The sequence below is a fragment of the Lactuca virosa genome, chromosome 1 (assembly GCF_052849685.1).
Source record: "Lactuca virosa cultivar CGN04683 chromosome 1, Lactuca_virosa_CGN04683_v6, whole genome shotgun sequence".
Taxonomy (NCBI): Eukaryota; Viridiplantae; Streptophyta; class Magnoliopsida; order Asterales; family Asteraceae; genus Lactuca; species Lactuca virosa.
The window spans coordinates 116,408,152-116,480,240 of NC_136426.1; the positions used below are offsets into that span (position 1 = coordinate 116,408,152).

Consider the following 72,089-nt stretch of genomic DNA (forward strand, 5'->3'; position numbering starts at 1 on the left):
GGGCTAAAGGTAAGTGAGGAGATAGAGCGAGGAAGGATAAACTTGATCATGGGAAACAGAAAGTCTTCACCAGTAACCAAGATCGGAGTTTATCAGCTTTTGCTTAGTAATGATGTTAGATTAGATTTGATAAATTGTTGTTATTCGTCTGAGATGACGAGAAACATTATTTCATTTCATGCATTGTTCAGACAAGGTTTTAAATATTCTTTTAATGATTTGAATGGTTCAATTTCTGTTTATAAGAATGGTGTTTTTATGTTTGAAGCTTTACCTTGTGATGGTGTGTATGAAACAGTGACTTGTGTTGATAGCTTAGGAAATAGTGTACTTAATATTGACTTGTCTAATAGTGTAGACAAGGCATGCTTGTGGCATTGTCGTCTTGGACACATTAACAAGAAACGCATAGCCCAACTCCAAAATGATGGAGTGTTGGAATCATTTGACCTAAAATCAGATGATATGTGTGAATCTTGTCTTTTGGGAAAGATGACAAAATCACCATTCACAGGGTCTTGTGAAAGAGGTGAAGGTCTGTTGGATCTCATACACACAGATATGTGTGGGCCCTTCAGATCAACTACAAGAGATGCTAATCGATTCTATGTGACTTTCACTGACGATTATAGCAGATATGGTTATATCTACTTGATCAAGCATAAGTCAGAAACCTTTGAAAAGTTCAAAGAGTTTAAGCATGAGGTCGAAAATCAATTGGGCAGGAAGATAAAGATACTTAGATCCGATAGAGGCGGGGAGTATCTTAGTATCGAGTTCAACGACTATCTGAAAGAATGTGGGATAGTCTCACAATTGACTCCTCCTAGGACACCTCAGTTAAATGGTGTAGCTGAGAGGCGTAATCGAACCTTGTTAGACATGGTTCGTTCTATGATGAGTCGTGCTTCGCTTCCTATTCACTTCTGGGGGTATGCCTTAGAGACAGCCGCCCACATCCTCAATCTTGTCCCTACAAAGAAGGTTGCCAAAACACCTCACGAAATGTGGATGGGGAAAGTTCCCTCATTGGCACATATTAAAGTCTGGGGTTGTGAAGCTTTCGTAAGACGAGAGACTCACGACAAGCTAGCAGCTAGAAGTGAGAAATGTGTTTTCATTGGTTACCCAAAGCAGTCTTTTGGATATTTGTTCTACAGGCCTAGTGAAAATGTGGTCTTTGTAGCACGAAGAGGAGTCTTTCTAGAAAGGGAGCTCATATTCAAAGAGGACAGTGGGAGCACCATTGAACTTGAAGAAATTCAAGAGTTAGCCAATGAAGGAACCTTAGATGACACTAGCACTCAACCAGAGGAAACAGTTCCTGTTGAACCAGTTGATAACTCATTACCTCTTTGAAGGTCCACTAGGGCGAGTGTGCCACCTGAGTTGTATGGTTTTCATATTACTTCAGATGGTGACACATTCATAAGTGACAGAACACTGGTTAACTTAGATGAACCAGTCACTCATAAGGAAGCAATGGCAGGCCCAGAGGCTTCCAAGTGGAAAGAGGCAATGGACAGCGAGATTAAGTCCATGTATGACAACCAAATTTGGAATTTGGTTGATAGTGCACCAGGTCGTAAGACAGTTGGGTGCAAATGGATCTTCAAGAAGAAGACAGACATGGATGGGAATGTGCATACATTCAAGGCTCGACTGGTTGCAAAAGGTTTCACTCAAACCCCAGGGGTTGACTATGATGAGACCTTTTCGCCAGTAGCTAAGATTAAATCTATTAGGATATTGCTCGCCATAGCTGCCTTTCATGACTATGAAATCTGGCAGATGGATGTCAAGACTGCTTTCCTTAACGAGAAGTTGGTTGAGGATGTTTACATGAATCAGCCAGAGGGTTTTGTTGATGCAAAGTTTCCCAATAGGGTGTGCAAGCTTGAGAAACCCATTTATGGATTGAAACAAGCATCTCGCAGCTGGAATCATTGCTTCCATGAGAAAGTCAAAGAGTTTGGTTTCTCTAGAAGTGAAGATGAGTTTTGTGTGTATATCAAGGCTAGTGGGAGTATAGTAACTTTTCTGGTGTTATATGTCGATGACATATTACTCATTGGTAACGACGTTCCAACCTTGAAAGAAGTTAAGTCTTGGCTTGGAAAGTGTTTTGCCATGAAAGACCTTGGAGAAGCTGCCTATATTCTTGGGATTAGAATATTGAGAGATAGAAAGAAGAGACTAATTGGACTTAGTCAGAGCACATACTTGGATAAGGTACTAAAGAGGTTTAGTATGGAAAATTCCAACAAGGGAGAGCTACCTATCCAGAGCAATACCAAATTGAGTAAGACTCAATGCCCGAGTACAGATGAGGAAATAGATGACATGAGTCGTGTACCTTATGCTTCCGCTGTCGGATCGATCATGTACGCTATGACATGTACTCGCCCTGATGTGGCATTTGCTTTGAGCATGGTCAGTCGTTATCAGGGAAACCCAGGTAGAGCTCATTGGATAGCGGTTAAGAATATACTCAAGTATTTGCGAAGGACAAAGGACTGGGTCCTTGTGCTTGGTGGCAATGATACTTTGAGAGTAGATGGTTACAGTGACGCCAGCTTTCAGACGGATAGAGATAACTTCCGTTCTCAGTCAGGCTGGGTATTTTTACTGAATGGAGGAGCAGTTACTTGGAAGAGTTCCAAGCAAGATACGGTGGCTGATTCTACTTGTGAATCAGAGTACATAGCAGCGAGTGAAGCGTCGAAAGAAGCAGCTTGGTTGAGGAACTTCATCGGAGATCTCGGAGTTGTTCCAACCATCCAGGAGCCTATGGAACTATTCTGCGATAATGAAGGAGCGGTTGCCTTGACAAAGGAACCGAGAGATCATGGTAAAACCAGACATATTGACAGAAAGTACCATTTCATCAGACATAGAGTAGAAGAAGGCCATCTTATAGTAAAGAGGGTGTCATCTGAGATAACCCAGCAAATCCCCTCACAAAGGGTATGAGTAGGGCTAAGCATATTCAGCATGCTCGGAGCATAGGACTGAAAGATGATATTAGTTTTAGTAGTTAGATTAGTTTTGTTCTGAAACTTGTAACAAAGTAAATGTAATTGACTTTTGGTGATTAAATAATAAAGTATTATTTATAAGTTTGGTTACTGCCTTTTGTCGATTGGTTGTTATTGTGTTTCATATTTTGCATGTTTTACTTCCCGAATAATTTAATTATTCAAACTCCACAGTCGCTCGTACTTTTGGAAGTAAGTAGTGAATTAAGACTGTCATGAACTAGATTGTAGATTGTCTGAGGATAGACATGGCAATAGAATTGTTGCAATGTTCATGAGTACTCAGAAATTGAGATTTGAGTATTGGATAAACCCTCGCTCAGAGTATCACTTCATGGAATTCATCACGAGTAATACTGAGACGATAATATCTTATAATCTTGAAACGAAGATATATGAGTTGTAATTTACAAAGTCGGTTATACATTGGTGATACGAAACCGCATCAGTAACTTGGTGTTATAAAACGTATTGTCATGTATAATTTGATGAGTAAAAGACACAAGCATATGAGTCAACGTTTATTCGTTCCTTTTGCCCTAACCGGAAAAGCGATATCCGTGGGCCCCTCGATGATTTGGTGTTGACTTATGTGCTGGGCCCAGCCATGACTAAATTGATGTGTTCAATTAGAAGTCCTACATCATCACAAATCAGAAATCGGGAAACATAGATTCTGGACAAAGAGATTGATTACATTCCATGTCTTATGTCTAGGGATATCTAGCAGAACGAAGGATTATATGATCACTTATCTTAGGACATGTAACTGACTGGGTCAGAGTTCGGCAGCAGCTTTTGGAAGCTACAATTTGTTGGTCAAATTTAGAATGCATACTAGCAATTATAGTTACAGACTTATCCAAGTGGGAGACTGTTGGATTAGGTGTCTAAGCCCATAACTATAATTGGTATGTACTTGAATTGATAGCAGCACAGTCCTTTTGGGTTGCCCTCAACCTAGCAACTGGACAAGGAAATTATGAAAGGAGAGATATTAATTTATAAGATTAATAAATTAATATAAATGATTTATTAATATGTTAAAAGATTAATATATTAATTAGAAATCATTATGTTTAATTAATAGTTAGCCAGAAATTAATCAGAATTAATTTTGGGGTTAAAAGTATTAATTATAAAGTGCAGGGACTAGTTTGCAATTATCAGATAGTTGACTGGAAGGCTCCAGAACCTCCTTGGAAGGAGGTGGACGAAATCTATAGGGGAAACCCTAAGGATTTCGTCCAAGGGGGCTTTGGATAAGGCCCTTGGGTTTGCTTAGGCCCTAAGCAAAGGAGCATTAGGGTTTTCCCAAAACCCTAGATCCCTCAGCTATATAAGGAGCCTCCCAGCTCTCAAAATCGGTCACCACTTCTGGGAAGAAACCCTAGGCCGAAATTGCATACTCACTCTACCCTCTCTCCTCCAAGTTTCCTTCTTGCTAGTTCTTGGGTGTGATTCCATTAGAGGCATTACACTTGTGGTGCTAAGCTTCCAAGAAGATCAAGATCAAGATCAAGGGAATTATCAATTGTTTGCTATAACAATTGAAAGGTATGTAACTCCTAAACCCTAGTTTACTATTTTCGAAAATTGCCTCCTCTTCTAGGGTTCTTGTTTTGCAATTCAAAGTTGTATGTTCAATAGTTAAAACATAGATCCAAAGTAAGTTGCATGTGAACTTAGGAATTGTTTTCTGGTTTATTTGTTTTTCCTAAAACCCATCACAACTACCATTGACACATCGTCAGACGAAACATGACCACACATGATCAGAAAACAAAATAAACATTTGAATGCCTACTCCAACTTATAAACACAACATGACACACTTCCCAAGAGAGAACACAATGTTCCTCAGGCCAACTGTGTTCCGTCTTAAACGTGACCTTACCCAAAGGTGACGTACCAGCAAATTGAAAGAACGACTGCTTTTTGTCCCTTAACCTTGGTATTTATGGGTATGAACTACTCCAGACCTTATGAGTGTCATTTATAGATGTTTCTGAGCTTGTAGAATCATAAAAATGGGATCTTGGTCACTCCTATCTATCCATGCATGAGCTCTTGAGGATTTAAAGGTTTAATAGACTTAGGGTTTAGTCTCATGCCCTTATTAGCCATGAAAAGGTGTAAAGTCAGAGACTTTATCACTTAGGACGTTCATTAGGTCCAGTTCTGAGAATTGGATGTTTAGTCCTTGAGTATTAAGAGCTTAGTTTGAAGTTGGCAAAACAGTGTCCTTCTTATTGTCTCTAAGGATTCATGAATTCCTACTTTATCTAGTCATGGAAAACTGGACTCAAACTGAAAAAACTCATGTAAGTAATTAATTCTCATTATGTTAATCTACTATGTAAATGTTATTCCTACTTTGTCTAGTCATGGAAAATTGGACTCAAACTCATAAACCTCATGTAAGTAATTAATTCTCATTATGTTAATCTACTATGTAAATATTATTCTTACTTTGTCTAGTAATGGAGAATTGGGCTCAAACTCAAAAAACTCATGTAAATAATTAATTCTCATTATGTTAATCTACTATGTATTTGTTATTCTTTCAATGTGTTATTATGTTATGTTAGTCTTTGAATGTCTTATGTTGATGTATAAAAGCACATTGTTATTCTATTATTCGGGTTATTCAGGTTATAGAATCCTAATATGGTTTATTCGGTTTTTTTCGGTTATATTAGGTTCTTAATCATCTTGCACATGTTATTCGGGTTATTCGGATAATACCCGAACCGAACCCACATTGGTTAATCGGTTCGGTTTTCGGTTCATGCAATTACCCTTATTCGGTTTTCGGGTTATTCGGATTCGGTTCGATTCAGTTCGGTTCCGACCCGAATATCATCCCTAGAATAAATATATAGACATTGTCCGTTTAGCTCTTGTGAAGCCTATATTTCACGGTGGTATCTTTTATAAGGCTTTTTGGGTTTTGAATTTTGTCAAGCATTGAGTAGCTTACTCGTATTATTATTCTTATTATTTCCTAGGTGGTATTTTTATTATTATTATTATTATTTTTACAAAACACGAGTGATTTTGATTTTTCCAAGTGGTTTTCTAGTTTTTGTTTCGTGCTTACAAAACACGGGATGCTACAGATTATACTATTTCAATTCAGTGATAAAAAACCAACCACTTAAATAACATAAAGAAGAAAGCAATATTAAACTCCCTTTCCAAAATTACAAAAATACATTTCCTTTTTCCATCTACTTCATAAGATTGAGAATAACAATCATATCTTTCTAAATATCATTTTAAAATTTTTCTTAAATGGTACTCGATAAATCATTGAAATCCATATTTATCATTTATAAAAATATTTTTTAAATATCATTTAAAGGAAACCAGAAAGATACGACGTTAGTCGGTTTTATATACAACTGACTACCCCTTTGGCCCTTTGTATTTCCATTTTCCATTTTTGCCCTTCATCCTTCACATAACACTACAAGCATTTGGGTTCTCATCGCTAAACAACTGAGGGGCATGTACGTAATCCGCATAACCCGACCCATATTCAAAATGTGGATACGGACCTCCAAAACTCTCCATCTTGTACGCCTCCACCTTCCCACCAGTACCATCGTTTCCGTCTCCGTCATCTCCGCCGCCACCTTTCTTCCCCTTTTTCTGGCCACCGCCGCCGCCGCCGCCGCCGCCGCAGCCTTTCTCCTCTCCGTCGTTACCACCGCCACCCTTCCCTTTCTTCTCATCACCGCCGTCTTTCTTCGCCGGAACTATCTCCACCGCCTTCTTCAGTTTCTGCTTCAGAACCTCCGCCAGCATCTTCATATCAGTCGCCCCTTTCACAGTCACCAAATCCTTGTTCTTATCAATCGACATCTCAATAAAACCTGTAAAAAAAATCGACAGTTAAATCACAGAACAACAGCAACCAACATTGATAGGAGAAACCAAAATTCCAAAATTACCCTTTGTTTTGCTGATAATTTTATGAATCTTCCGAACGCAACCCTGGCAGTGTAACGGAACCTTCAAAACCGCCGTCGTCACCGATAGCTGGTTAACCAAAACGACGTCACATTAGTAAAGGTAACCGACACTCAAATAGCGCATGTTAACAATAAAGACTTTTGGGTTACTAATATTAACCTCTTTGGGTTTCTTCTCGTCTTTCTTAACGGCGTTTTTTGCCTTATCAGAAGGCGGTTGTTGGTTCTCCGGAGATGATTTTTGCTGCTTCTTTTTATTATCTCCTCCGCCTCCGTCGCCGCCGTCAGATCGGTTGTCGTTGTTCTCGCCGTCATTGTTCTTTTTAGTCGCCGGAGAGATGAGTTCCACCTTTTTCTTAGTTTTTTCCTCAACCTTTTGCCGGAGTTTTGCCGGGTCGAGGTTCCCGATGACCGTCAGTTTATTGAGCTCACTGTCACCGATTCTCACAGACTCAACACCTATACATTCAATGATCAAATGTTCAAAAACAAAGCGCTTAAAAACAGAGAATTAAACGAGAAATCTGAAGCAAAATCTAACAAAAAACAGACAAATTAAGATATTTAAATCACCATCGAGACTACGAACTGCTTTCACGACTCTACCGGCGCAGCCTTCGCAGTGCAAGTCCATTTTCAGAACCACCACTACAATACTAGAACCTTTCTGCTTCTTTCCATCGTTATCTTCATTCTCATTGTTATTGTTGCTGTTGTTGTTGTTATTGTTGTGGTGGTTGCTGTTGTTGTTTCCGTTCTTCTTCTGCAAAAATAATCAAAATCCATCACGTAAAACGATCAAAAACACGAAATCTGCGTAGAAATCAGTAGAAAAACTACTTTCGCCATTGCCGGAAAACTCAGGAACCTTGGAGAGAGAGTGAGATTGGGAGTTAATGGAGTAGAGAGGGATGATTATATATAGGAAACAGTACGTATATTAACAGATTGTCTTGTCAAATTAATGAAATGAATGATTAACGATTATGAAAGAAATTAATTAAAAAGAAAGAGGAGATGAAAAGAGAGGAGAGAATGCGGTTATGGAGAAACTTCTTCCCCAGAGAAGTGGGATGAACATGTCATGCCCTATGTTCTCTCTACGTGCATTCAAACTGTTTTTATACCTCCATTTAAATTGAAATTTTATTTCATGTTATAATTTGTTAAAACCTTTAATTGGAACAAATATTAGAATATCTTTTAGCAAGGGTTTATCTTAATTGCTACTAAAAGATTAACCAAATTCAATTTATTAGTAACGGGAAACGTAATAATTTGGAAATGACGATTTAGTCATAGTCAAAGCTATCAAATATTCTATATAAGGAATTTACCACAACAATAAATGTCTTGTAAATATAAAGTTTGACGAATCGAATTGAGGGCCGTGGGTTAATTAGCGGACCACGGTGTTTTACTCATCTTTTTTACTTTATAAAATTGCTTATGAATTATATATATTTTTATTTTGGGTTTACATTTTACGAGTTGTCATATCATAAAATGATTTTATCCAATAAGATTTTTGTTGTTGTTTGCATGAGATAGTCGTGGGAGACAATAAATAACAAAATTCAATATATAGTTTTTTTTTTGGAAAAGTCATCTTTCACGTACCGACTAATTATCTGGTGCAAACATGATGTTATGCCTAATGTTTTAGAATCACTGCAGACGAACCTTCATGACCACATAGCTGAATAATGTCAGGATTTAAACATTAGTTAATAATTTATCCACCGTAATCATGCATTGTTTACCGTAATTATGCATTGTTTACTTCATCGTTAACCAATTCCTTGTTTCATTCACCTTAGCTTCAATGCACTTTTGCAACCAATTCCTTGTTTCATTCACCTTAGCTTCAATGCACTTTTGGTTAGGGTTTTGATCTTTATCTAATATAACTCTCTATATCAATAAGGTCTTCCTTTTATGAGAAGGGATTCTTTATTTCTTATTAGGGTTTGAATTTCTAGTTAAATATCATTATCTATTTCAATAGCTCTTTCTTCGATGTTGGAAATTATTTTGGGGTTCGCTTTGATTGACGAAATGATTTGATTTTAGGCCCGAAACAAAAATAGTTGAAGATTTTGAGACGCATTTTGGTTGACGTCTGGATTGATGTTTGTTTCGAGTCGAAGATGAACAAAATGTTGTAAACTCTAAATCATAACTCGGCAAATTTAAAATAATAATAATAATAATAATAATAATAATAAATGACAAAAAATAAATAAATCAGTCATTGTATTACAACGCCCATTTTCGGAAGCGTGATTTAGAGAAGATAAAACCACAAGACATTAAATACAACAAAATGCAAATTTAGCCTACATTATTACTTTAATAAAACAAAAAGACCAATTGTGTAATTTAGTCATAAATAAATAAATAATCTTAGATCCAAATTACTAGGAAAAAAACTTTATAACTCTTCCTTTCTTTTTTTAGTGCATGTTCTCAAAAGTCAATCCCACATCTGACCCATAACCATAACCATCTTCATATTTTTACTTTTTATAATGCAAAACAACTCCAGCGTCCATATATTAGATAAACAAAAACACCAATATTAGGTCATGACACAAAGTGCTCCATTTGTATTTAATTAATACTCCTTCATATGGAATTTTCTTTTATTCATTTTATGTTAAGACATTTAGTCTCATAATCACATAAATCATACTTATGACCATGATTATAACTATAATTATAATCTTCTAATTAGATGTATAGGGATAAAATTGTAATTTAACATTGTGATAGTATTAGCAAATAACAAACGTTTGCGCATGAGAATCTTGTGATAATGATGGATGGTGGTGGTGATGCCACTTTCACAACCTTTGGGTGGCTATGTTTTAGAGCCGCAGCCACGATCAACTAAAGTGTCCACGCCCTCACATGCCTGCCACGTGCCATGTCTCTTCTGTAACCTGTTCACAGTCAGGGGTAAAAATGTAAATATACATCAAACATAAACTTATGCTACCATACACTACACTCGCACTGCCTGTTTGTTGCCTGCCTTTTCTTCTTTTTCCCAGCCTTCTGCAAATATAATTCTTCCCTTTCTGCTTTTTTACTTTTTACTTTATATCTTCAACGTTTTTTCTTTAAAGGCCTAATGGCATTTTATATAATTCTTTAAGAGTACTTTTTGTATATAAATCGACAAAGGTTACGTTCCTTTTAGGCTAAAAGGAGTGGGGGTGTCAAGAAACCTCGCTAAACATGTTAAGCCCAAATGCACACCACCCCCTAGCCCTCTCTCTTTAACGAGACGAGAGAGAGAGAGGAGAGAGAGAGAGTGCTTGATTTTCATTGGTGGAAAAATTAATTCCAGTAGATTTAACATTCAAACAAAATTCAATTCAACCCCTTCCTTTTTATTAATAAATCCGATTTTTACACCCATTCAATTAAAAATTCAACTTTTTACTAACTTTTTTTTATTAATAAATCTGATTTTTACCCCAATATAATTTATATTATATTAATTGTGGTTTAAAAAAATAAAGTGTGTTTAATATTTGTGCACCAAAAAATGTTTGTATATTTAAATAAATTAATTTAATTAAAAAAATATATTTTATTTAATATTAAATAAAAAATGTTTGTTTATTAAAATAAAGTAATCAAATTAAATTAGAAAAAAGAAAATAAAAAAATGGAATGCTAGGAGTGTTATCACTCCCTACCAAATGTTAAGTTTAGGTGTTAATAAGAGAAAAATGAAAGTGACACTCAAAAAGCTGACGTGGCAAACTGCTAAGAGTGTTACCACTCCCCTTGACCTTATAGTTTGTCCTATTTTATGGTTACCTTTATTCTTGAAATGCAAATATTAATGACATATTTGTTCGGATCAAATGTTAATTGATTTAGACTGTGTTTATTTTATTGTTACATTATGCGTGGTTATTTATTAAAAAGGTAATAATATTATCAACTCATCCACCAAAAAACAAATTTTACTGCGTGGCATTACCTATGTGAATTATAAAATTGATAAATTGTTCTTAGAAAATATTTGGAAAAAATGAACCAAACTGTTTTCTAACCTTTTATTTTTCTTAGAAAATTTTTCTAAGAAAACTTGTGATTAATAGTTTAAGAAACTTTTTTAACAAAATATTGGGACTTAATAACCAAGTAACCAATTACCAACTCCATAATAGATGATAGCAACACGTTCACACATAATTAAGGAAATTATACAACACAACTAAATGCAACATTTTAGGAAATGTTGTATTTATCAGAAAACCTTTCCATATACATATAAACTTAGGGTTTCCTTACATCTTTAATTGGCAAGGTTGAGAAAAAATTTGCTGACATAAAATGGGACAACATTTCAAAGCTTCCTTATTTGAAAATTCATATATATTAAATGGCTCTGGATATATTTGCAATTTATATTATTGTGAATTGGATGTATTATAAAGTTAAGATGAAAGTAGGAATGACCAATTCAAAATGTTGTTATAAACATAAATCCTTATCATAATAAACTATATCATAAAATCATAGACATAACAGTTGAGAAGTAAAAGGTTGCCACGTTGAGAAGATGAGCGTGGTGTTTAGTTTTCAGTGTGCATCAAAGTCGTGTCCGATAGTGGTGTGCATCGTTGGCCATCGAGTTGTATACACTCAGGATAATCTTATCGATCGAGTCGTTTAATTTTCTTTGGAAATTAGTTTTTTTATCGGGATGAGTGAAATCTAACTATTTAAGTCAAAAAAACCGGCCTAACCCAATTTTTGAAAAAATTGTACGGTTATAATTTGATCATACATCTGTAATGCATTATCTGCCCAATAATGGGTCTCATTCTTCTAGCCTTTTCCCGAAGTCGATGACTATTCATCGCGATTTGGCATAAAATCGATCATTGTTCTACCGCTCTCCTTTCTGATTTCTGGTTCGAACGACTCGATCAACCGGTTCAAATCGATTTTTAAAACATCGAGTCTAAGAGAGATATAAATGAGATCTATTGCAGTGGAAAAATAGTTTGAAAGACAATCGTCTATTTAAAAGTTTATATTTTTACAAAAAAAATAGTCCTACATAAATCATATGTAGACATTTAGGGATTTTTTTTTGGGTAAAACAAATCCTTCTTAATAGAAACTATTTCGGCAAACTGATAATGAAAAAAAAAATTAAAGATATGCATTTGCAAGCATGCATCTTAAGTTGTTAACAATAGAGAGTCGGTACAAATTAGGCCCCGTTTGATAGTTGCTGACTGAGAAAGTGCTGACTGGGAAATGTCTGTCTGGGAAAGAAATCCTGACTGAGTAAGAAATCCTGTTGTTTGATTGTACATCTGACTGAATGTGTTGAGTGATGAAAAGTGACCATTTTACCCTGCTGTTATATATAGTGATGAATTAAGTTGCTGAATAATTATAAAAACATACATATTGTCATACAAAATGTAAATTACACACAAATAAAAAATGTCATACAAAATGTAAATTAAACATAAATCATTTAATATCCAAATAAAAACATAATGAAATTTAAAATAACATAATAATTTAATGTAAAGTAGGTGAAAGTAGTCGATTTGCAATCTGGTCACGCAAAACACGCATATACTCAACGGCTTCTGGACCCCATTCTATGTATTGTATGTTTTCTCTATCAATTCCCCCACCTTGGACGTCAGGAGTAACCATAGTGTCCTCCTCAAAATTTCTAAACAAGTCATCTTCTATATTGTATTTCCTTATAAAATTATGGACCGCGACACAAGCAATGACTATGTCTCTTTGCACTATAAAAGGATAAGGAGCCATTTGTTTTAAGATTGGGAATCTCGCCTTCAATACACCATAAGCACGCTCAATAACATTTCTAAGTTGTGCATGAGCATAATTGAACCTTTATTCTCTAGTTAAAGGTCTGCCTCTTCGAAAATCGGCTAACCAATACCTAGTATTGGGGTATGGAGCCATAAACCCACGAGTGTTTGTATATGCGGCATCACAAAGGTAATATTTATCTGCAAATGAATGTGACACATATTATATAAAAAAGATAGATAATAAAAGTTATATAAAGATTACAAACCCGGTGGAGGAAATGGAAATCCAGAAGTCGAGTTGAATGCAACTTCTTTCAAAACTCTTGAATCATGTGCTATACCCTCCCATCCAGCCCAAACAAAGGTGAATATCATATCAAAATCACAAATTCCTATAACATTTTGAAAACATTCTCCTTTTCCTCGTCCCCTATAACGAGTTTGTTGATCAACGGGTACAACCGCATGTACAAGAGTTCCATCTAATGCACCTATTGCACCGGAAAAAATATTTTTTAACCGTCTATATCGTTCCGAGTTATGTCTTGTTGGATTAGGAGTTGTTGGTACTATAATTTCTTTTGCAAAACACATCATTGCAGTTAGGACCTCGTGAAAACATTGATGAATCGTTTGTGTGGAGTGATGAAATCTTCCCTTAACCGCGCGAAAACGTTCATTATGTCCTATAATATGTAAGAATATAGCCATCTTTTCTTCAATGCTTATTGTTTTACTAGCTTGCAACCAATTTTTTTGGGTAAAATGGTTGCATAATAATGCAAATGCCTCTTGTGTAAGACGCATCATATCGTAACATTGTGTAGGGTCTCCGTACATCAAATCTTGCGTATACGCATACCCGCTTGAATCGTTATCTCTAATTCTATGAATTCTGATTAGCCTGCGTCGGTTTGACCTCAACCAATAAAACACAAGTAAAAGAAAAGCTACAACTTCACCATCAGAAACCATACTTGACCTGTTACAAACAATTAGGTAACATGTTAAAGTAAAAAAAAATCATGCACCAAAAAAATTAGTAAACGTCATATTCAATATCCAATAACATCCAAAAGACATGCAAATAACATCATCCAAAGTATCATCCAAAAAAGTATCAAACATAGGATCCAAAAGTCATGCAAATAACAAAACGTCATGCAACAAAAAACTAATAACCAAACTTTTCTACCCGCACCCATCAAAGGTAACCATACTTCCTACCCGCACTCATCACCCACGACTCACAACTAGTATGTGAAAGTCGTAACCAAACTTTTCTAACATCAGCACTTTCACCAAATAGCAAAAGAGCAGTCTTGTGTCTTTCATCTTCTTCTCCCCATTCCATTTTGTTCAATTTCTCCATACACGCATCAACATCCTTATCCATTTCACTTTTTTCAATTCTTTCATTTTTTTCCACTAACGACCTTGCAAGCTTGACAATCTCCTCTTCAACTTCTAATGCCCTTGCATCTCTTTTTTTCCCACCAATTTTTTTGTTTCCAACTTCCGTATTTTTTGAACGCCCCGAAGATTCTTCACTTGCACCTACATGTTGTGTTGAGGTTTCCATTGGAACATCATCATCAAAATCATGGGCACTAAACTCTTCTACAGGACGAGGGAGTGTAGAAGATGGCCCCCAACTTTGAAAGCCGGTTGAGGTCGACCCTTCAAATAGTTGGGTGCAAAGTTCAGGAAACAACAGGGGTTTAGTTTTCAATGACAACACGAACTTGTTCAACTGTTACAATTTTTATAAATATTAGTATATGTTAAAAAAATAATCATACTAGTATTTATTATAAAAATATTACCTTCCCCTCTTCCTTCCATTGTTCATCGGTCAAATTAAATTTGTTTTTTATAGGATCATATATATTGCCGGTTTTGTTTTTCAGTTTTACCCAAGCAACATACTTTGATTTGTAGTAGTCAAAGTGGTTTCTCATTTGCTTCTGATCAACCTCTTTACCGTGTTCGTTTATCAATTTTTCGCGTATTGTCTTCCATGAACTTGCCTTAAGCCCAGAACCCTCACGACCATTAGTGGTTAGTTCATGGATACATGCATCAAGAAAAGTTTTGTCCTCACTCTCGTTCCAAACCAACATCCTAAAAAAAATCTGATTTCTAATTTCATATTTTATGGAAATGTGACATGTCTATAATAAAAACATAGAGTCTATTGAAACAGGTACGTTCCATGGAGTGAATCGTCAAAAAATTTGACTTTGTCCATTCTTAGCTTTTGAATGTAAACCAAAAATGCACAAACAATATTTGATTTTTCAATATCAATATAGCTTTGTGCTACTTCAAAGATATCACAAACACCATTTTTCAATTCATAATTCTTACATCTAATTAACTTGCCTTCCAAAAAAATATAATATTTAATAATCAAGTTTCAAAAAAACATAATATTCAATATTCAAGTTTCAAAAAAACATAATATTCAAAAAACAAACGTATCCCCACATATCAATTACCGCCAACAAAGTCATCTTCATAGCCTTACATTTGGAAAAATGACAGATTTGTGAATAATAACAATGCTTTATGGTTCAAGTTCATAAAAGAGATTCATGGACAATTAAGTAATTTGATTTTATTGCAGTAAGCCAGCAACTACTTTATTATTGCGGATAATAACAATGCAGTAAATTTTTTTTGAAAGAGAACAATGCAGCAAGTTAATAACTACTTTATTTGCATAAAGTCTTCACAAATACTATTCACATTGATTTGATCAGGTTTCTCAAGTGTTTGTTCTTCTTGCAACAAAATGTTCCTTTTAATTTTTTGAACACCATATGTTTTCACATGGTCTTCACATGTTTTTCTCATACCAATTATAAATGATTTATATTTGTAATCATAAATTATGATTACAAACACAAGTTTCAAATTGATTGTTTAGGTTAATTAGGAATAGATTAGGGAGAATCACATAATATTTTCAATAAAAGATTTTTCTTCTCAGTTTACGTAATCTATGTTGGAACAGTTCTTCATTAACAACAAACATATGCAGATCAGAAAAAAAATTCTCATAATGCAAACAATGCTTCATTAACAACAAACATATATAGATCAGAAAAAAAAATTTATTAAGAACAAACATGAACAGAGTAGAAAAAATCGGATAAAAAAACAGCAAACATATGTGAAAGAGAAGAAGATCAGCGTACCTGATGAGTAATGAGAAGAGGGGTGTCGATCGGTGGAGGGAAGGCTGTCGATCGGTGGAGGGCAGGCTCGTCAATCTCAGCCCCTGAGATCGTTCGGTGCTTTAATTGTTCTTGTCGCTGAAAGAGGAGGAGGAGGGTTTTTTTTTTAGGCGCTGAAAAGAAACGTTAGGTCAAGGGTATATTTGGAACGCTTCTAGTCAGCCAATTTTCCCTAGCTTTTCCAGTCAGATATCTCTTACCGAGTCAGCTATTTAGATTTGGGTTATCAAACAACATCAGCTGACCGAGTCAGCCAAAAACGTCTGACTCGACTCGGTCAGATGTTAATCAAACAGCCCCTTAGTTTGACGACGAGTTTGAGAAGTAATTTATGTTAGAACTCAGTTATAATTCATAAAAACCATGGTGAATATGTTTAAAATTATTACATAAACAAAAGAAAATGTCAATCGTTTAAACGTAATCATTCAAACACTACAATCACATAATAATACATTTAAAAACATGTGATGATTAGTGATGATTGAAGATGAACTAACATGGTTTTTCTTTGGTCTCTATTGGAGAATTTGTGGTGATGGATAATATGAAAGCAAAATATGGTATTATGAACTAAAAGCAAAGGTTTGTTGTGTATTTCAAATGAATTTTAAATGAAGGATCATTTAAAAAAAGGTAATTAGGATAATGTATTTTGTGATTTCTTAAAATATATTAAAATATAAGAGATTTAATTAGATTTTTAAAAGATAGATAACATATTTTTTTGAAAATGTTATTAGGATATGATTTTTATTTTGAAAATTTGAATTGAAGTTGATTTGCTACCAAAAAAATAAGAAATGGTAGAAATCATAATATATATATATATATATATATATATATATATATATATATATATATATATATATATATATATATATATATATATATATATATATATATATATGGTGAGGTTCAATAGAGAACCATAATTAACCAATGAACCAATCGTGAGCGTCGGAAATCATAACGATCAACGGCCAAGGAAATAGATGTACACTTTTACATTGGACGCACAAACACTGGATTATACCAAAAAATCCACCATTTACAAAAAACCCACCATTTTTTTCGTTTAAAATTTTTTAGGCCATGTTTTTTATCGAAAAAAAAAACCGAATATACCGTTGTTCACGATTTTTCGTCATCTTTCCATAGAGATCAACGAACTTTTTTTTTTCAAAAAAAAACCCAGTTCATTTTTTTTGATGAAAAAAGTTAAGGTCTATTTTTTTATAGAAAAAAAAATTTAATAAATATATCAAAATTCATATTTTTGTACTTTTTAAACATAGATTCATATTCATGTTAAAAAAACAATTTTTCAGTTCAGATTCACATTGTGAACCTGTTCAGATTCATATTGTAAACCTGTTCAGATTCACATTGTGAACCTCCTCAGATTCACAGTGTGCATAATAATAAGTCAGATTCACAGTGTGAATCTGAACTGATCGGAGCTTTTTCACATTGTGAATGTTAAAATTTGAAATATTTACAGTTTAGATTCACAATGTGAATCTATACTGATCGAGGTTTTTTTTGTGAACCTTCTCAGATTCACAGTGTGCATAATAGTAATTCAGATTCACAATGTGAATCTGAACTGTTCGAGATTTTTCATATTGCGAATGTTAAAAATTGAAATATTTACAGTTTAGATTCACAGTGTGAATCTACACTGTTCGAGATTTTTTTTTCTTTTTTAATCGGTGTTGGTGTTTATTAATAGAGTACAAAAAATTAATATTTTTGGTATAATTAGTTTTTTTTTTATAAAAATAAACTTAAATATTGAAAAAACTAAGAAAATTAAGTGGGTTTTTTTCGAAAAAAAAAAGTTCGTTTTTTATATATTATCATGGATCTCTATGGAAAGAGGACGAAAAATCGTGAACAACGTTATATTCGGTTTTTTTTCGATAAAAAAGTTGGCCTAAAAAAAATTTTAAATGAAAAAAAGGAAATTAGTTTTGTTATAATCCGGTACATGTGCGTCCATTATAAAAGTTTACAACCCTTCGTTTTGTCATTGATCGCTTTAAATTCCAACGCTTTGGATTGGTTCCTTGGTTCATTGATTAATAATGGTTCTCTATTGAACTTTCCCCCCCCCCCCACACACACACACACACACACACACACACACACACACATATATATATATATATATATATATATATATATATATATATATAGTGAGGTTCAATAGAGAACCATAATTAACTAAGGAACCAATCGTGAGTGTCGGAAATCATAACGATCAACGGCCAAGGAAATAGATGTACACTTTTACATTGGGACGCACACACACCGGATTATACCAAAAAATCCATCATTTACAAAAAAACTCACCACTTTTTTTCGTTTAAAATTTTTTTAAGCCATGTTTTTTATCGAAAAAAAAAAACGAATATAACGTTGTTCACGATTTTTCGTCATCTTTCCATAGAGATCTACGATGATATATAAAAAACGAACTTTTTTTTTCGAAAAAAACTCATTTCATTTTCTTTGATGAAAAAAATTAAGGTCTATTTTTTTATAGAAAAAAAATTAATAAATATATCAAAATTCATATTTTTTGTACTTTTTAAAAATAGATTCATATTCACGTTTAAAAAAACGATATTCAAGTTCAGATTCACACTATAAACCTGTTCAGATTCATATTGTAAACCTGTTCAGATTCACATTGTGAACCTCCTCAGATTCACAGTGTGCATAATAATAAGCCAGATTCACAATGCGAATCTGAACTGTTCGATATTTTTCATATTGTGAATGTTAAAAATTGAAATATTTACAGTTTAGATTCACAGTGTAAATCTACACTGTTCGAGTTTTTTTTTTTAATCGGTGTTAATGTTTATTAATAGAATACAAAAAATTAATATTTTTGGTATAATTAGTTTTTTTTTTATAAAAATAAACTTAAATATTGAAAAAACTAAGAAAATTAAGTGGGTTTTTTTCGAAAAAAAAATCGTTTTTTATATATCATCATCGATCTCTATGGAAAGAGGACGAAAAATCGTGAACAACGGTATATTCAGTTTTTTTTTTCGATAAAAGAGTTCGCCTAAAAAAATTTTAAATGAAAAAAAGGAAGTGAGTTTTGTTATAATCCGGTACATGTGCGTCCATTATAAAAGTTTACAACCCTTCCTTTTGCCGTTGATCGCTTTAAATTCCGACGCTTTGGATTGGTTCCTTGGTTGCTTGATTAATAATGGTTCTCTATTGAACTTTCTCTCTCTCTCTCTCTCTCTCTCTCTCTCTCTCTCTCTCTCTCTCTCTCTCTCTCTCTATATATATATATATATATATATATATATATATATATATATATATATATATATATATATATATATATATATATATATATAGGGGTTGGCTAAATGGACACCTTATATAATTTTTAAGGTATTTTTATTGGTTAAAATTATATTGTTTTTTGAAAAGGATGATTAAAAATAGTTACTATTTGTTGACTTTTGATAAAGATGTCTTAATAGCAGCACATATATATCATGTGTCAAAAAAATATGTTACAAAAGGGGCGTAGGACATTTTAAGGTTTCGTTTATTATGAATTTACGATTTACGATGGATTGATGATAATACATATAACTTTTAATGTATTTTTTAAACTATATCATCGTGTGAAATAAAGTTTGATCTCTAAACTATTTGGATTGAAGAGCACAATATATCGTTGGGTTATAATATTATATTTTTGTTAACGGTGGCGTTGAAAAAAGAACTTATTTAGGGTTCAAAAAATTTCCATGTTTGACTAAATATAGTCCAACGAATCTATATTTGATAAGTTTAGTTTAATCATAATCTAATTATCTAATACGTATATTCATTTTAGTTTTTAAATAAAAAGTAAGATAAATTTGCAAAAATATCGTTGTGTTTGTATTTTTTCTTTGACTGAAGTCTAAATATTTGAAAATTTATGAAAACAATACTTTTCAGCAAGTTTGTGAAAATTGAAAAGAACATTTTACTTTTTAACTTTTTATTTTCCAACTAGAGTGGTAACCCCCGCTACGCGGGGGCAGAGGGAGTTGATATGGTCGTATGATATGGGGTGGAACTTTTAGCGAAAATATTCCGTATCCTTTTTAATATACAAAGAATCTATTTATAGAGTAGATAAATATATTAGCAGATAAGGATGAAAAGATATCATTCATTAATGGATCGTTATAGGGTATTCGATTACAAAAGAATCGATTCATACTGTTCCAACTCTTTTGTAATCGAATGCCCTGTAATGATCCTTTAATGAATCAACACTTTTGTTTCTGATATCCTGGCCTGTATTGACCGGAAAATTTTGAGCTGGTGGTGGTGCGACCAAAAGTTGGGGAGCTGTCATCTCCTGGTTTGGTCGGGCACTTGATATTTGCATCTATAAACATTAATTAGATTATTATTATTATTTTTAATCAAAATATAATAAAATTGAAAAACTTAACTTACTTGTTTTTCAAATATACCGATAACACTGCGGTCAACCAATAACTTTCTAAAATGTGAATCAATTAGTTCAACTGCCTTGTGTACACTTTCACGTTCCCCTTGTACCTCCACAACACTATCATCAGACAGAGCAATTACAGGGAGCTTTTCTGCATCCAGAAAACACAATTATAAATTATAATTGACCTTTTATTTTAAGAATATTATAATATATTTTTCAGTAAAACCTTGTCCGAGCACTCGAATTACACAATCGGAAGAATCTTGGATGGTTTTTATGGTGGCGCCCTGCTTTCCTATCAAGTTCCCGGCTTGTGCTGATTGTACCTCCAGCTGGCGGATGAGCACGGTCAGCATCCACATCCGTTACCCATTTATGGATTTTCAGTAAACCAACCATTGCAGGAGGAACTGAAGCATATGGTTCTTGTTTTGCATAAATCAAGACCCAATAAAACAGAATACTTCTGATTAGTAACATGGTAATAGACTTCTTATTTTACTTTAGGACTAACAACAAAACGGTTTCAATAAGAAGCTATCATAGAATAAAATGGAAGTAAGATGCTACTGTACAAAAATGAATGAAAGTATTTAGCACACTTTCATTCATTTTTGTACAGTAGCATCTTACTTCCATTTTATTCTATTATGACATCGTACTTTCGACTTTTTTTTACTCTAAAAGTTGCATTATAAAAGTTCCAATAATATATAAATAAATAAAAATCGATATTTTGACCAATCAAGTAAATAAAATGACTAACCTGATGTAGGCTTTTAATTGTGTGGAGAAGAAAACCTGTAAAACCAACCATGTATCAGATCTGCATCGAAATATCACCAAAATTCGACATTATATCAATGTTAATCGACATAAAAAAAAACCTAGATAAATGTTGAAGTTTGAACTTTTTACAAATTTGCCCTCGTTAATGTACCTCCATTGCAATTCCATAAGTTGCTCCCATGAGTTTTAAACTACTTTTTCTCAACTCCTCAAACACCCGTGAAACTCCCTTCCACTGTCCGGAGAAAGTAAACACATTCAACACCTACAAAAAAAATTTTAAAAACATTATTTAAAATAAATAACAAAAGTATACAAATTTGAACTATAAGTCTTTTAAAAATTTCTCTTATAGTATCATATACGACCAAATCGAGTTTAACAGCAGGATCCTAGTTTTTGTGAAATCATCCTTACGCTTACCAGATTGTTGCTAATCTGCAAAAAATTAAAAAATAAATAAATAAACAAATAAAATAAATCACCTGAACAAACAATGCTGAGGGTAACAGAATACAGATAACAGGGACAGAGAAACCAAAAACAAACAAAATTAAAGATTGATAAGTAGTCTATTTGTATAAAAGAAAAATCTTTAAACAAACTTACAAAGTTTTTGCATACGTCACATCTTCGGTGATCTATGAAATGGTCGGTTTTCAGACATGGAGAACTACATAAAAACATTTCAATTTAACTTGTAATGTCAAATTAATCATGAATTTTTATTTTATATTATTATTTTTTGTTTAGGGTATAAATTTAGACCTCATAATCAGATATTGGTAGATTGCAAGCATGACAACGAATACATTCGGGATGCCAAACTCCTCCCATGCAACTTAGGAATCTCCCATGGCCGATTTCAACATTGCAACCAACACATATCCTGTAATTTAGGGATACAAAATGAAATTCAATAATGAAAAGTAAATGCAATATTTTCACATTTTTATTTATTTATATCTAGATACAATTTGTTTAGTGTAAATATAATATAATATAATTTTTATTATTACATTGTTTTTTGTTGACAAATGGATTAAAATTTTACCGAAATCCTTAAAATTCATGTTTAATGGATTTCATCCTTCCTAAAAAGGTACCTAGAAAATAATTATATTCTTTTGTTTTTATTAAATAACAAAATATCCTTATTATATACATTGAAATAAATAAAACAGAATCATTTATACAAATTTACAAAAAAAAATTAAAATATTTAATAAAAAAAGTTAAATCCGTTCTATTTCATTTATATTTTGTCAAATGCGAGAAGAATTTTGACCCGAATTTGTTTGACATATTTCATTTGTTTCAAAAACTTTTTATCAACCAAAGCTTGTAATCAAATTCCTTTGATCCTCCCATTAGGATTGATGAAATCCATTAGACATGGAGTTTAAAGGATTTCAACGGAATTAAACTATTCCTGGAATGGAATCACAATTCCGATTCCATTGGAATCTGTAAGATTCTCAACTAAACATGCACACATTCTTTTGTTGGTTAATTGGAGTGATATGAACATAGCAATTATGATTAATAACACAATGAGTTCTCCATATATACCTATATCCACCGGAATAGGAGTGTGACATAGGCGGAATCACGTGTCCATAATCATTCCGTGCTGGTAAAACATCGACATTCAAACTTTCTTCAAGGGCCTTGGCAAGCTCTTCATCTTCGTCAATGTTGCTTTTTGCATCTTCTTCTAAAAGGTAAAGTGCAATTGCTCGATCAATTTCTTCACTATCAAAGTCCAATAATGTCTCCTACATCATCAAAACAACCAAATATGAAAACTACACATACAACCAAACAAAACAGAGGAATGGAATCACTGATTACCAAGGTTGTTGGATTACACTCCCATATTCCTTCTTCATCTCCATATCTTCCATGGTGTTTCCCTGAGATTTTAGCACTCAAACCAAATCCGAGCAAAAGTTAATTGATCAGAAGGAAATTTTATTTCAATGAATAAGCTATAAATAATTGCATGAACACCTCAATCACAACAATTCTTGACAACATGGTGTGGGTGTCAATTATGATTTATTTGAAGGCCTATTCAAAATTATAGCATTTTTCTCTGTTGACAGCTTAAAAATAAAATTACATATTTATCCATTATCATCATCAAATATGTTCAAATCTTCCAAAGGAGATTGAAACAGAGTGCAGAAGTTTTGCTCCAGTGACATACACTTTCCCATTGTTTCCAGCTGTAATTGTTAAATTCTTCCCAAATGAGCTATATATTTTCCCTACAAAACAATCAATCAAATCATTCATACCATACTACTTTAGGCTTATTAGCAACCAACGTCATCAATTCAAATTTCAAAAGTGGATATGTAAATTTCTATACCTTTGGTGCCAGCACCAAGCAGTAAAGCCCCCATACTGTGATGTGTCATTGGAATTGGTCAACAAAAGCCAAATAAATGGAAAACAAATACCGTATGAAATTGTACAATTTACCTAACAGCAAGCCCGACACATACAGTTGAGACGCCACAATATCATCTTCAATGCATCACTTAAATTTCTACAAAATTTAATTGGGAAAGACATGGATCTCATCAAACCTTGTTAGGATCAACAACATCAAGGTACAGAAGCTGAGCAAGAATGATGTTTGGCATGTCATCATCAATAGCTCCACCACAACGGATAATTCTCTATAAACACCACCACATACAGGTCAGGTATATTACATAAGTAGTAACCCAACCAAAGAAAGTGAAGTAAGAAGTCACAGGTGTAAGTAAGGATAAAGATAAAGATTAAGCAACTCACATATTGAAAAAGCTGACTGGTAACACTCTGGAACCGTTCTTGCATCATTGAGGGGTGGCCCTTGACCTTGTGCATATGCTGGGAGATGGGGAAGACAGCCTTCATCTTCGAAATGTTATGGTGACCTAAGCATCATATTAGAACAAAATAGCACCAGTGGAGCTGGGTAAAGTGGTGGTCGGTGTCCAAATTTAGGGTTAAAGAGAGAAAGATACAGGAAGAGGTAGTGTAAGATGCGGTTTAGTGATGGTAGTGTATGGGTGGTCATATTTTTCAAAACAAAATGGAAAAAGAAAAAGAAGAAAACAATAAATTCAAAGTATAGTACTATTTATTGCATTTATAATAAAAAAATGGAAGATGTACGAAATGACAATCTATGTTTGTTTTTTGGTGAAGGAATTAAAAGAAATTGCAAAAAATAGAAACAAATACATATAAATTCAAAGCATGTTGCTATTTAGGGTATTGAAACCTGTTTAGACATGTGGACAGATCTTGAGCAAGTCTTGTCCAGCCTTTTTGGGACAGGAAAAAAATTGAAACTTTTGTCTCATTGATCTCTCAGATTGATCAAAACCCTTAAATGAAAAAATATTTAATTTAAGGATGCTCCTTTCTGATGAAAGAATGTAATATTGGAGGGAAAACAATAAAGGAAAAAAGAAAGAAAGAAAGCAGACAGCAAGGTAAAGGAAAAGAAAGCAAGTGATTCCATCAAAGAAACAGTCCATTCCCATATACAAACTGATCAAAATTACATTTACGTCTATCCATAAATTGTACCACCCATCAAAGACATAAGTTGTTGTTTTTTTTTGAAAGTTTACATACGAACCTAGTAATCCATATGTTTCATCTGCAACAGAAGTTGGACATTTAGTTTGTAATTTATATTTTTCTTTTTTATGATTTTCAATAATGTATTCATGCTACTGTCATTTTTTGACATAACAAAACATTTAATATAAATTTTTTCTGGCAGCAGGAGAGCTGTTGGCTTAATGAGGCTTCACTACAGTTGGTAGAACAGTTGGTCAATTTTATGTAACTGACTGAATAAGTATGCATTCGAACTATGAGTGTGTTACAGTTTGTGTGATATCTATTAACCAATTTCAAGAACAAAATGACACCATAGACATGGCAACAAAAATGGCTTTTCAAGTCATTCTATAATTTAGTAAGTGAAATAGTGAATAAACAATATGCCAATGGAACTGATATAGAAACTAAATTTAAAAAAATGACACAAAAGTTTTATTTAAAACTTACCAAATTGGCCATGTACGATTCAATTTTTTTAATTCACAAAGGAAACATATAGTGCAAGTAAGAAGCGTCCAAATCCCAAATGTTCGCCCATGGATCTGAGACACTGCATATAAAACAAAATGTAATTAGGTCAATGGGTTTACCAAATTGGCCATGTACGATTCAACAATAATAACATTATTTAATTCTTTGTTCTTATAAACATAGAAACCAAACAAATAATCCAAAAGAAGGCACTCTATTAATTGTTTAGATCGAAAAAGGCATCAAAATTTCCGGAATTCGAAGCAGATGGAGATAACAGGAAACAAAATGTTAGAAATTACTGGAAAAAAAACGGTTGACATCAGAAAGTTGATTTCCCCTCAATCTGCGTTGACCGCCTTTCCTTGTGTTTCCCGCTTCACGATAGACACCCTCGAGCGAGACCGCCTTTCCTTCGCTGTCGTCCATCTCCGACCGGAAACCATCAAGTTCTTATCATACAAAAATTAGACAATCCTTTTTACAAACAAATTAAGTTTACAAATGGTTGTCTGTGAGAAGAAAAACAAAACAACAATCCAACAGAAATCGAAAATCATATGTAAAGTACAAACAACATACCAAAAATCAAAATCCCAACAGATGAGAGATGGTTGTCTGCGAAAAGAGTCGACACCCTAAACCCTTACCTGAGGACGCAACGGAACGTCGAAGAGGCGGTGGGAATAACTCTTCTTCGCTTCATATTCCTCGTCTTCCTCATCCCCTTCCATCGGGGGAATCGGTGCAGGTGGTGCCGGTGGCGGTGGCGCCGCAGCTTCAAAAGATGATTAGAAGAACTTGTGGATTGAGGCGGCGAATCGAATGTTTTGCGGTGCAATTGACGTTCCAAATGAATAGCAAGAGCGGTGAGGTGAGCGGTGGGAATTTGGAGCAGCAGTGGTAGAAGGATCGGGAAGTAATAACCTAACCACTAAAGCATTTTGGGCGGTGGACTCAAATTTTCCATAAAACCCCCCAAAAAATAAACGAACTCGAAATTGCAACCAAACACATAAACAGGGGCCATTTTTGCCAACATCTTAGGAACTTTACTGTTCCTTTTCTTCATAACTTTAATATATATATATATATATATATATATATATATATATATATATATATATATATATATATATATATATATATAATAATTATCTTTTGTTTATCTTATTTATTTATTGTTTAAATTAAATAGATGTTTCATTCAACACTCTCTACGCACATCATACTTCATTTTAACACAACTAGTTGAATATCCCCACGTTGCGCAGAATACAATAATATATTTGAAATTTTTACAGATATATGTTTTTTAAATATATCAATGATGTTGTTATTGGCTTTTATATAATAAATCTTATAATAAGTTGGTATAAATATTGTTTGTTTTAAATTATATGATAATATAGACAATTTTCAAAATTCTATAATCTCAATTATCTTAATGGTCTTTACCTATGGGTTACTCATTAATAAAATTAAATATAATATATTGTTTAATGATATTTATAATTGTAGTTATGATTAATTAATTTTAAAAAGTTTATTTGCTTAAGATTTTAATTTTGATGACCGTAATTATTTAAAACATAAAACATTATTTTTGTTTTTAAAGATAACAATATAATTTTTTGTATATAATTTTACTTTTAACTATTGTTGTTGTAAGTTATTTAAAATAATATACTTTGTTGTTAATAATATTACTTTTAACTATTCTTATTGTAAGTTATTTTTAAGCTACTTATTTAAAAATTCTTAATGATTATAAAAATTAGTTTCATGGTTTTTTGTTGTTAATTTAAGTTTAACATTATAATTTATAACTTTTAACTATTTATAAAATAGTATCTCAATTTGTTTCAAGTTTAACTGAAGTTTTAATTTAAGTTAACCGTTTAACATTATATTGAAATTAATAATTTAACTGTTTTGCATAAAATCATAAATTATACAAAATTTGTGATTTTAAAATAACAATTACTCACAGATGACAACATATCTAATTTAATAAGTTAACTATAATATGTTAAAAAGTTAAAGTCATAATTTTATAAATAGAAGTAAAATATGATATTTTAATAGTGTAGTTTAGTTAATTTATGATTATAATTTAGTTTTTTGCATTAATTTAACATTATTAAACAATTTATAATACCTATTAGAAAGAAATTGAAAAGTCATGGAGATTTCAAATGAATATGGTGCAAGTAAAAATGTCTCATTTATAAGTATATTAGACAAATATCCGCGCGTTACGCGGTATAAAATTATACGCTTAAATTTTTGGTAATCATACGTCATGGAAAATATTTATGTCATTTTATTAACTATAAAGTAATAATAATTACGTTTAGTTGATGCAAAATTATAATTAATTTGAACAATAAATAATATAACACTTATTAAAATCAAATCATTTAATGGTCTCTGCTCACACTTTACGTGTGTATAATATTAGTTGTGGTGACTTAATAAAACATGTAGAAGATATGATGAATAAATTATTGACCCATATTTAAATTATCGCATTACTCCACGACATGATGCATAGCCTTATATTTGCATTGAGGGATTATTCGGGCATGAAACCCTAATTAAGGAAGTTCTCTATCCAGAAAAAAAATAGTTATAATACTCACTATTTTAATTAACTATTGTTATAATTTATTAAATTTTTTAAAAAAAATTTGATGATGTTTTAATTTCATCATGAATAATTTTTAAATTATCAACAACTGTTTGTAATGTAACATAATTTATTTTATAATTTCATGTTATTTTTAACTATTATTATTATTATTATTATTATTATATATTAATTTAAAAACAACTTAATTGAATTTTAGTTATTATATTTATCGTATTTAGTAATTTCCTTTCAACTATTTTAAAAAACATATGTTGGATTTTTATTACTTTAGTTTTTAAACTTTACATTATATTTTTAAGTTTGTTTGATATATTAATTTAGGTTATGCATTTAACACTATATTGAAGTCAACAAATTTAGTATCCCATATTGATAATTCAAGAAGTCTTAAAAATATGATAATGGTTATAATTAACAACATATTTAAGTTAATAAATTAAATATATTATGTGGAAGTATGAAGAGTTAGAAGTTTCAAAATAATGTGGTAAAAGAAAAAATGCTTATTGGATTATTTAACTTATCAACCACTATTTCTATCGTAACATAATTTAATTTATAACTTTATGTTATTTTTAAATATTATTTTAAATTAATTTAAAAAAAAACTTAATTGAGTTTTAGTTATTATAAAAAATAGTTTTTGGACATCTTTTAGTTAATTCGACTTTTAGATTTAAAATTTTTTACATTTATCATATTTATTATTTTCCTTTTAATTATTTTAAAAAATATACGATGAATTTTTAAAACTTTATTTGATATTTTAGTTTAGGTTTTAATTTTTACACTATATTTTTAAGTTTATTTAATATATTAATTTAGGTTATGTATTTAACATTATATTGAAGTCAACAAATTTAGTATATCATATTGATAATTCAAGAAGTCTTTCATTTATGATAATGTTTATAACTAATAACATATTTAAGTTAATAAATTAAGTAAATTATATGGAAATATAAAGAGTTGGGAGTTTCAAATTGATGTGGTGAAAGGAAAAATGTTTCCTTTATAGTATAGTGAATCTTTAAAACTTTATTTGATATTTTAGTTTAGGTTTTAATTTTTACACTGTATTTTTAAGTTTATTTAATATATTAATTTAGGTTATGTATTTAACACTATATTGAAGTCAACAAATTTAGTATATCATATTGATAATTCAAGAAGTCTTTCATTTATGATAATGTTTATAACTAACAACATATTTAAGTTAATAAATTAAGTAAATTATATGGAAATATAAAGAGTTGGGAGTTTCAAATTGATATGGTGAACGGAAAATGCTTCCTTTATAGTATAGTATGATATGATATAGATTGTTTCATTTAAGGCTCATTATGTCTTCTTCCTTTGATAGTCGATAACCCTAGCCACTTCATCTTCAACACAACCCAACCTCCTCCTCTTCCAGACTCATCCCCTTATTTCTTCTTCGATAACCACACAAACTCACATTCATTAACTATCTTCGTGACCATTTTTCGACAAAAAGGCGAGTTATGGAAGAAGTCAAGGTCGGTGTACCCTGAAATTGATGATGCATATAAGATAAATTATAGAGCTCATACACACACTAAAGTAGATGTCTTTCTTACACTTGCACCACCAATGACCACCACACCACATCGATTATATCCACTAACGACCTCCTCCTATCACCTCTAATTTCTTCCACTACTTATCATATGTTTCTTTCTCTCACCAAGTACATACCCTAAATTACCTTCCAACTCCTTGTCATTTTTCATCCCATTCAACAACATCACCCATCTATGTTGGGTCTAATAGTATCGTGTCAAATGTATGCATATTATAGTTTATTTTATTCTGGTTTGGGCATGTCCATTCTCGGGTTAGCTATCTAGTCCAGCCTATATATATTGCATGCATGTATCATTAGGGTTAACGTTTTGGTCGCCCTACCTAGCTCTCACAGAGAAGTTCTTTCATTGTGAACTCTTCTAGAGCTATTGTAATCAAAGCATTCAACACCCTTTTGATCTTTCTTTTCTTGTCATTTAATTCACGTTCTTTATTATCGAATCTATCGATCTTAATTATTGTTCTCACAATTAGTATCAGAGCAGGAGATAGTGGAATTAATTCGCTATTCTTCTGTCGAGTTTTGCTAGGGTTTTACGTTTTACTTAGATTTGTTCTTGTTGTCTCAATCGTCTCAATCGATTGTAGATTCCAAATCAAGATCTCGAGTTTTAGCCTTGAACTCGATTCACGTTTTACACATCTGGTACTATATTTGTTTTAGTGAATACTTGATAATATGGCTAACGAAGATCCTCACTCTCTTTCGTTCAATCTCTCAAGCAGTATTAGATCCACGACAAGGATTCCAATTCTCTTTCCATACGATTATGAAGTTTGGTCACTCCACTTTGAAGATTATTTTCTTGGAATAGAAGAACATGGTTCCACTATACGACATGCGATTACGCAAGAGACGTACACACATACGAATACCAAAAAGGAAATCAAAACTCTGGCTGACTACAATACACTTATTGTTGAACACACTGTTCCACAAGATGAGAAGAATAAACTGATGAGTAATATAAAAGCAATGAGAATCATTCGATTTGATCTTCCTCCAGACACTTTTCGTCTTATAAGTGCATGCGATACTGCTAAAGGTATTTGGGATAGGTTGAAGGAGTTACATTCAAGTGATGCTGATTTGGAACATTCCATGCAGACATTGCTCTTATCGGAGTTTGGAGTGTTTGTACAAAAACCTGATGAGAAGCTAGATCATACGTTCAATCTCTTCAATCATTTGTTAAGCAGGATGCTCAAGAATAATCTTAAGCGTGAAGTAATTGAACAAAAGGTCACGTTTATGAATGGACTTAGATTTGAATGGAAGGTTGTTGTTTCCACTGTTAAGACACACGAACAATTTAAAAGCTATTCGTTGGCCAAACTTGTGGGCATTCTGAGATCTCACGAAGATGAAGTTTCTAGGGAGGTGAAGCGTGTTTCCAGTTTTGGATCCTTGACATTGGTTGCGAAGGGAAAGAAGACAGCAGAAGAAGATTCTGAATCTGATCTTTCAGATACCGAAATCTCAAAAGAAGACAAGGCTCTTTTGGTGTCCAATCCTAAGAAGTTCTATAAGAAGAATTTCTCCCATTATAGAAACAAGTTCAAGCAGGGTAATTCTAGTTCAGAAAAGCCTAGAGATGAGATTTTTAAGAACTCTGCGAATGATGATGAGAAGAAGGAAAAGAAGTTGTTGCGTGATTCAGGTTATGATTGTAATTACTGTCATGACAATAATCACTTTGCGATGGAATGCATGTTAAGGAAGCAAAATGAGAAGAGTGAAAAAGAAAAATACGAAGCATATTATGTTCATAAGATAGAGGAGCTTAGCAAAAAGAATGCATCAAATGCGAAGCCGGCGTTGATCGTATAAGAATGCAGTGATGATGATGGACGAGTCAAGGTGTGGTCTACAGACTCGGAGGATGATGAGGTCAGGAAACTCACACATGGCAGGTGCTTTTTGGTAAAGTCAGAATTGCAGGGTTATGAAGGCAAGTGATTAATGGTTGAGAACGGAGTTTCGGAAAAAAAAAGGGTATGCTACTGACAGTGGTCAAGCTTCAGAGAGCTGCTTTGCTGCGAAGACAATTTCAGAACAAGTGAAAGAATACGATAAGGTTATCGATAAGGTACACTCTATTCTTAAATCTCTTAACATTCCTATGTCCCATTATGATTCAGAATTAGATGACTTACGATATATTGTTTCTAATTTTAGTGATAGTTTAAAACGAACTCGTCTCAGTAATTCTAATCTAACTGATCAATTTAACAGGGTGACATTTAAAAGTGAAGAGAGATTATTAAGAATAGAGGCATTGGAAGTAGAGCTTACTAGATCACATGATAACATTATTTATCTTAAAAGAGACAATATTGCACTTTTAAAGCAGAGGAATATTTTTTTTTAATTGCTAAGCGTTTATATTTCAATATTACTCAATTGTATTTGGATTGTGAAATAGGGAAAGGTCTGCATAAAATGATTTTACCCTTTGTTGAATTAAAAGAGGATGAAATCGATGCTGATTGCTATAAATACGAATCTATTGTTTCATCAGATGACGTTTTTGATTCATACAAGGTTGGACTTGAGAAAATCGAGGAATACATACAGTCCAAAGACCATAAAAATATGTTGAAAGAAATGTTAAATGAAAAAGATAAAGAACAAATCAAATTGAGTACCATGCAAAAATATGACTCGTTATGCAAGAAATTAAATTCAGAAAATATTTTTAATTCCGAAAAAGTTTCTGAATTTGATGAAAGTGATATGAGTGAAATTTCTGTAGAGGATGAAATTGATTGTTCTGTTTTTTGTGCAAAATGTTAATGAACCTAAGAAAAATTTGATTTCTGAAAACTCAATCGAATTCGTTCGAATTGTTGAAAACAAAGGTTCTAATGTTTTGAAAGAAAAAACAACTGTTTTTCCAAAAGTCCAAACTGTACCAAATCAGGTTTTTGTTAAGAAATGACTGAACAAAAACGATACATCTGAACTAACATCCCTGGTTGCTGATGATAATGCGAATGGATGCGATGTATTCTTCTGGTCTAAGCCAATAGATAATGGCGACGAAACAAAAGGTCTTTCAGAATTGACCTCTTGGAAAACTAAAGGGATATACGTTTTGGAACCATTAAATCGTGTGGACCTTTGTTATGATAAGGCAGGGCCTAGTGGCACAAAAGATGTTTCATGTGAGACCTCTTCAGAACAGCACGAAACGCCAGTCAGAAAAGATAAACCGAAATCTAACATTCATAAGTCTGCTGAATAACTTATTGTTAAGAAAAGACAGTTTAATGCTAGATATAGGAAGAATTTGAAAGAAAGAAAGCGTTTTTGGAAAAATAAGAATTCAAATCAAAGTTTTGTCAATTCAGAACGATCTTCTAATCAAAAAGTTGATTCCTCTCAAATTCCGAAACCAAAGTCAAACTTTCTCCAAAATCACAAGTTTTGAAACAAATTGAAAAGCCAAAATCAAAGTATTCTCCACAAACTCAGTTTTCAAAACCTCTCATCAAATCAAAATATTTGAAGGGTAAAAGTAGAGTTGTTTCGGAACCAAAGATTACTCTTAAGGAATACGAAACAAATTTGAAAAAGGAGGAAAAAAACATTTTCAAAAAGAATGGCACCAAAAATCAAAGAATATATTCAACGAAATTCTAATTTTGTTGAAATTAATCTTTGTGATAACAAAGTGGAAGTTTTCAAAATCGAAAAAGGGAAGAGTCATGTTTTGAAAAGAAAATCTTTTTGGGTTGATAAAACTAAGATATTTCTTGTTCAAAAGTAATCCTCACAAGGACCCAAGATGGTTTGGGTTCCTAAATCTCTCTAAATTTTGCAGGTTATGCGTGACAAACAATATGATTCTGAATGGTATATCGACAACGGCTGTTCTCATCACATGACTGGGAGAAGAGAAGAATTACTAGAGTTTAGATCGTTATCGGTTGGCGGTAGAATGAAGTTTGGAAATAACTCTACTGGAGAGATAAAAGGCTATGGAATGGTTACATATGGCGAGTTATCAATTAGGAAGGTAACATATGTCGAGGGCCTGCAACACAATTTGATAATTGTTTCACAATTGGTTGTAGGTACAGGACTGAAGGTATCGTTTGATGAAGAAGGTTCAGAGATAATTGAAAAGAAATATAAGGCAGTACTTCTGAAGTCCAAAAGGAAGGGAGAGATGTATCCTCTAAATCTTGGTATATAGGATGATGTTGTGGTGGTTATATTTAGACTGGTAAATCTGATTACCTGTATTCGATGGTTATATGTTAGAATGGTAAATTTGTATGATTACCTATACTTGCTGGTTATTGACTATTATTATATATGTCGACATGTTATTGTGTGTTGAGTTGAGGCGGTCCTACTTGTGCTAAAAGCCAAAATACATGGGCGGTCCATTTGATACTGTAGGCCCAAGGTAGTGGTCCACCTTATGTTGTAGGCGTGGGAGCGTTCTATATACTATCGGCCTTGCGAGGTGGTCCAATAGACTGTAGGCTCGGCAGAGCGGCCGAGGCATCATGTAGGCCTTGTGAGGCGGTCCAGGTAGACTGTAGGCTCGTATGTATGCATGCAATGTATATTTTTTGATTGTGGGGTGTTTCAGGGGAAACTCACTAAGCTTTGGCTTACAATTTGATTTTATGGTTTCAAGTACATTAGAGGACATGGGCAAGGCGAATGTGTGATTGTGCACATCGTCCTGGATTTTATTTAACTTGTGATTTTGGGATACTTTGATTCATGGTTATGGTTTTTAGAAACTATATTTTTGTGTAATTTATGGATTTTGGAATGGTTTTAAAAATAAAAAAATTTGTCATGATTTTTCCTATGTTATAGAAACTCAATGTGAAATTTGATATGCAGCTAGCCATTGACATGGTCCTTAACTCCCTACCCGCTAGTTAAATTTAAATGGCAAAAAGTGTAAACTTTGCAAAGTGAGTTGACTAAAGGGATGAACCACTTAATGGGATATGGACCACTAAGTTTATAAATGTATGAGGAATGAATTATTTTGTCAACTATTAAGTTAAAAAATCACAAATATTGAAGTTTTGTGGGTTTTGGCCAAGACAAGTAATCTCGAGGGACCAAATATGAAAAAGAGGAAAAATAAGATGAAAGCCTTCTTCATTCATTTTTTCAATCATATTCTTCATTAAAAAGGGCTCCCTAATGGCGATTTTCATCTTCTCTCAATCTAAGGCTTGATTCAAGTGAGGAATTGAACAACCGAGCAAAAGAAAGAAAGAATCAAGACTTGCAATGTAAAAATCTCATCCCCGTTTAACTTAGAAATCGTTTTAGTGAAGTGGGTAAAACCCTAATGTCGAAATTTATGAGATACAATGATTAGTGTATTGGTTTCTAACCTCCATTGGGTAGTTTTGATGATCACAACCGTAATCCAATCATTCCATCGTGGATTTGAGGATTTGGGTGAAAACTCTCATGAACCCTAGAAATTGACCTTGGTATTTTCATGTTGATATGTTATGAAAGAGAGATGTTAAATGACCTAGACGATATTTGATATCAACAAATCCAATTGGAATGCTCAAATTCATCCATGGTGGTAGAATGCTGCATAAATATGGATTTTAAATGGTTTTGGGGAAACTATGATGACACCAATGGAGTCCTTTGTATGTGAGAATTTTATGAGTATATGATACTCATAAACCTCAGTTGCTACTAATAATATTTTCATTCAAAACATCAAGACTTGAATGATCCTTAGTTGAATTTATGGAGCATTGGATTGTAACACTAGTCAAAATAGGTCAATACACAATCACATGTGATAATGTTAATCATGTAACATGATTTTGTTAAACTAGTAATGTGATAAACGTGCTATGTAGTTCATGATAAATTCTAATACAAATATGAACTTTCTTTATGATGCAACTCAAAGTATACGTCCATACGATTCCAAAAATATAGAGAATGTCTGAATCTGACTTCGCATGAAGAAGTTATGATGAACCGAACACTATAAATATCTATAATAAGAAGAATTTAAAATAGACTTAGAATTAGCTATTGGAGTCTAAAAGATAGTTGTATTACTTGTAAATACCTACGCGTGCATATAAAGAACGTCAAAAACGGAGTTCGTATGTAAAAGTTACGACCTTCCGAAGATACATCTGTCAGAAACCCTAATCCGACTGAGCTCACGACGTGAGCATAGAAACTCACGACGTGAGGAGTCATTTTGCCACATTTCGGATCTAGAAGGTGCGTGACGAGGCTACGAAGGGATAAGTTCTAAGCTCACGACGTGAGCAAGGATATCTCACGACGTGAGGAGTCACATGGCCACCTTCCGAAGCTAGGGACGCAAATGGCAAGTCTACGGGGTGACCAGCCATGGCTCACGACGTGAGACTATATGGCTCACGACGTGAGAGGCCAAAAACCTTCCTATAAATTGCAGGTCCGACTCCAGCCATTCTTACACCTAAACTTCTTTCTCCTCTCTCCTTTGCTGAAGCCCTCTTGCATCCCGAGCCCCGACGACCTCGTACCGCTGACCGTTTTTGCTTAGATTACATAAAATCACGCTACTAGGGTGAGTTTCACGGCCCCACTTTCTAATATTTCGGGGGAAACGCATGCTAAATATTGTATATACGTTACTATTATGTCTATATGATAGTATATTACTATCAACGTAGATAGTTATAATAACCGGGATATAGTTGTTCTAAATATAATATTTTGAATATATACAACTTTTATCAACTTGTTAGCATGTTATTATACTAATGTAGATCTTGAGTTATACTTAGGATTCTATATATATGTTGTGTGCGATATAGTTCCGAAGTTATATTCGGAAGTTCTATATGTTAATTTAAAGGTATGTTGCTATTATTGGTTTTATGTCAAGATAAAACTTGGTATGCTATATGTTGTTATTGTTAGTTTTATGACAACATAAAACTTGGTATGTTATATATTGTTGTTGTTATTGGTTTTATGTCAAGATAAATCCTAGTTTTACTTCAAGTTATAGCTGTTATACTGCCTAAATGTTATGAAGTTAGGAGTAATGTTTAAAAGCATAGTCTAGTAACTTAGGGTTTTAGACATGAAAATGCTTTTGTTGTTAGAGCTATAGGAAGTCGTCGAAGTCTACATGGGTAATTGTATTCATCAACTAAGATTGGGGATCTTAGCAGAAATCCTCTGAACTGTAACCGTTAATCCCGTGTGAGCGAGGAAGTCGTGTATAATTAGTATACAGGTTGACCACACCACTTGTGATTGTTAGCTACAGTCAACCATAAGCGAGTGACGAACTATCCTTTTACTTGTTATTGTTCCGGTGTCGATGAAGCGTACGGTGTTGTTCTCATGGAAATCATGAGTGTTGTTTCTCATGGAAATCATGAGTGTGTTATTTCTCATGGAAATCATGAGTGTGTTTTATCAGAGGTATTATGTCATAGCAGGGGTTACAGGCTCATGGTAGCAAATTGTTAGAAACATTATACTTTGTTGTATACAAGTATTAATGTTAAGTATAAGTTTCCCTCTACTTATACCTTAGGATCAAGGAATGTTTAGGTATGACACTTAATTGATAAGTAAACTATTATACCTAATATATATACTAAATGTTGGAGAGTCAAAATGATACTTTCAAAACTATACTTTTGAACTTGGAAAATGTATTATTTTTATATGGAGTCAAAACTTGTGGACTCACCAACTTTATGTTGACGTATTTTTAAATGCATGTGTTTTCAGGGAATTGAAAAGCTGGTATGTATTCGAATAGGAGAAGTTTTACTATTACCTTTCTGTTCATTAAGAAGTATGCCATAGTCGGATATTATGTAATAAGTACTAGGAAAACAATAATGTAACTTTCAATCATCAATAAAGGTATCTATTTTCTTTAGTACTGTTCAATGTATGTTATATAACTGTGATACGAAGAATGACGTTACACCGCCCGGTGTTTCCGCCGACGGCTGGGGGTGTGACATGGATCATAAGGGAAATTTGGGAATTTGCTATGGAATTGGACAATCCATTTATGGGATTGGATTGTGTTACAACATGTTTTATGCACTTGACAACACCCAATGATGTATTAAATGATTTTGGAATAAGTCATCTTCGTTAAAGAGTGTTATTGAGCTCTTAACCCTTGCAAGTGAATGTTTATAAGCATTTAGAGTGTAATAATTGGTTTAGGGATTCCATAATTAAGTTAAACATTTACAAGAAGTTTAGTTATGCTTTAAAGTACTTAACAACATTCAATAAAGTGTATAATAAGTTGGGTTCAAGCTTTGTGAAATTTGGAATGCCCAATTCCATTGTATCCTAGCTAGCACTTGCCTTAGAAAAGATGAGGATCATTATGCTCTTAAAGGTTTTAATGAGGACTAAATGAATTAATTTGAATGTTTTGACATGAGAAAATGTCCCATAATAGTGCTCGGAAACCTTTAAAAGTGTTACAAATTGTTATCTAAACGACCAAAACAATCCAAGAAAGTGTAAGCCTCATAAAGTGAGTTTTAGGGTGAGTTTGGGCTACCTTGGGATGCAACCCTCGTGGTCAGGCATGCGACCCGCATGCAGGGATCAGAACCCCTAGCTCCACCATAATCTGAACTTTAGTATTTTCCTCATAACTTTAGCATACAAACTTAAATTTACGCATGATTTTCGCCTACATTCATATTTTTACTTAAGAAATTATTTAAAATCAATAAAATTTACTAATGGGACCTATGAGGGGTATTTTGGTCCTTTTGATTGATCTAAACCTATATTATATAGGAAGCACCTAAGGGGAGTGTTACTTGTGGAAATGAGCTTGAAAGAGGGAAACAACCTACATCGGAGAACTAGGTGAGTACGTGTAGACTTTCTTATGAAAGTGTTTTTAAAAGCAAATCATGTCTTTAATATGTATATCATTATAAAATGTCCAATTATTTATGAAGAAAGTTGTTTAAAGTTATATGTTAATGATAAAAGGAAAAGAAGTAAAGATGAAATGAAAACTATCCAGACCATGATGCCTCATAAGAGGTCTAGAGGAATCTACTGGGGTGGTACCTCCCCTTCACGAAGTAGATGTCCTAAAAACATGATGCATTGGTTGAGTGATTTGTTCTTTCCACATTGGTCTTGGAAATAGAAATTGAAATAAAAATGGAAAAGAAGCTAATGAAATGATAAGAAATGATACTTATGATATGATATGTGATGTTATGTATAAAATGATTTTTCATGTAAATTATTGGAAATGTTTTATGGTGTGTATGAAATGAGTTTTACCTTGAAAATGATTAAAAACATTTTATAGTTTAAAACCCACGTGGCTCATAATACATTGTGTCTTACATATTTCTTTTTAATGTCATGTATCTCAGGTTGCACTTAAGGAGAAAATATTATAGATGGAAGTTAGAAGTTAAGAGATAGAGAGTGAAGTGAAACTTGTTAAGTTCTTACTAATTCTATTGATGTAATTCTTATTTGCTTGTTATGCATATATTGATGCTTAATGGTAACACCCAATGTTTTAATTGTAAATGTTTTCGTGGGACAAAGTTTTTATTAAATACGGGTTAATTCCCGAAAAGATTTTATAACCATAGCTTTGAAAAAATTTGAAAATTTTGGGGTGTTACAGATCTTGTCAATATAACACTTTAATTCCATTACACAAACACTCAATAAATATCAAAGGTATACAAACACTAAAAGAAATTGAATTCCATTTTAATTCTATTACACAAACACTCAATAAATATTGCCCATATAACATCTAAATTCCATTAAATTACTTCTAAAATGATAATAAATTATAAGTACATTGACTACATGAATTGCAACTTGGTCTACAAGGTTTGTGTTATAACTGGTTGATCATAATTATAGATTACATCCATTAGGGTTTTTCTCTTGATCGGTACTTACAGAGAAGAAGAAATATTGATATGTGAGATATGAATGAGATTTGATTAGAATAGAGGTAATGGTACATGGGGGTCTTAATGTTCACATACGGTTTTTGAGTTAAAGGACAAAAATACCCCTGACGTGCCAGGTACGTAGGGGGAAATTAACGGACAATGTTGATGTTTGATGGATGTCGGGACCAGACACATATAAAAACAAATATGGAGGATGGATTAAGTGCAAAAAAAGTTAGGGACCAAACTACATAAACGATTTCAGTATTTTGTTTTGTTTTGTTTTTTTTTTTTTTTTTTTTTTTTTTAATATTAAGTGCATTAAGTTAAAAATAAACACCATCTTAGTTACTTTGTTAAAGATGTGTTTGCTTCTCATACAATTTATAAAGAAATTGAAATGTTTAAAATAATTGAAATATAAAAGAATTAGAATTCGAAGAAATATGAATATATATTTTTAATTAATGGTTGTCGATAGTTGTTATTATTTAGAAAGTATATCTAAAAAAGTTCAAAAGACTAAAATAAGTCTAATAACTATTTATAAATAAAAAAATTATAAATAAAAATAATATGTTTTTTTCTAAACCTATGATATAATTAATAAATGTGTTTGAATATTTGAAAAATATTTTGTTCGTAAAAATGTTATATTACAACATTAAGTAACGTAAACACACAAAATATATAAAAACAACATTAAATTATATATTCAAACAAAACATAAAACAATTACAATCGCAAAGATAATTAAAAACAAATAAATGATAAGATAATACTAAGTAATTTAAAAATTGAATTAACCAATAAAGTAAAAATAAAAATAAAAATAAAAATTATATAATCTGTATGAGAATAAAAAAAAGAAACAAAATGATTATAAGTTTGATGGAAATGAAGTGATAGGTAACAATAATATAAAGAAAATAGAAGTTGCATACTTGTTTTCATTGGAGAATAACTTTATGTGTTGATGACTCATTTTATAAAGAAAAGAGATCATTCCTATGAGACAAGAGAACCTAATTGAAGTGGTTATTGATTATGAACTATTATGCAAGTTAATTTCATTAAGAACATAAAGAGTAGTAAAAGAGTAAAATGTCAATAAAAAGTGAACATCTTGAAGTTTATGTTTGTTAGTTGTTCAATGAACTACTCGTGGGGGTTGCTTAATGATTTATTCTTGTATTGTGCTAAGTGAGGGGTAGAGTTGGAACATAAAAGAGAAGAGAACGTACATGAGCAAAAATTAAAGATTACTAAGAAGTTTATCTTTAAACTTAAATTTTGACTCTTTAACATTTCATCTTATTGTTGGATGTTTTTATTAAGTTTTCTGAATATCACCGATAAGTTGTCAAATTGAAGTTTTAAAGATTTTAGAAATGATTAAAGTATATTTTATAAAGTTCAATGTCATTTTTGTTTAGTCCATATAAGAGGTGTTACAATCCTTGAGGATTGTGACCAGTATCAAGCTCTCACACAACTTTGCAAATAGTTAAACAACTTGGCAAATGGTTAAACAGAGAAATGAGGCACATGACACAAATGTCAACTAAATTGTGTTGATTGTGCTCCAAGTGTGCAAATTCATATTTTGTAGAAGTTGGTGACAAATGGTTTTGTTATGACCTAATAAAGAGTTCTTGGTCAACTCACAAACGAAAAATAATAATTCATGATTGAAATATAATATATAATGACAACCTAAAAAATCATATATTTGATCAAAATTGTAAAAAATCTAAAAGAATATAACGTAAAAAAGGGTAATAAACGAAATATGTTATGCTTAAAGTCTTTTTATATATTGAACAAAATATACAACAAAATCTAAGTCCCATCTTGAACCAAGTTATGCACTTACAGTAGGATCATAGGATCATGAGTAGGACCATAATATCTTACTTCATTCCTATCCCATCTTTTTAGTTTTTAATTTTATAGTCAATTCTTTGATCTTTTAAACCTTATGTAGTTCATTCATTAGGTTAAAAAATCTCATGCATAGCCTAAAAAATGGCCATTCAATCAAAATTAAGCCTAAAAAATGTGTCTATTCAACTCGAAATCAAGCATTGCAGATTGTAGGAAGCTTCCGAGAGAATTAAACTCGCGTGTTGCACAGCGTACGTTAAAAATATATTGTTGAAATGTTGAAAAATATATGTTTAAAATTGTTATGTTATTGACATTAACTTTGACATAGTATTTTGAACAATATTATTCATTGACATCAACCCACTTTTCTCATTAATAAAATTATCTATTTAATATTATTTTTAACAATTATTATGATTGATTAATTTAAATTTTTACTTATTATTTTCTAATTTCTATAATGATGTTCATTTAAAATACAATTTATTTGTTGTTAGAAAACATTTATTGACTCATTTTGTTATATTTTATAAAATATTTAATCTCATCAAAAAACTTACATTTTTTGTTTTTTTCTGAATTAAATCAAACCTTTATTTTTTACTGAAAAAAGCCTTACATATATATTTTTTCCAAAAAAAAAACTCTAACATTTTAAATGATTTCAAATAAATCCTCAAACTTTTTAGATTTTTTCGAAAAAAATCATATTTTATAGAAAAAAAATGAAAAAAAGGTTTATTTTAGACAAAAAAAAAAAAAAGGTTTGATAAAAAAAACACAAAATATAACTTTTTTTTTAATGAGATTAACCTATACTAAAAGCAAATTCTTACATCCTAAAATAAAATAAACGATTTCATTCATTTTTTCATGTGGCCAAACATACAAAAAGGAAATAAAAGGCGGATACAAATTCTGATACGTAATCGCTATAGGACAAGTGTGTGCAAGGAGACAACGACAGTAACACGCCACGTGTCATCCTTCTCACCCACACCACACGCTCTCTATATATAGTTTCCTCGACTCCATTCCTTCATCCAAACCATTTTACAATTCAATTTCCGATCGAAGTTTACCGAACATATTCACGAAATTCTCTACATCTCCCCATTCATCCAATCACAAGGTATGTTTCTCAAATCAGATCATGTTTCTAGGTATTCTATTTGATTCGGATTTTGATTTTGTGCTTGTGTTTGTGTTTCTGTTATTGTTTCAGATGGTGTCTGATGCGAGTAAGAAGAAGGCGGCTCAAAAGAAGGCTGCAGCTGCCGCTAAGAGAGGAGCTAAGACCGTTGCTGCTGCCGCGTCGAAGAAGGCTGCGGCCATAGGTACGGTAAACGGGAGTTCCAGTTCCGATAATTTGGCTAATGGGATGGGGTCTCTTGCGATTTCTGATCGAACGTGTACTGGAGTTCTTTGTTCTCATCCTTTGTCTAGGGATATTCGGGTAAATATGATGATCGAAATTGGATCGTTAATTACTTTGATCAATTTCCGTCTGATCACTGATGCATACAATTGATTAGTTTCGTCCAGATGAAAGGTGTAAAACCTAGCAAATTTATATCAAATTATTTAGTTTATAGTGCACAAATACTTTACCATGGTTATAGTTTAAGGCTGCATATATCTAATTAGGGATTTGAATATTAGGTAATTTAGGCCTAACCTAGCATCTCATACTTTGATTAGTTTGATACGTTTCCTTTATGATGCGACTGTTACTAAAAGTTTGGTCATGTATGTGTGATTGCTTACTGGCTGTTCTTTGTATATCCACAATCTAGCTCATCGCATAAATCTTAGAAGTTTAAGAGACTTACAGGCAACTTAATTTTAGGTGTATGATTCGTTCTGATGCCCTTGTATCATAGGCGCTTTTAAGCTTTATAGTGTGATTTTGCAAATGGGAGTCCATTTAGCTCAAATCATTCTGCCATTTGTTTTCCAAGGTTGGTGAATGGAAAATCAACAAAAATATCCCTTTTTTGATGAATTTCTTGAAGCCCTTTCTTCATTTAGTGGTTAAATGTGTGAACTTCTAGTTTCCTAACAGGGGTTTGGTTAGGATTATGAACTACAAAACATCAAATATGGGCTTACAATATTCTCTACCCTAAGGACCTTCAGTTTTTGTTTTAAAGATCTAATATGACCATTTTATCCCTAATGAAATTTCACATATTCACCCCCATACTTTTTTTAAAACTTTTATCGGTAATGCCTTCAATTTCAATCCTACGTTGGATACAAGTTGTGTTCACCAAGGAATAAATGTGTAACCATAATATGATCTATTACCTTTATTTGAGTACAAGTATAATTGCCTGAGGTACAACTTCTCAATTTAAACAGAATAAACACGGATATAAATTCTCTGGCTTCATTTGTGGTGTTATTGTAGTTGGAGATGAGCAAATCATCAATGGCATCAATGGTGGAATGTTAGTGAAGATGATGAACTCTTCATGAAACTGTTGGTGTCACTCAAGAAGATGAAATGCTCATAAACTTGTATAAGCAAAAGGTTGGTGTATAGTGAATACTGAATAATAGCTGGAATTAAATAAACCCAATTAAACTTTTATCATATATCTTTCTAATTCAAAAAATCCACATACTTAAGTTAACCCATGAATCCATAATAAAAAAAATATTGTAACCTTTATTCAATTCATATAAGGTTATGGCCAAAATCCCATTTTACACCAAAGTTTTTGTTGATTGATCATTGATTGCTTTTTTATGTTAAGAATAGCATTTGCTGGATGCTGAGGTGGCACATGAACGATTTTGCTGACGTGGATTAATATTATGAGTTTTGACCTCTTAAATTTATATTTTCAGATAGAGTCTTTATCACTTACTTTTCATGGGCACGATCTTATTGTTGATTCAGAGCTAGAGCTTAATTACGGGAGGTTTGTACTTTGTATTATTTACATTTATTTGATTTTTTATTTTTGTAATGTAATTATGAGATTTGACTTCGACTTTGACTTTGACTTTGATTTTGACTCTGACTTTTTAGACGATATGGTTTACTTGGGCTAAATGGATGTGGTAAATCTACACTTCTTACTTCAATTGGACGTCGAGAGCTTCCAATTCCTGAACACATGGACATTTTCCATCTCACTAGAGAGATTGAAGCTTCTGACATGTCATCACTTGAAGCTGTCATGAATTGTGATGAAGAAAGACTCAAATTGGAAGAAGAAGCTGAACGCTTGATTGGACAGGTCATTATCATCTTCCCCTCAACTTTCATAATATTTACTATTTTACCATTCTCCCTCCCATTACACCTTTTTTTGCACGAAAATGGTGTAATCATCAGTGTAAAAATACAGTTTTTGTCTTATTGACATCAGTCTCAATTTAGTCAAATGCAACTAAACGCAGTACAAACCTGTTTTGTCATGTCCTGTTAAAAAATTGTTTTGCGTGGATTTAGGATGACGGCGGCGGAGAAGCGCTCGAGCGCGTATACGAACGGTTAGACGCGATGGACGCGTCCACAGCCGAAAAGCGGGCGGCCGAGATTCTAAACGGTCTCGGTTTCACCAAAAACATGCAACAAAAGAAAACCCGAGATTTCTCGGGTGGTTGGCGAATGCGTATCGCTTTAGCCCGAGCTCTGTTCATGAACCCCACAATCTTACTCCTCGATGAACCCACAAATCACCTCGGTCCGTCACTTTTAAAGAAAAATTTCAAAATCATTTTTCATAAAAAGACGCTAACGCCCTTGCATATGCAGATCTCGAAGCGTGTGTTTGGCTCGAAGAAACCCTAAAAAAATTCGAACGTATACTCGTGGTTGTCTCACATTCACAAGACTTTTTAAACGGTGTTTGCACGAATATAATCCATATGCAAAATAAAAAACTTAAAATGTACACGGGTAATTTCGACCAATATGTACAAACACGATCCGAACTCGAAGAAAACCAAATGAAACAATATAAATGGGAACAAGACCAAATCGCGTCAATGAAAGAATACATCGCCCGATTCGGCCACGGGTCGGCAAAACTTGCCCGACAAGCCCAATCCAAAGAGAAAACTTTAGCTAAAATGGAACGGGGCGGGCTGACCGAAAAAGTGACCCGAGACAGAGTTCTTGTCTTTCGGTTCACTGACGTCGGTCAGCTCCCGCCGCCTGTTCTCCAATTCATCGACGTCTCATTCGGTTACACGCCTGAAAATCTCATTTACAAAAACCTAGACTTTGGAGTTGACCAAGATTCTCGGGTAGCTTTAGTGGGCCCGAACGGGGCGGGGAAAAGTACACTGCTAAAACTAATGACCGGAGAGTTGATGCCGACCGACGGGATGGTGAGGCGGCACAACCACTTGAGGGTGGCTCAATTTCATCAACACTTGGCGGAGAAGCTTGATTTGGAGATGTCGGCTTTGGCGTACATGATGAGTGAGTATCCGGGGAACGAGGAGGAGAAGATGCGGGCGGCGATCGGGCGGTTTGGGCTGACCGGAAAAGCGCAAGTGATGGCGATGAGGAATTTATCGGATGGACAAAGGAGTCGGGTGATATTTGCGTGGTTGGCGTATAGGCAACCACATATGTTGTTGTTAGATGAGCCGACTAATCATTTGGATATTGAGACGATGGATAGTTTGGCTGATGCGTTGAATGATTGGGATGGTGGGTTGGTGTTGGTGAGTCATGATTTTAGGTTGATTAATCAGGTGGCGCGTGAGATTTGGGTGTGTGAGAATCAGAAGGTGACTAAATGGGAAGGGGATATTATGGGGTTTAAGGAGCATTTGAGGAGTAAAGCTGGTTTATCGTAGGTTTTTTGATATTATTAAGTCTTGATGATATATATTATATTATGTGTTTAATTCAATTAATATATGTATCGTACCGGTTGTAGTACAAATCATTGGGCTCTTTGATTGGATCATTCTAATCTCCAACAAGTTTAGTGATACCGAAACAATAAGGATTGAAATATTGTTTAAGGAAAGTGTGTAATGTGAATATGTGATGCAATCTTAATTAGCCAAATTTAGTTGCTACAACATGGCCATTCATAAATTTTAGGGAATATGACTTATTAAGGTAATTAATTTTTCGGTATGTTCATATCTGGGTAACTATCTTTTTTTTGTACACATCTAAGGTAACAAACTTTTTGAAAATGTTCACATATGACCATTATGACCTGCTATAGCAGGTTAAATCCTAGATGTGAACGTTTTCAACAAGTTCGTTACCTAAATGTGTACAAAAAAAATAGTTACTCAAATATGAACAAAACCAAAAGTAAAAATTAAATTACACGAATGGTCCCTGTAGTTTGGGAGAATTTGTGTTTTTGGTCCCTAACTTATTTTTTTAACTTGGATGGTCCCTATTGTTTATTTTTGTTGCGCGTTTGGTCCATGTCTTACCTAAAAAGACTATTGTGCCCTTATTAATTTATTTTTTAATTAATTTTCTTATTTATGTATTTATTTTTTACATATTTAAAAAAATTAATAGCCTCCATATATTTGTATTCCTCGGATGATCCATACTATTTATTTTTTAATTAATTTATTTTTTTAACTTGGATGGTAGACAAATATGTGGGGTCTATTAATTTTTTTAAATATGTAAAAAATAAATACATAAATAAGAAATTTAATTAAAAAATAAATTAATAAGGACACAATAGTCTTTTTAGGAGAGACAGAGACCAAACGCGCAACAAAAATAAACAATAGGGACCATCCAAGTTAAAAAAATAAGTTAGGGACCAAAAACACAAATTCTCCCAAACCACAGGGACCATTCGTGTAATTTAATTTTTACTTTTCGTTTTGTTCATATTTGGGTAACTATTTTTTTTGTACACATCTAGGTAACGAACTTGTTGAAAGCGTTCACATCTAGGATTTAACCTGCTATAGCAGGTCATAATGGTTATATGTGAACACTTCCAACAAGTTTGTTACCTAGATGTGTACAAAAAAAAGATAGTTACCCAGATGTGAACATACCGAAAAGTTAATTACCTTAATAAGTAATATTCCCTAAATTTTATATTATGTTTATGGGTGGAAAGACATTTAAGAAAATAAAGGTTTATTTTCAGAAGACTAAGAGCATAAAATGTTTTTTTGACCCTTTTTCTACCAAAACACACAAAAATAACTCTGGTTTTGCAAGACATATTCTAAGTTTTAATAGTTGTTCCTTTTGAAATTGTTTGATGATGTAATTTTATTAATAAGTGTATTTAAAGAGCTGATCGAACAAGTGATTCAGACGAGTTGAATGAAAAGTTAACACCGAATCAATTTAAATACAATTCTAAAATATTTAAGTTAGAGCAATCTAACACTTTTTTTTTGATCTTTTAATACAACTGATAAAATAATTAAAATTTTGAAAGTTATATTTATCCGTAATGATGGGAATGTTTATTTTTTTATTTTTTTATTTTTTATTTTTTTTATTTTATTATTTTATAGCCAACCAATTTCAACATTCGTTTGGTGTTTTGAAGAAGAAGTGGAAAATATCAACTAAAATGTCAAAATTTTGTAAAAAGCCCGAATAAATTGATAATGGTAATATTTATTCTATATAACTATATTCGAAAGAATGACTCAACTTATATGATTTTCAACAACATTGATTACATACAATACACTAGAACTAAGCCGTCGTTAAATACAATACACTAGAACTAAGCCGTCGTTAAAGATTTTGTCATATGATTATATTTGCGAGTGATCAACCCATGATATGCAAAAGATTTATAATTATATTGTAAATATGATATAAGATGTCAAAATTTTCATTTAAAAATAAATAATCAAAAGACTTCTATTTAATACTTATTTTAATTAAATAAAATGCATTACTTATCTGTCTTATAATATCAATTTATTTTTTACTTGAATTTTATATGTGAATTTATATTTATCAAATAATTTAACCACTAAGTTTACCAATCATCAATTTCTATCGGTTAGTTTTTCAACAATAACATTTTAACATGTGTTTTCTCGTTACAAAGGAAAAAAAGAGGAAAAATCCGATTAATGACATTTGCATGTGCAATAAATAAACCATGAAAGGTCCCTATTTGGATAGTCAATTTCATGGACCACAGTGTGTCATCTTAGTACCAAAACTTCACACCCCAACCTCAAAACAACTTACATTTCATATATACACTTTTTCTATTTAAATTTACTTGAATAAGTGTTTTTAAAGTATATGTACAAAGTACAAACAGTCTCATTCTAATAGCCACATTGGTAGGGATATTCATACCCAAAATTAATCCATGTTTCAAGATACAAAAAGTGGAAAATAATCTCCACCAAGTTGTCGACCAAATCCAATGTTATATATTTGCGATTTCCAAGTCATATATTATAAAAGAGATCAAAGTTTAAAGATGTCTTACTTTAAATGTAGCCTAATACCTTAATGAATTTTTAAAAAATAGAAAAAAAATTTGATTTTTCCAAAAATAGCCAGAAATAGATGACTACACTTACCTCCAATTTTGTACCCTTTAGCTGTGATTTTCTTTGTTCTAACTGTGATTTCTTCTAATCCAATTGTGATTTTCTTATGAATTTTAGGTATATTTTTTATGTCCAAATGGTAAGAATATGACAAAAAAAAAACAATTTTTTTTGTCCTAATAAAAATAAAAACGATTCTAGAAGTCACATATGGTTAGATATATGACAACAAAAAATGAGAAGATTTTGGCAAAAAAAAATACAGGTACAGGTACATGATGCATAAGTCATGCATCAGCGACTTGTACTTTCATAGATGAACCACACAACTGTGAATGTACAAGTTGTTGATGCACGACTTGTGCATCAGACACTTGTACATTCACAGATGAACCACACAGTTGCGATTTTTGGCATTCTACCCGAGATTTCCTTTAAAATGAACAACCTAACTGTGATTTCCTCTCACGATAATTAGAAAGTGTGAAAATGAGAGGTATTTCTAAAGTTTCAGGTTGTTATACTTCCGACCTATGGGCCGAAATTGGAGCCAAATTGCAGCTTATGATGAGGAAATTACAATTAGAGGATACAAAATCATAGTTGTGACTAATTACATGTGATTTCAGTGGTTATTTTCAGAAAACATTAGTTTTTAGTTATTTTTTTAAAACTAATTAAAAAAGTTAGGTTGTATCAAGAACTTTGGTTTTGTTATAAAATATGATCAAATAACAAGATAAATTCTCAAGTAAAGAAAGGCATGAGAGTGGAGAGAACTTTTATTCCAATACTTGTATGAAATCATCAATACTTTACAATACATAACACTCACTATTTATACTAGGCAAAGAATATGAAATGTGATGTATGTTATGAATGCTCATTATAATGGTGCCTAACTACACTCATAAAACTCATAATAATATTTGTTATAATGCTCACTAATTATGGAGAGTGATGGGGGAATATGGGGAATCCAATAGTCATTTACTAAATAATAATTCATAACACTCCCCCTCGAATGACGATTATATCATGCTTCGTTAAAACCTTAATAAGTAAAACCTCATGGGGAAAACCCTTTATTAAGGAAAAAGAGTAAATGATTAATAATAGATATTTGGAACAGTTGCCTCGTTAAAAACTTTGTTAAGAAAACCCAGTGGGAAAAACATAGCCAAGGAAAAGAGTACAATATGTTTCCAACTCCCCCTGATCATCACATCACTTGATTTCCTTAAAGCGTCGCATTCCAATGTTTCGTACCATGTTTTCAAATTTGAATGTAGGAAGTGCTTTAGTGAACATAATCGGGAATGTTGTTGCTTGATTGAATTTTCTGGATGTTGATGTCACACTCTTTTTGAAGATCATAAGTGAAAAAGAACATGGATGATATATGCTTGGTTATGTCTCCTTTGATAAATCCTTCCTTGAATGGAGCTATACAAGTCGTATTATCTTCATATAGTATGGTTGGAACGTCTCCGATAGAAGTTAGACCACAATTCTCACGAATGTGATGAGTTAAATTTCTTAACCAAATATATTCACGGTTTGCCTAATGAATTGCTATAATCTCTACATGGTTAGAATAAGCAGCAACTAAAGTTTGTTTAACATAATGTCAAGAAATTTTCTTACCTCCATAACTGAATAAATAACCTGTTTGAGTTCGAGCTTTATGTGGATCAGATAAATATCCAACATCTGCATAACCAATAAATTCGCATTTGATGAATTTTATTAGATAAATTCATATCCACTGTACCTTGAAGATACCAAAGAATGTGTTTGACTCTATTCCAGTGTCTTGTTGTTGGACAAGAACTATATCTTGCTAATAAGTTTATGACAAAAGATTTAGCAGGTCTTGTATTAATAGTAAAATATATTAGTGCACCAATAGCACTAAGATATGGTTCTTCGGGAACAAGAAAATTTTCATATTTTTTATGATGTTGAAATTGGTCCTTTTTGGCATCTAAGTGCCTTACCACCATCGTGTTACTCATGGATGTGAGTTATTCCTATAAAACATTTTAAGCACATTTTCTAGATATTAATGTACAAAAACTCCATTTTTGTGTGCTTCATTTGAAGACCCAAACAAAATTTCATTTTTACCAAGATTATTCATTTCAAATATTTCTTTAAAACAAGAAGTGGCATTTTTCCAATTCTGTAGGAGTTTCAATTATGTTCAAATCATCTACAATAACATCAATTATGACAAATTCTAATCCGAATCTTTTTGTGAATATACTTGGGTTTATTGGATCATTCATGTGACCCTCTTTCAACAAAATGATATTTAAACAATTGAACCACATATGGTCATATTGTTTCAATCCATACAAAGATTTATTTAATTTTACTGAATATACTTCTTGAGAATTACAAGTTTGTGCTTCTGGCACCTTAAACCCTTCTGGATTTTCATATAAATATCATTCTCAAGTGAACCATATAAAGAGGTGGTAACTACATCCATCAGATGCATCTCCAGTTTTTCATGTGTTTCCAGACTTATTAGATAACGGAATGTAATTGCATCAACCAAAGGAGCGTACATTTCTTCATAATTAATTTTGGGTCTTTGGGTAAAACCTTGTGCTACAAGTCTTGCTTTATATCTCACAACTTCATTTTTCTCGTTTCTTTTGCGCACAAATACCCATTTGTGTCCCACTAGTCTTACTCTGTTTGGTGTACGGACTATAGGTCCAAAAATCTTTGTTGATAGCATCTTTCCATTTTGGCCAATCTTTTCTATTTCTACATTCCTCTATAGATTTAGGTTCAAGATCCTCATTTTCTTCCATAATCTCGCGCGCAACATGATATGAAAAATTATCGTCGACGTCTATCTTATTTCGGTTCCATCTTATTCCTGTCATGATATAATTTATTGAGATCTCTTCATTTTCATAATTTTCAGGTACCCCGGTTTCTTTTGTTATGTCATTGGGCTCTTCTAGAGCTTCATTAATCTTTTCAAGAGATTCTGTTTTCTCTTTTGGACCATCAATTATATTTGCTCCCTTTCGTTTTCGAGAATTTTTTATCTTTGGAACCGGTTGGTCTTCCACGTGAAAGACCCTAACTTTCGTACTAAAGACATTGTCACTCCAAAACATGCTACATGCATATTCATAAAAACAATATTTTACATTGATAAAGTGATTACAAACTACTGGATACAAACCGACTATTACAAAGTGTTATATATTACACAACTACCCAGGTTACTATACTTTTATACATACATGATCCCTAAATACAAAAGTAATATTATAACTATTCTAAACCTTCCAACAGTATACGACTATATTGTATACTTATCTCCTGCAATTGTTAAACATTGAGAGGGGTAAGCGGTGACGCTTAGTGAGTTCAATAATAGATACAATATAACGTTATGCCATATATATACTTCAATATGGCAGAAGCAAAGGGAACAAGGAACAACAAAGGCATATGTGAATCATGCGACAAGCTTTCCATATCAATCAATAAGACATAACAATTTCAATACTTGATATACATCAATAACACTTCGGCCCAAATGGCACAGAAGACATACACTTTCTGATTAAACATTTTGGTAGATTTCAGGCTTTCAGCCCTGTCTAACCTTCTGCCAATGCCATAGAATAGAAGTCATTCTCTTACGAGACATGTTCTACATGGCCAGAGGCTACATACCAATACCACTGTGAATCTAAGTCCTTTCACTAATCACATGGCCAAATGTACAACTTTGCTATTAAATTAGCGGAAATAATAACACGAGATGATAACACGGAAAATCACATAGCACATATAACACATAACATACAATTGTTCCTATATATTAAACTCACCGTGAAATAACCGGGGGTTAAAATAGTAATTTGTGCAGCACTTCGTTATAATAAATAGCTTTCTTCGTTGAAAACCGAGAGCTTTATTGAAAACCGGGCCCTGCGAGGGTTGGGCTTCAAAACCGAAAAAAATAAATTTCTCGGGCTCTTTGGGAACTTCGGGGCGTGTTTCGGGCGTTGGAAATAATCCCGGGGCTTCGGGGGAAGTTGAAATAGTAGCAATATGAGTTTAGGGGTGAAAAAGGGGCATTTTCTAACATTTACCCGGGAGGTCTCGCACCCCTTATATAGGTGCGAGCCTCGGATCCAAAGCAAGAGGAAAGGAGGGCAGGTGGCGCGAGGCTGCGAGGCTCGGTACACGCGGGAGAAGGGCGCGAGGTTCGGACGACAGGTGGCTCGGTTCGGACGGAGGCACGCGACCGAGTTCGGAGGCTACCGCGCGACGCCACGCATCGGAAGGGGAGAGGGTCGCGGCTTCGGTCGAATCAGATAGCGACGCGTGTCGGATTCTCAGCTGCACAGCTCATCGACGTCGGACACACGGCATGCTCGGAGCGAGGTGACGTGGCCGGTCCGGATGAGGCTTATCCATGCGAAAATTCTCGGAAATTGTGCCAAAATCTTCTAAAATCCATAACTTTCGCATACGAGCTCCGTTTTTGACGTTCTTTATATGCACGCGTAGATAAAATTATGCTCTACAACTTTCGTTTAGACTTCGTTGTCAAATTTTGACTTTATTTTTAATATTATTATTTTTAACAGACCGGGACAGGAAAATCTGTTAAAGATTCATAACTTCTTCATCCGACGTCCGTTTTCGTCAGTCTTTTTACCGTTGTACTATTAATGACGAGACCTTCGATTCTAGTTTAGGCTGTGTTGGCTAAAAATCACTCGATCTAAAATTCGAGTTTTTAGCTGTCTACTACTATACCGAAACTTAGAAAAATCATAACTTCCTCATACGAAGTCATATTTAGACGTTCTTTTTATGAAAGTTCTCGGTTTAACGAATACTATGACTTTCATTTATATTACTAAGGCTAAAATTTAGTTTATCGAAAACTCACTTTTTACGCTATACGACGTCGTGCCGGTTCTGTCGCGAAACTTCGATTGGTCATAACTTCTTCGTTATAACTCGGATTTTGATGAGGTTTTCGCCTAAATGTTTCTAACGAGATTCTCTTCAACTTTCAATAATAAAATTTTACTTATTTCAAATTTTATATTTTCGTTAAGTTTCAATATTAGATTGGAATCTCATAAGAATTCCAATATTTTTCGAGTGATTTTAAACATAGTTTTACTTCATTTCTAGAAAAAACTATATGTTAGAACTCAACGCTCAAATTCATATAATATTTCATTATATTTTTCACTTTTAAAATTACATAACACGATAACTGAACGTGTATGTTACACAATTACCTCCTCCTTTTGAGGATTTCGTCCCCGAAATCACATCGATATAAATAACTGGGGATATTTCGCTCTTATCTCATTCTTATTTTCCCAATTATAATTTAGGCCTCGATGGTGTTTCCACTTGGCGTGCACCAACTCCAAGACATATGCACAAAGCATATCTTCTACCGTTTGGATTGTTCTCTCCGTCTTACCATCTCCCTCTTCAATTCTCTGACTGAAATTTCGTCACTACACGAGACATGGTTCTCTGAACCAATCAATTCACTTCATAGATCTATATTAGTCGGAATCGATTCTTTACGATAATTAAGGTCTGAACGAAAGTTATCTTCTTAGTCATCACCGAAACAAAGGTAATGACATACTCGAACAAAAACGTAATCGATTACTAGCTTCTTGGTAACCTTGTGACTTTCCCTGATCCAAGTGTGAGTCTTGTGCTTCCGGTAGTATAGGCCTCTACTACCATTCACACCTACTCATACTCGTTCCAAGAATTGTCTCGCAGTCCCCAAGTCAACATACCAAGAATTTTACAAAGGAACATATCACACATGAATATGTTCAAACAAATAATTTCTTCTAGACTCAATGAAGGATTTCGCGTTTCTATCAAACATATCTTGGATTTCTTAAATTCATCTTCTAGAATTCTTTTATGCATAAGCTCGATCTAGCATATCCTAATATTTTTCCTAAGTCGAAAGGAATTCACTTCCAGACCAAGGTCGGCAACAGACCTTAAACTTTCTCAAGTGATAGCAATATAAGTAAGCAACCTAAGGCATGCTATATTCATTTATCATTTAGCACGTATTAGAATATAAGACATATCTCCTCTAATATTCTAGTGCTTATCCATTTAGGTATTCAACCTAAAATATACTTGATACACATCGTATCATCATCACTTAACAATCCATGTTTAAGTCTAGAAATTCTCAAAATTCCTAGTTCACTTAAACTAATTCTCTAAAATTTTGAAGTAACTTAATATTTTAAAATACTAGGGTTTATCACTACCCAATACCCCACTTAAATCTTTCCTATGGTTTGTATCCATATATTCCTAATGAATCCGTTCATATATTGAACTTCGAACGGTTTAAGTCTAAATACCAATCTGTGGTATTTAGTTCACTTAAACTATTGCTCTGATACCATGATTTAAAGACCCTAACTTTCGTACTAAAGACATTGTCACTCCAAAACATGGTAACTGCATGTTCAAAAAAACAATATTTTACATTGATAAAGTGATTACAAACTACTGGATACAAACCGACTATTACAAAGTGTTATATATTACACAACTACCTAGGTTACTATACTTTTATAAATACATGATCCCTAAATACAAAAGTAATATTATAACTATTCTAAACCTTCCAACAATATACGACTATACTGTTTACATACCTCCTGCAATTGTCAAACATTGATAGGGGTAAGCGGTGACGCTTAGTGAGTTCAATAATAGATACAATATAACGTTATGTCATATATATACTTCAATATGGCAGAAGCAAAGGGAACAAGGAACAACAAAGGAATATGTGAATCATGCGACAAGCTTTCCATATCAATCAATAAGACATAACAATTTCAATACTTGATATACATCAATAACACTTCGGCCCAAATGGCACAGAAGACATACACTTTCTGATTAAACATTTTGGTAGATTTCAGGCTTTCAGCCCTGTCTAACCTTCTGCCAATGCCATAGAATAGAAGTCGTTCTCTTACGAGACATGCTCTACATGGCCAGAGGCTACATACCAATACCACTGTGAATCTAAGTCCTTTCACTAATCACATGGCCAAAGGTACAACTTTGCTATCAAATTAGCGGAAATAATAACACGAGATGATAACACGGAAAATCACATAGCACATATAACACATAACATACAATTGTTCCTATATATTAAACTCACCATGAAATAACCGGGGGTTAAAATAGTAATTTGTGCAGCACTTCGTTATAATAAATAGTTTTCTTCGTTGAAAACCGGGAGCTTTATTGAAAACCGGCCCCTGCGAAGGTTGGGCTTCAAAACCGAAAAAAATAAATTTCTCGAGCTCTTCGGGAACTTCGGGGCGTGTTTCGGGCGTTGTAAATAATCCCGGGGCTTCGGGGGAAGTTGAAAGAGTAGAAATATGAGTTTAGGGGTGAAAAAGGGGCATTTTCTAACATTTACCCGGGAAGTCTCGCACCCCTTATATAGGTGCGAGCCTCGGAGCCGAAGCAAGAGGAAAGGAGGGCAGGTGGCGCGAGGCTGCGAGGCTTGGTACACGCGGCAGAGGGGGCGAGGTTCGGACGACAGGTGGCTCGGTTCGGACGGAGGCACGCGTCCGAGTTCGGAAGCTACATCGCGACGCCACACATCCGAAGGGGAGAGGGCCGCGACTTCGGTCGAATCGGATAGCGACGCGTGTCGGATTCTCAGCTGCATAGCTCATCAACGTCGGACACGCGGCATGCTCGGAGCGAGGTGACGTGGCCGGTCCGAATGAGGCTTATCCATGCGAAAATTCTCGGAAATTGTGCCAAAATCTTCTAAAATCCATAACTTTTGCATACGAGCTCCGTTTTTGACGTTCTTTATATGCACGCATAGGTAAAGTTGTGCTCTACACTTTCGTTTAGACTTCGTCGGCAAATTTTGACTTTATTTTTAATATTATTATTTTTAACAGACCGGGACAGGAAAATTCGTTAAAGATTCATAACTTCTTCATCCGACGTCCGTTTTAGTCAGTCTTTTTACCGTTGTACTACTAATGACGAGACCTTCGATTCTCGTTTAGGTTGTGTTGGCTAAAAATCACTCGATCTAAAATTCGAGTTTTTAGTTGTCTACTGCTATACCGAAACTTAGAAAAATCATAACTTCCTCATACGAAGTCAGATTTAGACGTTCTTTTTATGAAAGTTCTCAGTTTAACGAATACTACGACTTTCATTTAGATTACTAAGGCTAAAAAGTAGTTTATCGAAAACTCACTTTTTACGCTATACGACGTCATGTCGGTTCTGTCGCGGAACTTCGATTGGTCATAACTTCTTCGTTCTAACTCGGATTTCGATGAGGTTTTCGCCTAAATGTTTCTAACGAGATTCTCTACAACTTTCAATAATAAAATTTTACTTATTACAAATTTTATATTTTCGTTAAATTTCAATATTAGATTGGAATCTCATAAGACTTCCAATATTTTCCGAGTGATTCTAAACATAGTTTTACTTCATTTCTAGTAAAAACTATCTGTTAGAACTCAATGCTCAAATTCATATAATATTGCATTATATTTTTCACTTTTAAAATTACATAACACGATAACTGAACGTGTATGTTACACCACGCTTCAGGCGTGCCTTAGATTCATTTGTAGCTGTATTTTTTCCTTCTGAAATATCAATTCTAATTGGAGCATTTACAACTGGTACATGAGACTTTGTTACTCACTTAGGGTCAATAAATACATCTTGCAACTGATATGCTACATTTTGTAAATGAATTATCTTTTTCAAGTTCACATTGACTTGAATGAGGATCTAAAAATGAGAGTGATAATTCATTGCAAGAGATTTTATTTTCCAGATTCTTTATTTCTCCCTTTAACGTTGGAAAAGTCGATTCATCAAAATGACAATCGTCAAGCTGGAAATAAATCTCCAGTTAATGGTTCTAAATAATTTAATATAGATGGAGATTCATATCCAACATAAATTCTAATTCTTCTTTGAGAACCCATTTTTTGCGGTAAGGTGAAGAAATGGGTACATAAATCGCACATTCAAATGTCCTTAGATGGGAAATATTTGGTTCTTGACCGCAAACCAATTGAATAGGGGAGAACTTATGATAACTAGTTGGCATGATGCATATAAGTGATGTTGCATGTAAAATTGCATGCCTTTATGTCGATTAGGAAGTTTAGAATGCATTAGTAATGGTTTTGCAATTAATTGAAAGTGTTTGATTAACGACTCAACTAAACTATTTTGTGTATGAACATATGCAAGAAGATATTCAATAGTTAACCCATTTTACATGCAATATTCATTAAAAGCTTGTTATGTAAATTCTTCAACATTGTCAAGTCGAATTTTCTTAATTGGGTAATCGGGAAAATGTGCCCTTAGGCGGTTTATTTATGCAAGTAGTCTTGCAAAAGCGAGATTACGACTAGACAACAAGCATACCTGTGACCATCTAGTTGATGCGTTAATTAAAATCAAAAAATATCTAAATGGTCTACATGATGGATGAATTGGTCTACATATATCCACTTAAATTTTTTAAAAGAAACTAAGGCTTTTATACCCAACTTTATTCAATGATGGATGAGAAATTAGTTTTCCTTGAGAGCATGCAACACAAGACAATTCATTAGCATGAAAAATCTTCTGGTTTTTCAAGGAATGACCACTTGAAATTTCAATTATTTTGGGCATCATAATTGATCCGGGATGGCCCAACCGGTCATGCCAAACTTTGAAGTTGTTATCATACATTTTATTTTCAATAGCATAAGATTCAATCATTATAATATTTGTATAATACAATCCGAAGGACAATACATGTAATTTTTCCAAAAGACTTTTCTTACCCGATATCATTTTTGTAATATTGAGATACTCTTTATCACCATCATGAGTTGTTTCAACATGATATCCATTGGACCGAATATCCTTAAAACTTAATAAATTTCTTGGTGATTTTATTGAAAATAATGCATCACCAGTTGTAATTATTGTCCCTTGTGGTACTATTATATTCGCTCTTCCGGAGCCTTCAATCATTTTTACATTACCTATTATTGTATTAACATTTTCTTCTCCAATTGATAAATAAACAAAATATTTTTTCATTATTAAAAATGCCATGTGTCCTTGCCCTCTCTGCAGGACATATATCTTTCTCATTTCTTTTCCGAATATCCATATCTCTTCAATAAATAAATAAAACATAAGAAACATTCAACTTAGAGAAATAAGGTCATATTTTATTACTTTGAGAAGATTATGATGCCATCATTTCTGATGAAACGAATATGACATAAAAACATAATAAATGACATGAAGCAAAACTATTATATATTATTTTTCCATCACCATCAATAGCACCACTTGTCCATTCTGGGTAGACAAGATAATTCGCATCATCCAAATATGTCATTTTTGGTTGATCGTCATGGAAATCATTTTGAATAAAATTTGTTTTGATATTTTATTTTTCTTTAGATTTTAGAAAAGCTTGATGAAGATCAATAAAATGCTTTGGTAAGCGGCATGTACAAGACCAATGACCGGTCATTCCACATCGGTGACAAACATTTTCAACTTTCTTTTTGCCTTGGCCAATTTTATCATTAGGATGTGGGTTTTTGTTATTTTTCAACTTCTGGTGGTTACTTGTAATCTTGTTATTTTTATGATAATTATGATAACCTCCATGACCTCGGTTATACCCATGACTATTATGATTATATGATGTTGCATTCACTTCAGGGAATGCAATAGAACCGGTCGGGATTGATTGGTGATTTTTCATCAATAACTCAATGTTTTGTTTAGCCACAAGAAGACATGAGATTAATTCAGATTTTTTTTAAACATTTCTCACGATATTGTTGCTGTAGGAGCATGTTGGTGGCATGGAAAGTAGAGAAAGTTTTCTCTAGCATAACATAGTTTTCCATAGTGAAAATACTAATCAAAATAAATACTTGTATGTTAAGGAATTGTTAGTTAAGAAATTCCAGAAAATAATATGTAATCATTGTGCATGTGAACTTATAAAAAATACATACCTGAAAATAACAAGAGCGATAAGGAGTTAGAGCTCTATTGTGAATGAAATCATTCAGTTCTTTCAATACATTAGGTTTGTATTTTGTATTGTGATAAGACTATTTAAATATCTTTTATTTACGTGCCAAACTTAACAAACATAGAAGGAGTAATAAAAATCACAACTTGTTTCACAAAGGGGCAGTGCACAATAAGCATTTCCGAATCACAGGGATACGTTCTAAAGTCAATGTCTCTTTGTGTAAAACACATACTAGCCCAAACAAATATTTCAATGGAGATTTTAATTACTATATATAATAAAATTGCATAAACTAATAGTCATAAAAAATGGTTTATTAAAAGCTCATGACTAAAACACGATTCAATTTCGCTGTGACTCTCATAATTATGCAGTTAATCAACAAATTCGTTATTTAAAACATTTTCTATCTAAGTTGTTACTGAAAACTAGGGTTGACAAATATGTACTACGAAGAACCAACAAACATGTTATTAACCGAACCAAGAATGTCGAGAACCAATATGTTTGGTAGCCATCATGTTTACTTGGCAGTACCATACCAATTGAGTAATCATGGTACAATAATGATATTAAGTTTTCAATACCACAATAATACTATACCAACCAATTCCATATATATATATATATATATATATATATATATATATATATATATATATATATATATATATATTGTATATTTAAATATTTAGTGTTTGGTGTTTAAGATTTAATAGGTTTGATATTAGCATTTACCATATTAGTAAAGTTTAAAGTTTTAAACACATGTTGGTGTGTCCAATTTTCCTCCACTACTTTAATTTATTAACTCATGTTAGAAATTAATAAAATCATTTTGGATCAAATTTTTAATCTCAACCATTACAAAACTATCCTTCACAAAACCTCCATTCACGTTTCAAAACACTCAAGAACACGAAAATCGTCCTTCACAAAACCCCAATACATGTTCGTATATACCATTACCAACATATACTAACTGAACTTATTAATATCCAAACAAGTTGGTACCAACTATATTTGGTATTGTAGTGGTAATAAAACTTTTTGTACCAACTATAATTGGTTTGGTACATGATTTAGTAAAAAAATGACTAATACTATACCTATTCCACCCCTATTGAAAACTACTACTAAGCTTTAGCAATTCTCTTTTACCAAGTTGGCTAATCAAAATAAGTTATTTGAATTAAACCTAACTTTTCTAACCTAACTAACCAAAAACACCACATTAAGATTTGTATAAAAAGGTCCAACAATATTTAATACTACTAGAAAGCGTAAATATATTTGATGTTCAGTTTACATCAACATTAAATCACATACATAACCAATTTGATGTTTGTTACATCAACCTAATCCATAATATTAACCTAAATTCCTAATAATTCACAAATAAAATTGCAAAGGTACGACCCTCATACTCTTGATGTTTCATTCTTTAATCTCCAAGTCGACTGGCTCTTGCAAAGTAGGGATGAGCATGAGATAGAATCAGTACCAATCCAAGAATCCCAAATACCGAAATGGATGAACAAAAAAATATCTAGTAATGAACCGAACTAACATTATTAGTACCGGTACCAACTTTGGTATTAGCACCGATATAGATACCATTCCTAAATTTCATGATTTTAAAATACCGAGTCTCGTCCCATATGCTTAAATTCGGTACCGGTTCCAGTATAGATCGAGATTTGATACTAACTACTCATCCCTATTGCAAAGTTACGAATTACAACCCTTACGAGATAGAACTAGTACCAATCCAAGAATCCCAAATGCTGAAATGGATGAACAAAAATACCTAGTAATGAACCGAACTAACATTACCGGTACGGATACCAGTTTTGGTACTAGTACCAGTATCGATACTATTCTCAAATATTTCATGATTTTAAAATACTGAGTATTGTCCCATATATTTAAATTTGGTACCGGTTCCGGTATAGATCGAGATTTGGTACTAACTGCTCATCCCTATTGCAAAGTTACGAGTTACAAATGATATTTTGATATTTAAACTTTGTATCTTATTGATGTTAAAAATTAAAATTATTATAAATTCTAGTTATTTTCTGGATTAAATTGTGATCGGAATTTAGGTCAGAATTCTTGGATCGACGAATAGGTACTCAAACTTCCAAATTTCCCGTTGAAAAAAGTAACCGTCGTATCAACAGAAAACGATATAGTAGAAAAGCACAATCAATCATATATAAAATCGTCAATTTTCACCTACATAAACAAATTTAAAAATATGTTACACATATTTTTATCAAAAGAACTAAAGGGCGGTTCACAATAAAACCTTTTAATTTCACTTGCCAAGGATTTGCATATAGGCATTCCGATAACAAACATTTGAAAAAAATAAAAAAAAGTAGAGATTACGTTTTATAAATACACTATATGTTCAAAATTTCAACAGCTTTCCACCATGGTTTTATATGAATGCCAATTTTCACCATCTTCAGACCTTCTTTGCTCCTCTAATATCCACTCTAGCTCACTTGGTCTACAAGGTATCATCAATGCACCTTCATGGTCGAATCCATACTCTTCTGCAGCCCTCTCCAAGAGTCTTAGAAATTCAGGATGTCTGAGATAAGTGATAGGAACAATAAATCTCCTTTCAACATAATCATCGGATGCTATCACAGCAAAGTGTCCTTCTTTCACATCTTTTGGTACCATTTCTTGGCCAGAAAACGACTCTGTCCTTTTCTTGGCTAAGAAAAGACCCTTTTGCAATCTCTCCAGAACTAGCTTAAGCTTCAAAATACCGTTGTTTTTCTTACCATTACTACCACTTCTCACCTTTGCCATCTAAACTTTTTGATTTTTTTTTTAAATGATGTTTGATTTTTGAGTGCATTTCCTCTATCATTTGTATCCTTATATAGTACCACTGTAGAGAGAGAGATAGAGAGAGAGTTTGTTTTTTGAACATTTGCATGTGCATGGAGATTGAAGTTCGAGTCTCAACGGGCCCTTCCCAAGGTAGAGTCACCTCTATATTATGGCCTACTTTATTGAGCAAATATATTGTAACGTTTTATATGCAAATATGTATGTATATATCTATTAATCCTCCATGTCTGGTCAAAATTTTACAAGATAATATCTAGTATATGTATAATATATATCTTATAATGGATATTACTTGTCAAAAATATATAACCATTTTGGTTGTGGATTTGTACATGTTGCATTGCATGGTTCATATATTTTTATCTATCGTTAACTATTAGGTCTTGATTTCATGTAGCTATTTAAACTAATAATTCAAGATGTGTTTGACATGAGATCTATACAAGCAGCAGCCGGCCTTATCCTAATATATATTATTAAATTGTCATCGTAAAATTATTGCGAAAATTTACATGTTATGACGCTAAAAGCTCAAGCAGCAGGCCCTAACGTCCCAGCACACTATGACAATCACAATTCAAGTGATCATATCAGTTGTATTGTATCTTGGCTTCATGAAGTTGTACTTTCAATAAATAGAGTATGGGTACTGGTAGTACAATAAGACCTGAGCTGAGCGACAGAAGAAAGTGCATCAAAAGGTCAAGAAATGCCAGAGGGTCTCAAGTGCGCTTGATTAAGATTGTTCGAACGATATTTCATTTTTTTTATTTGGTGTCGAGTTACTTCAAGACAAGAGTACCACCACCTTCGTTTATTGCAAGTCAGGACTGTCTTTTGGTCATTTTTATTATAAAAAGATAGTAATTTTAATCGTAAAAAAAGGTGATTTGATCACTTTAATCCAGTTATAATGAGTTTTTTTGGTTATATAGTTTGTGTCCATGGAGTAGATGCATGTGCATGATTAGCGTTAAATATAATAGTAATTAAGAATGCAATAGATATATACATATAAAAGATCTTAATTTTTAGCGTTTGATTTACATTTGTTTGATAGATTTATTTAGATAGTTTAGTCAGTAGGTCCGACACAGGTGCTTTATAATTGGTTGGATGATTACTACGTCCAATTGCATAATACTATAAGACGACCCCTTCTTTTCATGTACAGTCAACCTCATATATGTTTTCTAAAAAAGGGCACAGGAGGAGAAAGGTGCCTTCAATCCAGTGTCATAATATGATTTTAAATTTTAGGCTAAATTAAATGTTCCATCCTTGTCCTTATGGTTTGTGGTATGGTCAAATTTATGGACACCGTATCTACTAAATATATTTCACATAGTCTATATGTCGTATGCATTTCATTAATACACAAGGGCAGCTAGAATGGTTTTCTTTTCTATGTTTCTCTCATAGGGTATATCCAAACCCTACTTTATTTAATAATTTGTATACGAATTATTAATATCATAATTATTTTGAATTATTTATATACATGTTATATGTTTAGTTATATTTTTTAGAAAAAATTACACGGTTGGTCTATATAGTTTGTTAGAACAGACTGATTAAGTATAACTATCTAAGTCTCTACACGCTAAGTCTCTCCCCTACTATGGTTTTATTGATTGTGTGATTGGTCCTTGTGGTTTCATTATTTTTTCCTAACTGGTATGAAATTACTATTTATCCCTTTTGATTTTTTTATTCATTTTTTTTTTTATATTTAAATACGACCAATACAAACACATTTAACCTAATCCTCCCAGCCCTCCTTGCATCGTGTAACATCCGGAATCTAGAAGGTCAATTATGGAAATAAAACCTCATTTCTAAAGGCCAACTCATCGAGTTTGGGGGAAGAAACTCGACGTCTTGGAAGTGTTGGTCGCACGTGTTTTTGAAGACCAACTCGGCGAGTTGGACGTGGTTTGGGAAACTCTGATTTCGGGGTTTTACACCCTATTTAAACAACTTAAACCCCATATGTTGGCCTCATTTCCAGCCACCATTGTCCTAAACCCTAACCTCAAAACCCTAAGGCATTTTTGAGTGTTGTGAGCCATTTTGAGTGCTTTTGTGGTGTGTTTGAAGCCATTGGAAGGAAGAGAAGTTTGGTGAGAGTTGGTGATACAAGAAGGAGCTGCTAGATCTCGAATCCTTGCTTCATTTTCGACACTCTTCTGGTAAAAAGTCTCAACCTTGCTTTGTGATTTCATAGATCTCCTTCTTAGGGTTCTTTTGCATGTTTTGGTCCAAATGGAGTGGTTGTTGGGAGTTGGACATCTCATCTGGACAAACCCTTTCAGATCTAGGGTCCTACGGGAGCTCTTTTGGCATAAAGGTGCCAACTTTATGGTCTTAAGGGCTCCATGCATCCATTAAGCCTTTCTTCTAGCTTATTTTGAGCTTTTGAGCTTCTTCTAGCCTTGTATAAGAGTAAAGTTGGAGACTTTACTCATCAATACAGCCTTAAGGGACGAGATCTGCAATTTGAAGCCTTATCTTGATGATTAAGTGGGTTTGCTGACTGAAGAACTCGACGAGTTCATAGGAGAACTCAGCGAGTTGGTTTGGGATTGTCCCGATTTTGATGAAAATGAGGGGAAAACTTGATGAGTTGAAGGGAACTCGACGAGTTGGATCAATTCTTCGTGATTCTGCGGTTTGATGAGAACTCGGCGAGTTAGGTTACCTGGACCGTTGACTTTGGCGTTGACATTGACTTTTAACTTATGCTTTTGACCGAGTTTGTCCCAAGGGGTGTTTGAGGTAACCTAAATTGTATTCGAGAAATATATGGGCTTAGGATAAGACCCATATGGTATTGGGCCTAATTTGGAAAATTGGGCCATTAGTGGGGTTTTATGGATTTTATAGTTTTGGGTCTTGTTAGTTTTGGGCTTGGGCCTTGATTGTGAGTCTTGATGGGCTAGGGGTAAAATGGTCAATTTACCCCAAGTTTGGATTATGGATCATGGTATGGATTTCAATTGCTAATTGGATGTTGTTTGGGTATTGCTAGTTTGGGAAGTCTGCAGGTCAGCAGATAGGGTTTCGTGCAATGAGCTTCAACATTCAAGGTGAGTCTCCTCATTGTTCGTATGGGTTGAAGGCACCAATGTCGGCCTATTTGGTTTATGTATGGTAGGAAGACCTGGTGGTTAGCCCTTGGCACACTGTATGAAAGACCAGGAGGCGGCTCCTGGCACACTGTATGAAAGACTAGAGTCTGAACTCTAGCAATTATTAGTTAAGTAACTGTAGACGGTATGCTAGTTGTCTTTGTGATGCTTGGATAGAAGACCCAGAGGTGGCTCCTGGCACTTGCCTGAAAGACCATGGGGGGAGCCCATGACATTTGGATATAAGACCATGGGGGGATATACTGATGATATTTTGTGGATGATATTTTGGTCGATGTTATTCTGTGATTGTATTCTATATGATATTTTGGGGGAAACTCATTAAGCTTCGTGCTTACAGTTTTGTTTATGGTTTCAGGTATAATCGGTTTGGAAAGGAAGGGCCCGACTTGATAGCAATGCATACACCCGTGTTTTCCGCCATATGTGATTTTGGGATGAACTCTGATAAATGTTTTAATTAGCAATGTTTTTGGAATAAACGACATCTATGTTTTGACTATAATAAAAATTAAATTTTTACCCTTGATTTTTGGGTCGTTACAAGCTGGTATCAGAGCCTTGGTTTGAGGGATTCAGACATACTCTTGAGTTTGTCTGAACTCAAACCGAGGATTTGGTAAAATTTTAAAAAGGAAAAGTATTTAAGGAAAGAGTTTTCTAAGATAAGAAAGGGTGTGGTGCATGCAATCAGCCGAGCTCGAGTAAGTTTTCCCGAATTAGCCACACATGTTATTTTTTATGTTTGATTTATGAATCGCATGCTAGTTAGGGCTAAGGATCTGCTCAGTTTTTTGCATGATAGAATGTTAGGAGAGATGCCTTTGAATGTTTATTGTATGAGCTGGTAGACTTACATGCTAGAGCTGATTAGTCAGTGATGGATTGGATTGATATATGTGATGCTTAGTAGTCTTGGGAGTATTGAATGATGTGCTGTAATGGGAATATTAGTGGTATCAGTAGTTGCTAAGTGTATGCTTTAAAAATTGTATAAGGTTAGGATCTTATAGCCTTATAATAATTGATTTGGCCTTATTTCATGTTCCTTTTCTGGTTGTGGTCCTAGGGTAGAGTCTGTTATTCGACAGTCTATATTTGATCTTGTTCTGTGTATAATTTGCATGCATAAGGCAATCGGAAGTAAGGGTGGGATTTCTTGTATCGGTAGTAGTGTGTAGGGTGAATGTTCTATGATAGTTCTATGGATCAGAGTGTTACTGCACGAATGCTGCTTGCTTTGTGCTTTGTGGAACTCTTGGATGATGGGAGTCAGCTACTAAGTGAATATGTCAGTATTGATGAGGTGGATGACTGGCATCATGAGGAGTTCTTCATCAGCTGATGGCAGGGTGAGGTTGGGAACCTAGGGGGAGCCTAGGAGGTGCTTCGGTGGGTATCGTGTTGCTGTTTAGCGGATATTTAATGCATCAGTGGAGTAGGTGACTTAGAGGATTCGGGATGATCCTGGAGGAAAGTATGGATAGGTGTGGAAGGTAGTATTGGGCTCGTACTACTGAAAGCACATGATCCATACTCGAATCGGGGAAAGTCTTGGAGAATCTAAGAAGATTGGGGAAGAGAATTCTTGAGTATGTTATGATCCTCTGCATGCTTGTATTTTAGTTTGGTGATGAGCTTCCAAGAAGGAGCTTTAGGTTCTGGTTCCGGCTCAGGTAAGGGTACTGAGTCGATTAGCGAGCACATGTGGGAATTCATCTCGTCGGAGATTACCCGTGGTGTTTTGGAGAAGACTCCTCTGGTCTTTGGTTCGGTCAAGGAAAGGTTTTTGAAGATCTTGGATGAACGCTCGGGAGTGTTCCTTGATGAGGTTACGGCTACCGTTCAGGACACGTTTCTGCCAAGGAGGCAAAGTTCATGTGCATATGAATTGGAGGGTACCGGGAAGAGACCCAAGACCTATGATCAGCGTTCGAGAGGCCAGCAGGGCCAGAGTCAGTACAGCTCATGTGGGAAACTGCACGACGGAGTTTGTCGTTCCAGGGGTTTGGGCTGCTACAAGTGTGGCAGGGTTGGTCACATCAGCAGGGATTGTCTTCAGGGGCAAGCCCGTTATGTTTTCACTGCGATCAGGTGGGCCACAAAAGGCCGACTGTTCGATGTTTTTAGGGGGAGCAGTGAGTGCGCCTGCTCCGGCTACTTTGAGGATCATCGATGGACGATATGGTAGACCAGGAGCCCCAGCGGAGAGGAGTCGGGCTTTGTAGTGACAGACAAAGGAGTGATTAGGACTCCAACAGGCGATGTTGCGAGTATGTATCTTTTGCTTCTTTTCAGTTCTATCTGTATTTTGTGATTGTTATCTTGCATCGGTTTGGGTAAGTGTATCTCTGGCTTATTTCTTTGATTATGTTTGGGTTATATCTTCAAGTAGTGTCATATACGATTTGCATGCCGTGAATTATTAGTGGTTAGTGAAAGGTTGTTTTCCTTTTTGCGGGTTTGGAGTGCTCAGCGTTATCTTGGGTTGTGGTTGAGGATCGGTTTAGGGGTATTATGTGGAAGTCTGCAGTCAGGGTTCAGCGGGGTGGTTATCCAGCATCGTCAGGGTCCGGTGGGTTCAGTCTTTGTGCTTGGGTTAGCTTTTGGAAGCGCCGAGAGAAGTGGTCTATTGATGAGGTTTTGCACTGAGCGTCGGCTATTAGGAATTTAAGATTTGAGTGTGGTATCATTTCAAGGCGTCTGGGGTTATCAGATTCGCTAGGATTTGGTAAGTATTTGGTAAGTATTTGTCAGATTCGCTAGGATTTGTCAACATTTTGGTTATTAGAGTGTAAAAAGGATTGGGAATCCTTCAATTCTCATGCATTGTGAAGACTTAGTCAAATCTAACTGGGGGAGAATCGCACAGGTATTCAGGATCAGAAGCAGGTGTGGAACTAGGGTGAGTTTCGCATCTCCGGGGGAGGAGGGCGGCCAAGTGGTTGTCCGGATTGAGGATTGCGTCATATGGAAGTTCGGGAAACTTTCCAACATTGGGTTCACGTTTTCTTGGTGTCAGCTAGCAGGCTTCGGGAGGCGGAACCCAGGGTGGGGTCCCAGTCATGATTCGAGTTCGGTTTGGGAGCTTGGTTAGGTGTGTGTTTGAATCCGGGCGGCGTTCGGATTGTTAGATTAGCGGTAAGGCTTTGGGTTGTGGTTATGGTTAGTGGAAGTGTTGTAAGACTGTGGGGTGGCCCGTAGCATTCACTAGCGGTCAGTTAACGTGAGAAGTGTTGAAAGACTGTGGGGTGGCCCATAGCATTCACTGGTCCCTGTGCAGCGGTGAGGGTGTAGCAAATTATGCTTTGCTCGCGATTTTCTACGGATGGTTTATGCCAGGATGGATCAATTCGTCAGGCTGAGGGAGGGCCACATCATGTTTGGAATCAGGATATGGTAGGTCATGGGAAACCGGGTATGAGGAAGATTACAGTTGGCCCTGTAGCGTTCAGCTTAGCATCGGGTTAGTTCCGAGATGGTTTGGGTAGTTATTGCCTGTAAGGCTTTCTGTCGGAAGTCGCAAGGGGCGACTGAGTGGGAGTCTTTTGGCTCAGAAAACAGGCTGGTGTAACGCCCGTGTTTCGAGGCTAAGCATTGATGCGATGATGTAATAGTCTAGGTCAACCATTGTACCTCATTTTAAAGTAATAAAGATGAATTACTTGAATATAATGTGAATTATGTGCTTTTGTGTGCTTATTAATTGTTTATAATAATATAATAAATAAAGGATAAAAATAAGCGTCAAAATTAAAATGGGAGATAAGCCTGATATCTTTACATAAGGTTGTAGTGGTCGAAACAAGGATTCCGGGGATATAAAGAACGCCCAAATCTGACTTCGTATGAGGAAGTTATGATTTTTCGAAGTTTCGACTTAGCAGTGTACAGCCCAAAGTTGGAATATTAGATCGAGCGGTTTCTAGCCGACACAACCTAAACGAGAATCGAAGATCTCGTTATTAGTAGCGTAACGATAAAAAGACAGACGAAAACGGACGTCGGATGAAGAAGTTAGGAGATTTTAACGAACCAATACTATCCCGGCCTGTTAATAATGTAACTTTTAAAATAAAATCAAAATTAGCCGACGGAGTCTAAACGAAAGTTGTAGATTACGTTCCCGCCTACGCGTGGATATAAAGAACGTCGAAAACGGAGCTCGCATGCGAAAGTTATGATTTTTAGAAGATAAGTGTGTAATTTGCGAAGCTGGATGCGAGGCTACGCCCAGCGTAGACTTCGGACGCCTCGCGTACCAACTACGCCCCGCGTACGAGGACCCTACGCCCTGCGTATTGAATTTTTCTGCGGTTCCGGAGATGGCCACGTCGCCCCACCCGAAGTGAGACACCTGCCCCTACGCGCAGCATACCACCGAGGGTACGCCCAGCGTTCCGAGGAGGCTCGCGCCTATAAAAGGGCTGCGAGGGCTGCCGAGTATTTTACACCAAATCCTTCTACTTTCTCTCTCTAACTCACCCAAACACCCTCCTAAGCCTAGGTGAACCCCCTAGCACCTGAAGGAAGCCCCGAGGCTCCCGGAGTCTCCAAGAAAAAGAGTTTTTCGGTTTGAAACTCTGCCCGCGCAGAGCCCGGTTTTCAAGCAAACTTCCCAGTTTCGTCAAAGAAGGTTATTTTTAGAAGCGAGGTGTTGTCTGAATCACTCCGTATCAGGTGAGTGTATAGTCACTTTCATCTTACACATAGATATGAAGTATTTTATGTGCTATGTGTATAGGTATATGTTAGCTATTTACTTGAGATGTTGTTGAATGAAAGATCTATGCTTCTTTCTTTCAGATCTGAAACTTTTACCTTCAGATCTACACTTTATCCTTCAGATCTAAGACTTTTCTTTTAGATCTGAGACCTTTTCTTTCAGATCTACACTTTCTCATCTCAGATCTAAACTTTTTCTTCAGATCTAAACTGTATACTTTGAGATCTAGGTTGGATGAAAGATCTGAACCTCTTTCCTTCAGATCTGGACTATATATGTATTTTATGCTTTAAAAGTTATGTTGGATAAAAGATGTAAGCTTTACTTTACAGATCTGTACCATGTATGTATTTTATATCTACAAATATGTTGGGTAGAACATGGGTAGATAAAATAGTTCCAGTCATCTAGCGGAGTATGGATGACGACCACAGACTTTTCTAGGAAGTCCAGTGGAACGCTAGCAGGCTCGCAACCTGTAGGTGTTTGTGAACGAAGTGTTCACCGGTGTACTCCATCCCCCCCATGGTTGCCTTACGGACACATATGGCTGAGGAACCCCCTTAGAAGTAGTGTCCATCCCGATGAAATTCCTTAGGATAGGTCCCTTATAATAGAGGCTCTAGGGACGTAAAGTGAGGATAACGGGAACGGGTAATCGGGTTAGTAATTTGATGAAAATAAATAATGAACTTATTATTGTGGGTTGAAAACACTATATGCTCACCAGGCTCCCCAGCCTGACCCACTCAGTTTCTTGTATTACAGGTAGTGGAAAAAGCATAGTCGGATGATTTGACGAGGGATTACGGATTTGAGGCCAGATAGTGTTTTGTGGCCTAAGATGTTTATTTCTTTTTAGTTTATGCTTATGGTCTGTATCGATGATTGACATCCCGAGTTTTTGTAATGTAATGGAAATACATTTCTTTAAGTAATGCTTTGATAAAATTTATATCATATTTTCTTTTGGGAACAAATTCCGCAATGCTTTTCTTAAGAAGTTACTCTGATTTTTATCAAAAAGCATAAACAAAATCGGTCTTTTCTGGCCGTAAAAATGGGGATGTCACA

The 72,089-nt window shown here is 33.8% G+C and overlaps 4 protein-coding genes across 6 annotated transcripts; 2 read left to right on the forward strand and 2 right to left on the reverse strand.

Annotated features, from left to right (window-relative positions):
• Positions 1-6,350: 6,350 nt before the first annotated feature.
• On the reverse strand, positions 6,351-8,110 carry LOC145157166 (heavy metal-associated isoprenylated plant protein 3-like). The gene is made up of 5 exons (XM_079076266.1): positions 7,859-8,110; positions 7,592-7,781; positions 7,179-7,477; positions 6,998-7,085; positions 6,351-6,919 (listed from the first exon to the last, which is right to left on the reverse strand). The coding sequence occupies exons 1-5, from the start codon at positions 7,865-7,867 to the stop codon at positions 6,501-6,503; spliced, it is 1,005 nt and encodes a 334-aa protein (XP_078932392.1). The 5' UTR covers positions 7,868-8,110; the 3' UTR covers positions 6,351-6,500.
• A 22,324-nt stretch (positions 8,111-30,434) lies between these two features.
• LOC145119487 (uncharacterized) lies at positions 30,435-33,847 on the forward strand. The gene is made up of 4 exons (XM_079055154.1): positions 30,435-31,250; positions 32,512-32,679; positions 33,583-33,777; positions 33,836-33,847. Exons 1-4 carry the CDS (start codon positions 30,435-30,437, stop codon positions 33,845-33,847), a joined length of 1,191 nt encoding a protein of 396 aa, XP_078911280.1.
• Positions 33,848-42,612: 8,765 nt separating this feature from the next.
• On the forward strand, positions 42,613-46,608 carry LOC145157178 (ABC transporter F family member 1-like). 3 transcript variants are annotated; one of them, XM_079076269.1, is made up of 6 exons: positions 42,613-42,737; positions 42,831-43,061; positions 44,462-44,535; positions 44,646-44,856; positions 45,072-45,306; positions 45,378-46,608. In XM_079076269.1, exons 2-6 carry the CDS (start codon positions 42,831-42,833, stop codon positions 46,430-46,432), a joined length of 1,806 nt encoding a protein of 601 aa, XP_078932395.1. In that variant the 5' UTR covers positions 42,613-42,737; the 3' UTR covers positions 46,433-46,608. The 3 variants fall into 3 exon arrangements, with proteins under 3 accessions (XP_078932395.1, XP_078932402.1, XP_078932399.1); XM_079076276.1 differs by lacking the exon at positions 42,613-42,737 and adding an exon at positions 44,019-44,141 and having other exon boundaries at positions 42,828-42,942; XM_079076273.1 differs by lacking the exon at positions 42,613-42,737 and adding an exon at positions 44,019-44,141 and having other exon boundaries at positions 42,938-43,061.
• Positions 46,609-62,687: 16,079 nt separating this feature from the next.
• Positions 62,688-63,092, reverse strand: LOC145119497 (auxin-responsive protein SAUR50-like). Its single transcript, XM_079055166.1, has one exon. The coding sequence runs from the start codon at positions 63,090-63,092 to the stop codon at positions 62,688-62,690; it is 405 nt and encodes a 134-aa protein (XP_078911292.1).
• Between the last annotated feature and the right edge of the window lie 8,997 nt (positions 63,093-72,089).

Coding starts and splice junctions, on each gene's coding strand:
- LOC145157166 (XM_079076266.1), bottom strand. Junction 7,478..7,591: donor AGCAGTTCGTAGTCTCGATG/GTGATTTAAATA, acceptor TTGAATGTATAG/GTGTTGAGTCTGTGAGAATC. Junction 7,086..7,178: donor ACGAGAAGAAACCCAAAGAG/GTTAATATTAGT, acceptor TTGGTTAACCAG/CTATCGGTGACGACGGCGGT.
- LOC145119487 (XM_079055154.1), top strand. CDS start 30,435: ATGGCTAACGAAGATCCTCACTCTCTTTCGTTCAATCTCTCAAGCAGT. Junction 31,251..32,511: donor AAATCTCAAAAGAAGACAAG/GCTCTTTTGGTG, acceptor AAATTTCTGTAG/AGGATGAAATTGATTGTTCT. Junction 32,680..33,582: donor TCCAAACTGTACCAAATCAG/GTTTTTGTTAAG, acceptor TAAATTTTGCAG/GTTATGCGTGACAAACAATA.
- LOC145157178 (XM_079076269.1), top strand. CDS start 42,831: ATGGTGTCTGATGCGAGTAAGAAGAAGGCGGCTCAAAAGAAGGCTGCA. Junction 43,062..44,461: donor CTTTGTCTAGGGATATTCGG/GTAAATATGATG, acceptor TTATATTTTCAG/ATAGAGTCTTTATCACTTAC. Junction 45,307..45,377: donor TGAACCCACAAATCACCTCG/GTCCGTCACTTT, acceptor TTGCATATGCAG/ATCTCGAAGCGTGTGTTTGG.
- LOC145119497 (XM_079055166.1), bottom strand. CDS start 63,092: ATGGCAAAGGTGAGAAGTGGTAGTAATGGTAAGAAAAACAACGGTATT.